Below are 71,723 nucleotides of genomic sequence, written 5' to 3' on the forward strand. Positions count from 1 at the left end.
GAGACTGACCTGTTCCTTCAGCAGCTCCCTGTTGCCCGTGGGACAAAGCAAGTTCCCTTTAAATCATGGTTACTCCTCAGGAAGATTTAGAAGTGCTGCTTTGGAGTTCCTGTCATGGCTCAGCGGAAAGGAACCCAACTAGTATCCATGAGGACGTGGGTTTGATCCCTGACCTCGCTGAGTGGGATAAGGGATCTGGCGTTGCCGTGAGTTGTAGTGTAGGTTGCTATGGCTGTGACTGTCAGCTGCAGCTCTGATTCAACCCCAAGCCTGGGAACCTCCATATGCCATTGGTGTGGCCCTAAAAAGACAGGAAAAAAAAAATTACTGCTCTGAGGGACTTGGGCTGGCTGGTACATACACACTCTGCAACTAGCAGTGATTATGACATCGAAGGACAATTAGAGCGCCTTCACCTTTGCTCCGGCCATGACCCCGTGAGCCCGTACCATGTCCACCGGAGGGACCAGGTCACTGAGGCTGGGGAGGTCCAGAAAATGGCCTAAGATCCCAGGGACCAGGAGGAGGGGAACCAGGGCCCCAACCCAGGGAGTGGGACCTTGAGGTCTGTGCTCTAGCCACTCCACTTAGTGACAGTGACAGTTAGTGACAGTGTGAACCATCATCACTAACTCATCCAGGGAAGGATGGGGCGATAGGGTGATTTGTGGGAAATTTATGTTTGGCCATTCAGATGACCAATATACAAATTATATTTCTCATTGATATTTGGTCTTCATCCAGCCACTGCTCCTGGCCCACAGCTCCCCAAACCCTTGGAATTTCCTAAGTGTTGAGAGTGATGGAGTTGTCTTTTGTTATTTGAATTAGGTGACTTTTGGAAGCACAGAAGGTTGGGGGCTGGTTGCCAGGGGAAACAATCAGGCTGTTAAGAGATCTGTAACTTTCAGTCTCACCCCCTTGATTTCCCAGACAGGAGTGAGGCTGGAGGCTGATGGTCGGTCACCATTGACCAATGACTTTGTCAGTCATGACTGTAATGCAACCCCCGTAAAACCCCACAAGACAGATTTTGGGCTCTTTTTCAGAGTTTCCTTGTCAGGGGACCAGAATGTTTCTGTGCCCTTGTGCTGGGACCTTGTTCAGGACCTTGCCCTACATATCTCTTCATCTGGTTGTTGATTCCTACCCTTCAATAACCTTTTCTAATAAATCAATAATCTAGTGAGTAAATGGGTCTTCCTGAATTCTGTGAGCCCTTCTAGCAAATTAATCCCAGGGAGGAGTGGTTGGAACCTCCAGTTTGTAGCCAGAAGCATAGGTGACAGCCTGAGCTGTCCCTGACCTCTGAAGTGAGGGTGTCCCTGAGAGACAGAGCCCTTTACTTGAGGAATTTGATTCTATCTCCAGGTAGATAGTGTCCAGACAGAGGTGAACTGCTTGTTGCTACGGGGGAGCCTCCACACACGTGCTTGAAGGGGGCTTGGGAACCCTTTTCTGATAGGGTTTGCTCATATTTTTAACAGGTCCTCTCTAATACCAGGCATTTGAGAAAAACTTCAGCAGTGCCCTGGGGGCAGGGACAATCCATTTCTAGAGAGACACTGCAGCTGTGCATTTGTGTCCCAAAGCTGTGCCAGTGTGGGGAAGGGAATACTGGTCACTGGTCCCTCCCTGCTAGGTCAGGCCCAGGGTCCACATGCACCCTCCATCCCCTTTGAGAACTGCTGATGGAGCCCTCCCAGCACCAGCACAAAATTGTGTGGGCAACAAGTAAGCCCTTTGAAATGTTTATCTTTCCCTAGACAATCACAGCAACGTCATTTGACTGAATGCTCCCTTACATTTATTTCAAATTTATTTCCAATCACTGAGAGCTGAAACAACGGCAAACAAAGGTGCCTTTGAGCTCCGGCACCTGCTGTTCCCCCCAAATGTCACTGGGCTGATATTTGATGCCATTAACCCCAGTCAGCATAATGATGACTCGCTTCCTTATTCCCCAGCCCCCCCCCCCCCCCCCCCCCCGGCCCAGCACCCTGCTCACATTCACGCCATGTAGGTGGCAACTTTTTTTATGGTCCAGGAGGCCCATACCTCCTCCCTCTAGCAGAGAATCCCTGGGTCCCTGGGGAAGAGGCCTCTCCAGCTCCATCCTCCTCTGCTCCCTCCGCGCCGGCCACACCCCGTGTCCGAGGTGAGATGCGTGTCACGCGATGTGGGGGTGCTGGCTGGCTGCCTGGTGCCGCGGGTGGTGGGGTCTTCGCTCCTGGACGGAGGCGCTGGGGGAGGAGAGTCCTGGTGAAGTTCCTCAGATGAAGTACTCCTTTCTGCTGTTGTCCCCGCTGTCCTGGAGGGACGGGTCGTCCTGCAGCGCCGCGTCCGCACTCTCGGCGAACTCCGTGCCCTTGGCCTCGTTGGTGTGGTAGGTGCCCTTGTGCCGGTACATGTAGTGCAGCGCGAGCAGAAGAAGGCAGACCAGCACGAAGGCCACGGCCGTGATCACGCCTGTGGGAGGGAAGCACGGCTTCGTGGGGGCGGGGCCAGGACCGGTCCGGACTGACACGTGCTGGACGCACGCCAAGCGCTGACAGCCTGGCTGGTTCCTGCCCCCTTCCCTGACTGGTGTACAGTGCCCATCAAGCGTCCCCTGTCCTTTCTTCCTCTGCTCAGACCTGCTGACAGCTGCCGTAACGGGGCCCCAGAACAGACCCTGCCTCAAGGACCTCCGGAGCCGCTGAAGAAGGCGGACCTAGCGCAGCTTCCACAGAACACAATCATTTGTCTGCTGAAAACTGAGGTGTTCGCAGCTCTCAGATCTTGCGGGGTTTTTTTTTTTCTTTGTTTTGTTTTAAAGGGATAAACAAGTTTAATTCTAAAGAGTTGGGTATTTTATATACCGATATTAAAATACTGGGAAAATTATTTTATAACCTGGCAAATACAGAGAAACATAAACATAAATTAAAATGTCCTTAATCCTTCAGCTCAGAAATCACTGCTGTTAACAATTTGATGTCTTTCTCTCACAAGAAGCACTCACGTTTAATCCAAGTTCTCCTTCAGTCTTCTGAGTGGCCCTGCCTACACCTCTGCCACATTTTAGTATTTGGAACTTGCCATAATTTTCAAACTCTTCTTATTGTAATCTATCTGGCCGCTTTGGTAATTCTCCAAACATTTATTTATTTGGTCATGCCCAAAGCATGTGGAAGTTCCAGGGCTAGGGATCGAACTCCCGCCATAGCGGTGGTCAGAACCCCAGCAGTGACCATGTGGGATCCTTAACTCTCTGAGCCTCCTAAACACTTCTTATTTGACCATTTTCCCATGTCTGCTGAAGATATTCACCCCTCTCCATCTTTCTGGTAAACCAGCCTCTCCCTCTCCTCCAAGAAGTCCTCTTTGCACTACCCTCCTTCTCCTGGAGAGGGAACCATAGCTCCCCTCAGTGTTTCTGCTACACTAAACACGACGGAGAATTGAGAACTGTGAGTTTTAAAAGCAGGACAATCCCAAGGGCTTCCTGGGCTTGGGGCTTGAGGAGCTGCAACGAGAAAAAAAGCTGGGAGACAGGGAGACTCTAAACCCAGGGGAAAGTTCCAGGGGAAGTGGAGACTGGGCGTGGCCGCGCTCTAGGTGCCACTGTGCTGGGCATGCGCAGAGAGGGAGTCCAGGGGTGTGTGGCTTATGCTCCCCTCCAACCCTCCCAACTACCCTGTGCTCCTTGGAGGCGGGGTCTGCAGGAGGGGCGGGAGGTGAGCCCTGAGAGTTGGTTGAGAAGGAACAGGTCACTCAGCCTAGGGGTGAGGGGGTGAGGGGGCAGATGGAAGGGTCTGGGTAGGACTAACATGCGGCACTCTCAAGAGGGGGGCATTCAAGTTCAGCTGTTTGCTGTGAGGCCATAGAACAAACCCTCTGCCTTGACTGAGAAGGTGGGTTTACTTGGGGAGGGGCTGCTGGTGAATATGGAAGGGGGTGCCTACAGCTGTTCCCAAGTCCCTTTGGGGGACCATTTCCTCACTTTCCCACCGCCTTCAGGGGGACACTTCTGTGTGCACGATGTGCATGATAGTGGCTAAGAAAAAGAAGGTTCAGCTGTCCAAGGTGTGGGAGAATGCCAGGAGATCACCTGTTTTTATTTATATGCTTAATTGTAAAGTTCCTTGACCTATGAATGAGCTAGTGAGAAGTGATCATCTCAGAAGGAAACAGCAAGCTGTACTCCACAGACTTTGTCCTGAAACAGTTTGGGGTCATAGCTTTGGCCCTGGGGGCCAGAACAGGCATCAAAGCAAGGCCAGGGCAGGTTTAGGATGGGTTCAGAGCGGGGGACCTGGGGTAAGGAAAAGTGTGGCACCAGGGAGCCTGGACCCCTGCCACCACTACACCTGTAGTCCCGGATCCCTGTGGATCTAGGGCCCTGACAGGCCCTGATATGGGTGCCTCAGCCCCTCACCCTCCAGCACATGTTCTTATGGGGTAGGGTGCAGAGTCCTCCAATCCACATCCTAACCACCTATGAGGGGTTTCCTCTGACCCTTCTGGCTGCCCGAAGGGCCCCAGGACCTCCTACCTGCAATGACAGCGATGTCCACGTCACTGGAGGCCATCCCCGGGTCAGGATCTGTGAACAGAACAGAAGTCCCCAAGGTGAGAGGACACAATGTATAACTCAAAACATCTCAGCTGTCTGCACTCTGCTCACATGTGCACCAGGCCAGGGTGTGCCAGAAACATCATGGCGCATGGCAAGCCTCTGGCTGTGGGCACACAGAGCGGGGTCCAGGTTCTGCTTGCTTGCTGACCCTTGCTGGAGAGCACTGGGTGGACCCTCAGGATTGTCAGATACTATGTTGGCATCTTTAGGACCATGCCAGCCACCTGAGGGATCCCTGCTTCATCCCTGCAGCATCCCTGAAGCATTCCTGACCAAGTGCCCTGCCTGCAGTTGCAGGTGCTCACAAGACACCTTTGGGGGTATGCATGGTGGGCGTGGCTGTGCAGCATCACCTGCCTGTCTAGGCCTCAGATTTTCTGAGGATGATGGTAAAAGGAGACCACCTGTGGAGTATCTGCACATGGCAGGTGCTGGTTTGCCTTCCGCTAGTATACCATGTGCATGTACTATTGGCCCACTGCACGGCTGGGACACTGAGGCTCACAGTGTGATGTGCCCAAGTCACACAGCTGGCCCAGTGGCTTGAGGCCAGGATATCACCTGTGCTCTCACCTCTGGGGGGGCACTTTCTCTCTCCTCACTTGAAGGCCCCTCCCAGGAGGGTTCTAGTCCCCAGATCCTTCCCTGAGGCCCCCACTGGCCTCTGCATCCTTCTCCTGCAGGAAGGACCACTCTGTGGTGCCATCCGAGTTGCTAAGTGCATTTTCTCGAAGCTCAGTGGTTTGGCCAGAAGGCCAGGATGTTCAGGAGGCTGGAACCAGCACAGAACATCCCGTCCCCTCCCCTCTGGGAGATGTGAGAGAGCAAAGATTATTAGAGCACGGAAATATCAGTGTTCATGGAAATCCCAGATTCCCATTACAATGGCTGCGCATATTAAAACAGAGAAGCCTGCTTCTAATAGTCATTTCCACTCAGATCATCACTGCAATTATAGTGTGATGAGGTCATTTTCCCCAGCCAGCTGCCAGATACCTCTTTCTGATAAGAAGCTGGCTGCTGGTGGGGGAGGGACGCAGTGGGAAGAAGCTGGGCTCCAGGCTTGTGTCCCGGCAGAGAAGAGCCAGGCTGGGGACTCTAGGGCTAGTGCAGAGCCTGGGAGTGAAGGAGAGGAGAAAACAAATCCTCTGGTCAGCAAGGGGACAGAGCAGGAACAGGCAGGAGGTCAGCAGATGCTGGACTCTGCAATCCAGGGTGATCAAGTGAAGCTGTGACACTATCTAGCACATAGTAGGTATTCAGTAAATGTTTACTGAATGGGTGATTGTGGGAATGACTGCAGGCATCAGATAAATGCACACAGAGGCAGGTTCTGGACCGTCCTCAAGGAGCCCCTCACAGTTCAGCTAGAAAGGACATTACTTTACTTAGGTTACCGTGGATGTGATTGTGACATATGAGTCACTTAGGGCAGTTTTGTCCAATAGGAAAGTCAGAGTCAGCTAGAGAGAGAGAGGCAAAGAGAGGCAAAGAGAGAAAGGGAGGGAGAAATAAGGAGAGAAACAAAAAGAGGAGGAGAGAGGAGACAGAGAAAATAGCCTAGAAAACAGCGGGCCCATCACCGGCAGGTGGGATGCTATTTGGGCAGCTCTGATTTATTTCTTGCACACACTGCAAGCATGTGGATCAGAGTCACAACGTAAAGGGTGTTTCTTGCAGAGGGCGGCATTCACTGTGATGTTTGCAGACTGTAATTTAGACAATAGCACTATAGAGGGAATAAGCGACAGCTGTCATCCTACAGTGTTGGGTTCAAGGGTCGCCTGACTAGGAGATGGAGCAGCATACGGACAACAAAGCACAGCTTCATGAAGCTGATGTGGGTGATGGCAGCCAAATGGCTGAGTAGTTCAGCACTTCTGGGCTTCTGAACACCCCCACCCTCAGCTGCAGCCCTGCTGCAAGGCCAGGGCCAGGTCATGCGCCAAGTGCAGAGGCAACAGATGTTTCCCGTGTGGGCCTGGGGAGCGAGAGGAAAGGGAAGGGCTGTTCCTGCCCCAAACCCACATTCGGGGTGGTCACCACCTCCCACGGTGTGGGGGGTGGGGTCGAGATCAGGGTCAGAGGTGATGCTCTCTTGGAGGCCTTGGGAAGTTTCAGGTGTGGGAAGAATGTTCCAGGACCAGGGAAGTGATGGCTCAGGCCCAAGAGACTCAGCCTCGAGGGAGGTGGGGGTGCAGACTTATTGGGCAGCAGGCACTGGCTGAAGTTGCCATGTATGCGTCCTCATTCAGTCCTACAGCAACCTGACAGGAGGGAAGTATTTTCTTTTTTTTCCCCAGTTATGGGTAATAAAATGCATGCCCAAAGAGGTCAAGTAAGGTGTTGAAATCTCACAGTCAAAAGGGGCAGAGCCCATGTTCTAACCTGGGGTTAGCAATGTGGGCACTCTTCAGAGCGCCAGCTGCTGGCTTGGGAAAATGGCTTCTTTCCCTGCCATCAGTGATCTGGCTGCAGCCCAGCCCTCTCTGGCTTCATGGGTCAGCAGTGGGGGTTAGCCATCTGCCCCTGGGCAAAGGCAGCCACTCCCAGGCAGCAAGGTGCAGAAGTGCTGTCCTTCCAAGTCAGCAGGCAATGTTCTCCGCCCCAGCTGGCACCTTGGGTACAGCCACCAAGGCACAGAGATTTGGCAGCTGGCTCCTTGGGGTCAGGTGGTGTTCTTCAGATGTCAAGAGAGAGCAGTGGTCAGGCAATGACCACCGGGACACACACCACCCTTGTGTCACCACTGAGAGGACTCACTTATCTTTTCAGATGAAGCCGTGCTGGGAAGTTCTTTTTCCTGAGGTCTTGACGCCTCCTGACCTACCTCAGGTGTCTCAGAGGAAGCACCCTGTTCCTGTTTCCTGTTGCCTACCTGGTCCAGCCCAGGGGGAGAATTCAGGTACCAGGAGGGGTTGGACGACTTCAGGAAGAGGAGGACTATTTCAGCCTTAGCATCATGAAGGGAAGAGCAGGTTTGTGTGAAGTCCTTGGAGAAGTTTGTCCATGACCATGGTGCTGGCAATGCAGTGGTGGCCTTGTCTGTTGCTCGATGCTTTGCTCTGGGCTCCATACCCAGAGAGTCTTCTGTTTCAGGGAGTCTACAGATCTGGTCAGAAAAGTTCACTTGGCGGAGTTCCTGTTAGCTCAGTGGCTAACGAACCCTACTAGTATCCATGAGTATATGGGTTCAATCTCTGGCCTTGCTCAGTGGGTTGAGGATCCAGTGTTGCCGTGAGCTGTGGTGTAGGTTGCAGATGTGGCTAGGATCCTGCATTGCTGTGACTGTGGTGTAGGCCAGTAGCTACAGCTCCGATTTGACCCCTAGCTTAGGAAACTCCATATGCCATGGGTGAGGCCCTAAAAAGACAAAAAAAAAAAAAAAAAAAAAAAAAAGAAAAGAAAAGAAAAGAAAGAAAAGACACTTTGCCAAGTGCTCTAGGGGTAGGGAGGCCATGGTTTGCGTGAGTCTGATTTGGGCTCAGGAGGAGTTCAGGAACTCTGTGGTGTAGACGTTTCTCCTTGTCTCCACTGGAGCCTCCTCTTCCTGCTTTAGATTCTGGCCTCAGAGCCTGAGGCAAGTGAAGCAGAAAACAGCTGACAACTGTGTTTACTGACTTTCTTTTTGGGGAGGAAAAAGGTCAAAGGCATTTTCTTTTCTTTGATAGTTTGTTGCTTTGTGGCCCTGAAAGGGTGTAGCATTCATGTACAACTGGGGAAGAGCCAGTCTCAGAAGACAAGCGCCCCAAGGAAAGGAACGGATGGCCTGTGACCCACTGTTCATCTCTCCTGAGAGCTGGCTGGGGTGGCCAAGCATTGGCCTTCGCCCAGGCCCAGGCTTAACGGGCTGTGCAGAGGAGGGGCCTGTCCCCAGGAGGCTTATGAGAGGGTTGAGGGGACGCAACACATTTACATGAAAAGTTAGTTAGGCTGCCAGAACTCTGTGTGATTAGGTGTCAAAATGAGCAATAAAGACATGTCTGGGCTGTTGTCAGGATGGGGGGACCTCAACCATCAGCCCCAGGATGCCCAGCTTCTAGGACAGACAGACAGATAGTTCACGATGTCGTCTATTCATTCTTCCCTTGGGTAGACTTTCTCCAGCACCCACTACGATCCAGCAACGTGGCTGTTTTTAGGGTGAGGTGCCTGCATCCAAGGGTGTCTCTGGGTGAGTCTGGACAGGGTTCTCTCTGGGTCATCATGAAGGCTTCCTGGAGGAGGAGGTCCCAAGATGTCTGCTGAGATGCTGGGAGTGCAAGGCCAGCAGCAGGGGCAGGAGAAGATGTGAAGGGAAAGCCCAGACCTCCACGTGGTCTGGGCATTGTGTGTCAGAGGTGGGGCTCCTGGCAGCCTCTGGCTGTACCCTGGGGGAGGGGGTCATCTGCCTGCAGCCTCTAGATGCAACCTCTCCTGTCTGTGCAGAGAATGTGTGTTACCTGCCTGGGCTTGCAGACCAAGTTCTCAGGCCAAAGTGCCTGGCCAAGCGAGGCCAGTGTCAATGTAACCTGCCTTGATCAGAATGCGCCTGCTAGTCTCAAGGTCAGAATGACTGCCCCATGATCCCTGTGTGTCACCTTGTAAACAACCTCCCCAATCCCAGGGCTGCCAAAGTGCTATGCAAAGTCATGACACTGCTCTGAAACCCTTCACATGACCCAGCCACGCTCTCCTCCCTGCCCAGCCTTCCCTGCTGTCCCCAACCTGCTGCTCCCGGGTAAAAGCAGAGATGGAGATCTGGGGTACCCAAGCCACATCAAACCACTGCACTGCTGGGTGAGGTGCTGAGGCCTGTGAGGTGAAGAGGAGAAGAGGGCTCCTGCCCAGGAGAACAGAGCCATTGCCAGCATTGGTCAGCTGGGGGATGCTGGCTGGGGCAGAGGCAGGAGGGGGTCTGCCGGCCTCTGGACCTTTGCTGAGGGAGTCCTCACATCCAGGCATTTGGGGGATGTGCTCAGTGGAGGGAACTGGAAAGAGAGCTGAGGATGCCATAACTCACCACCCAGATTCAGGCTTTCCTCCACCCGCATCCCCCTGCTCTTAATCCCTGAGCTTTTTAAAAGCAGAGCCTTATTCAGCCTAAGGACTGGTCTGCTCAGTTGAGCTACAGGGTACAAGTAAAAGGAAGAGCTGCTTGTCCTCCATTCTTGGGCCCAGAGTGTAAAGAACGGAGCCACTGTGCCCTCAGCCCAGAACACTGACAGCAAAAAAGAGTAGGCAAGAAGCCCTAAGGGGGCCAGTGTGGGGAGACGAGGGTCTGCTGAGAAGACACACGGGTTCTCCTTGGAGGACTTGTTACCTTTGTGCCATGTGGGGTGGGGCTTATTGAGGAGGCAGCAAATCTCCCCCTTTGTCCATGGCTCAGAGTGAGGCAGGGGGACCACTGCATGCTCCCCACATCCCACCCCTGCTCCCTCCAGAGGAGCTGAGGATTTCTAAGGAAATGGAATTCAGAAGAGACAGGAAGACAGGGAGGAAGTGACCCCAGTCTCCTGCTGTGTCTGGTCTGGGAGGAGCCTGGGCTGGGCCTTCACCAGGCCAAGGCTGGGCTGGAGGGGTGACCGGTTCAGCAGACGCCACCAGAAGCTGAGACTCAGACAGGACCAAAACCCCGTGAGGAGCCCCTGGATGTGTTCTCTGGGACAGAGCCTGCCCTGGAGACTGCTGGTGTCACAGCCAAAAGGGGACAGCGATTTAGCCTCTGAGCTGCACTTAACCCTTGTCAAGCCTTCTCATCTACACACGGAAGAAAGGATGTGGTGACTGGGGAAGAGAAGCAGGGAGGAGAGGGGGTGGCCCAGCTTGGAGGCCCTGACACCGCACCAAAGAGGGGAGGTGGGCTCGTCTGTGTGTGCAGAGCTGTTCCACCTCGAGGATCTGGGTCTGTGTGATGCTGATCAGTGTGCAGCTGGGGCCCTTTCCCGGCGGACCGCCCTCTCCTTGGCCAAACCCCATCCTCTGAGCCCAGTGGCATTTGGAGGTGGGTTGTCCTTAGCGCTGTCCTCAACCCTGACCCAGATCCAGCCCATTTCCTAAGGCCATGCTCCCAGCTCAGGGCTCAGAGGTCTCCTGATGTATCTGCCTCGTCCTCCCCAGGGGGAGGGGCTCTACCTCTCCAGACCCACTGCCCTGACTCCCCTTGACTCCTACCTGTGCCTCCTCAGCTTGCACAGGGTGATCTCTGGGCTCTGGTCCCCAGAGGAAGAGAAAGCCTACCTGCCAGGGCGCACCCAGGGCAAGCCTGATGTGGAGGATTCTCTACAAGCAGGCCTCCAGGGAGAGAACAGACTTCGAGGCTCTGCCTCTCTTTCAGGCTAAAGGGATCCTGGGAGCGCTCAGTGGGAATTTGCTGAATTATGGATAAAATAGGAATGCTGAGTACAGGACACAAAGCCCTAAGGAGGAAGGACTGAATGGCCTGAGGAGTCTCATTAGTCCGCTCACATGGCCAGCACCTCATCCTTCTGTCTCCAGCAGGGTCATGCCTACCGCGGAGAATGGAATTTCTCAGGCAGGTTGCCCCACATCTTGGGCCTCTTTTCCTCATCTCTAAAATACACACAGTAAACCCCCAGCCTAAAGGGACTGACCGTCGAGGCCCTGGTTCTGAACCTTGCATGTGCATTGCAGGTCCCTGGGGGTGTCACACCACAGCTCTGGGCCATGTCCCCACTGCCAGGCTCTGAGTCAGCAGGTCTGGGTTGGGCCCAAGATCCCAGTTTCTCACAGGTTCCCAGGCGATTCTGCTGGTCCAGGAGCCTCCCTTTGAAAACTACTGAGCTCATTACTGCTCTTGCAAGGGGGCGAGCTTAGTTTCAGGAGGCAGAACTGAGGGGGTGGCTGGCACCCTCTCAGGATGCAGACCAGCAGTCACTGTCACAGCCACCCATCCTCAGCCTAAGCCCTGCACCCTTTCCTTCAGGACCAGCTGATTAGCTGGAGACCAGACACAGTAACACACTCTGAGAATCTGTCACCTCTGTTGGCTCCCCTGCCTGGCCTGAGAATGAGCTCCCCCCACCACCCAGTATCCTTACATGTCACACCATGAGATGGCATCACTCCTAGGTTCCCTGTGAGCCTCTATGTGGTGAGTCCAGGGCTGGTGCCCAGTGTAGACTGGCTATTTGAACATCACCCAGGATCCGCGTCAACAGTGTTGACGCAGCTTTGGTCAAAGCAGGTTCTCTGGGCGCTTTGAGTCCTCTCCTATACTATTTGGCAAACTCATCACCCTGAGAATCAAAAACCCCATTTCTAGTCACTGATCCTGGAGAAATAATCTGAAACAGAAAGAAAAGCTCATGCTCAGCAAAGTGTATCACCATCTGGTTTAACATGGAGACTAAAGGGGAGGACAGTCGGAGTGTCATCGTTGAGGAGCTGGAGACGTAATATTGATGCACCCACATGACAGGATGAGAAACAGGGGAGTTCTTGGTGACAGGAGGGAACGCTCACGCATGTTTAACGTGAAGGAACAGGACTCTAAATTATGTTAAATATTCCAAAAATGTGTTAGAAACAGGAAAGTAAATCTGCTTTCCTGAGATGGTGGCTATGGGTGGTGGTTAGGATATGGGGGTGTTTCTTCTAATATATAGTTTCCACCCACATCTGCACCCCTACATACCTGTGCACATACACAGCCTCCCATGACCTGCAGCCCTAACAGTGACCCCAGGCTGACTTGGGTACTTCTTTCAGGCACGGTCCTCAGCATTTACTGGTGGGACTATGACTGCAATGTCCCAGCCAAGGCCAAATGTGTGGGGGAGGAGGGTGGAGGCAGGTGTGGGGACCTCTCCAGCTTGGGGAGAGCAGAGGCGAGGGTGATAAAGCCTCTCTCTGGGAGGTACCCTGGGCATCTGGCTGCTCTGAAGCTCAATCAGAAGAGAGTATCACCTGTCAGCCCCCCACCCCCACCCCATGAAAGCAGAACAGCTGGTGGGTCCATGTGGTCCTGGGGTGGGAGCAGTCAGGAGGCCACTGCAGCTGGAGTAAAGCAAGCATGGTGGCAACAGATGCGGTCAGAAAAGCAACAGTGGCTGGATCCACAGCGCCAGCTTTTGCTCAGGCAGACAGGGCCAGGGGAGGGTTTTGAGCAGAAGCGACGTGAACCAGCTATCATGCTCTTAGGATAGCTGTTGCACAGAGGGTGGGACCAGCTGGGGCCACAGTACAGGCCAGAGGTGAGAGGTGGGGCGTTTGAGTGTATTTTCTAGAGCTCTCGCCATGGGCTGTGGCATCTAAGATGCATGGAGGAAATAGAGTGTGGCAGGAAGTGGGCAGGATTGGATTCTAGGTGCCCAGGGGGCTGAGGAATGGTGGGACTGGAGATGCGGAATCAGCCAGGGCCTGAGCAGAAGTGCTGAGAGCAGGGGGCGCTGACAGGAAGGGTTTGCAAGTCCCCGATAATGATGATGATGTCGTCTTCTGGTTACTGCAGGGGCGGGAGCTGGTGCCAAAAGGGGGACTGATGTAGGTGGGGTGTGTGTGTGAGTGTGTGTGGAATATGAGTGTGTGGTCTGTGACTGTGTGTGTGCTGTATGTAAGGTGAGTGTTGTGCGTGTGAGTGCATGCATGTGCATGTGTGTGCGTGTGAATATGTGGTGTGTGTTATGTGTATGTGGGGTGTGTGTGTGTTGCGTGTGTGCGAGTGTGCACGCACATGAGTGTGTGTGGACAGCACGTAGGCTGATATGGGAGGTGGTGTCTGGGAGCAATGGCAGATGACCACCTAGAAGAGAAGGAAGTGACATGAGGGAGGAAGGGACAACAGGGTCTCATGGCCCTGTCTCCACTGGACGCCTGGTGGTGGAGGGAAACAGCCATCCCTGAGAGGGTCCTGGTCCCTCCAGGGAGGGAGCCTGGTGTCTGCTGTAGGGGAGGGTTGCTCTATGGGGCTGGGGTGGGAGGCTTGGTGGCCTGTGGTCCCTGTGGGCTGGGATGTCAGGGAGATGGGGATCTGGGGTCGGCTGGGGGTCCAGGCATCTTTGTGTCCTTTCTCCCTTCCTTCTAGCTGCTCTCTTCCATGAGTTCAGTCCCGGAATGGATGTCCCATGATTCCAGGGCCAGCATCACCGAGTGTCTCTCCCTCCCCACTGGGGACAGTAACGTCCTGCTGCCCTATGTTTCAGAAACCTTGGTTCTCCCAGCCCTCATTCAGGGGCACTTCCTCTGAATTTGTCTCCTACTGTTGTTTCTGGTATGCAATAGGCTGGCTGGAGGTAAGCTCCTGGAGGTGGAATTGCCACGTCTGCTATAGACACTCCTGCTCAGCCAGGGAGGTTGGGCCAAGTCACCTCCTCTGAGAAACCCTCCCTGACTCCTGCTTGCACTCCTTCCTCTGTTTCCGCAGAGGCAGCAACATTTCTCATGAATATTTTAGCCTTTGCAGCCCACATGTAGTCTCTGTTGCATATTCTTCTTTGTTTCACAAGTTTGTCTGTTTTTTAAAAGAAACTTTAAAAAGATACAAGCTATTAAAAAATTGCACAAACTAGTTGCCAGCACCAAAGCAGGCCACAGGCTGGGTTTAGGCCGCAAACTGTAGTTGGCTGAACAACTTGTCAAAACACCATGAAAGTGCTTTGTAGTCTGCCTCTGCACTAACTTCTGAGCTACCGCATTTTCCCCCTAAACACCTGACACAGAGCTAGGTGAGTGACTAAGCCATGCTGCATAAAATATCCTCTGACAGGTCCCAACTGACTCTTTTTTTGGCTGTGCCTGCGGCATGTGGAGGTTCTCGGGCCAGGGATGGAATCCATGCCACAGATGTGACCTGAGCCACAGCAGTAACAAGACCGAATTCTTAACCTGCGGAGCCAAATGGGAACTCCCAACTGACTCTTATCATTATTTTCTCTCCATGCCTGCCTCTCACATGTTAAATAAATAACTCCCCTAAGTGTCTCCCAGTCAGCTATTAAACAGTCACTCCACAGATGTGCATGGAACTTCCAGTGATATTAATGGCTGTCATTTATTAAGTTCCTGGTTTGTGGCAGGCCACTGTAGAGTCTTGGGGACCCTGAGGTGAAGCTGACATCATGTGTGTGTATGGTGTGTATGTGCGCCTGTGCTTCCACACCTGATTCAAGTACAGACCTTTGGCCTTCTATGCAGCCCCTGGTCACACCGACGTGCCCTCTGCTGTCCCTGTCCTCTAGCTGGATCACGTGTGCTAATCCTTACCACTTCTCTGAGGATTTAATTCACTTAAAAAATCATATAATTGCATTTTCAGCATAATTAGGTACCTAATTACATGACTAAATGTCCTTGATCAGGCTGCATGTGTAAATAATGATGATTTAGTTAGCCACGCTTTGTTATGGGGTTTCCAGAAGGCGCATCAGTTGGCGAACAGGAGAGAGAAAATATTTCTTCTCCCCTCTGGGCCTGGACAGGCAGGATGGGCAGAGCCCCATGTTGTGTCTACAGAGTGGGCAGGATGGTGAGGTGGCCGGAGGTGGCAGGGGCCTGTGCTGCCCTGGGACTCAGTCAAGGCCTCAGGTTGAGCCCTCAGGGTGAGGGGGTGGAGTGCTCGCATTTGATGTGCTAAGGGGAGGATGTGCTAAGGGGAGGCCAGAGTGAACCAGCGGTGCAGGACCTTTGGTTAAGGACCCAAGAGTGTCAATGTAGCAAAGGGTCATTGGAGGAAGGAAAGCATCTTCCTTCTCCATCTCCAGGAATGCTCTTCCTCCTCCCCAGCCATCGAGGGGCTGCATGGAGGGTGCCCCCTTCTCCCTGCCCTAGCCGGCCCTGACATTGTCAGTGGTACACTGCGATTTGTTCTTCCAGCTGGAATAGTGTTTGGACAGAATGCAGGGAAGAGAAGGTGCACCCGGATCTAAATCCTGGGAGTGGATTGCTGGGGGGGTGGGGGTGGGAAAGACAGGGCGAGTGCTTGTTAAAAAACTGCTCTTTACAAAAATGCTGAAAGTGCCTTAAGAGGGCATCTTGGGTCAAGGAGCGTGGGTGGCAATGCCAGAGAAATGGGGCCATGAGTCCTGGATCCCCACTGTGACATGTGACCTGTTGCATGTGACCCTCTCCAACCCTCTGCTCACTGATCTGTAGATAAGAACGCAGCTGCAGGGCTCCAAGGGCAGGGGGTGGGGGTGGGGTGGGGGAGGTGGGGGTGTGCCATCACCTGACACTCTTCTCATCCTCGTTTATTTGAGAATAGCTCCTTCTCCCTCTCCCCTCCCACACCGCCCCCCACACACATACACACGCATCCCTTACACACACACCCCACACACATACCACAAAACACATCCATTGCAGGTGCACATGCACATGACCTCTAGGCACAGGGTCCCTGGGGGAGGCATGGGGGCCAGTTCCCTGACTTGGGGGCTGGGAGTACCTGTTTACTTCCTAGAATAGCTGGGCTTCCCAAGCACTTCCCTCAGGACTGATGGCCTCCTTTGTTCTCTGGGTATCAGGGCAGGACAGGGGGTCAGGAAGTCATCAATTCTCCTCATTTTGCATCAGGCAAGGAAGCTAGGGGCCTACCGCCCCTAGTTCAAGCCCTTGTGCTGTTTTTGTGCTTGGGGAGGAAATTCCATTTCTCTTCACTGGTCTCTCCCCGCCCCCCAACCCCTGCCCCATTCCATCCTCCCTCTGTTTTCCTGGCTGATGAAGATACTCTGTAATATGTCTCAATCCATCACTCCAGCACACTCCTGCTCCGTCTTTCCATCTTCCCAGCACCACTCTCCCTCTAAGGTCTCTTGATTTATGTTTCGCCAACATTAATCTTTTAAAAGCAAAGAAACCATAAACACACACATAACTCTTCCTCCTGTCAGTTGAAACCCCATGACACAAATCAATTGCCATATAAATTAAATGTTTCTTCCACAGAAAGTGATAAATGCCCTGGAGACTCATCAAAGAAAGACAACAAACTTAGACTTTGTTTCACTTCAGAATTTTGTAGGTGGTTTTTTTAAAGTCTGACAACTGGTACATCTATTGACAACCAGCAAGGGTGAATTGCAGCCTTCTGCTATTCTAATGTAGCCAATATAATCTGGACACACTGCTCAACTCTCCTCAGCAGGGATCCTAACACCTCAAAATAGTGTTTGAGATTGAACACATCTTAGGGAGAGAAGGGCGAGTACAAACACCATTTACTATTCTGTTGGACTGGTATACTAATTTCTTAAAACAAACCAAATAAGAGCAAAAATAGAGCTACCAAAAAAGACATTGGCCAGCTACAGAGTTGGATCTATTTGAATGATCAAGATTAGGGAGGGAGTGACTCCTAGATAAGCCGGATGGTCTAAGATAATATAGATTACAAATAATTTTATCCTTTTTAGTATGGCTGATTTCATATTGAAACAAATATGAAATTTGTTCATATTTTACACCTTCCAAATAGCTATTTGGAATAGGAGAAGGAAGGAAAAATACAAATGACTAAATTTAATACATGTCTTGAGTTTGTTATCCTCTCTTCCTTTTCCTTGTCTTATTACTTCTTCTACCATCACTACCACATTCAACATCATTAATAAACTTTATCCATTCATTTGCTTGGTGAGTAATGAGCAATGAAGAATCTTAACCATCAGGTTAGAAAGCTGGGTCTTCTCAAAGGCACTGAGAATGCGAGAGATTATAGAGAAAGGGAATCTCTAGAAATTTTGAAGCAGCATAGGGATGGAGAGAAGAGCTGTCTCTTTTCCAAGTTTAGAGGAGCACTTGGGAGCTACTGAAAAAGGATAAGCATGACACAGAGACCACAGGGATGAGAGTTGTGGACAAGGAGGGGGTAGGTATAGCTGTGAGGTGGGAACTCCAGGGAGGCCCACTGTTCTCAAGGCTGGGAGTCTTGAGGGTCAGAGAGCTTGAGGTTCTGGCAGGAGTGTGGTTACAAGTTAGTGCAGGAGACATCAGTGTGTTGAGGTGGTAGGAACATTATGAATAAGAATTTATTGTTTTGCACTTAAATATATCTAGTTATGGGATCACTTCCATAGTTACCTCATTTATTTTATTTTATTTTTTTCTTTTTAGGAATGCACCTGTGGCATATGGAAGTTCCCAGGCTAGGGCCGAATTGGAACTGCAGCTGCTGGCCTATGCCACAGCCACAGCAACACCAGATCCAGGTCGTATTTGTGACCTATGCCTCAGCTTGCAGTAATGCCAGACTCTTAACCCACTGAGCAGCCAGAGATTGAACCCACATCTTCACAGACACTATGTCTGATTCTTAATCTGCTGAGCCACAACAGGAACTCCTACATTGTTTAAAGTATTAAAAAATTAAGATGGATTGTAGACTTCCCAAATTACATAAAAAATAGGTTTTTAATCACTGTGAGAGGCATCTATGAGACAGATGGAAAGGATGAGTAAGAAGGAGATCTCAAAAGCTTCCCAGGAGAAGTTTCTAAGACTGGGAATGCTCCATCTACTCAGAAGTCTTTGCCCTTGGGGACCGGGCCTGGGACACGAGACAATGGGCTTGCTCACAGCAGTGCAAGCCTCTTGCTCATGGTTCTCAGCTCTGTATATCAGACCCTTTAAAAACACCCAGGTCTAGGTCCCATGCTCCTATGGTTGTCAGATAATGCAAGGTGTGACTTTTGGATAAATAACCACGTGATTTTTAGCATAAGTACATCCCCCATATCACATGCCAGCTTCATAGACTGCCTGGTTCTCTGTCAATTCACCAGAAACTCTGTGACTTTCTAAAGGGGGTTCCCCTGAGGAGAACCAGAGCCACAGGTACAAGAATCCCCCATTGTCATCTCAGTGTCCACATCCCGCCTGTCCCATGCAAGTGTCCACAAAGTCACATGGACTCTGATTCTATTTTATGTTCCCAGGTTCCGGCTCATGCTGTGCCCTCTCCTCTGAATGGTCCTTCCACTGCCCCTCCAGCATGTATCCATACAAGAACCCTCACTGGTTCAAACCCAACCCCCCATAGGAGGCACCTGTGCTGACCTTCTAGGAGGAAGTGACTTCCTGTTTCTACAGCAGACCCAGCAAGCACAGCAAAATGACTCTGGGGTATAGGGGAGGCTATGGCATCTTCCCATGGGTGTCCAGCAATTTTCAGGGTGAACGGCACAGGGAAGGTTGTCACACAAAACTCCTCCTGGCAGCCTGGTGACATGCAGCAGGAGAAACACCCACACAGCAAGTTAAGAAAGCAGGAGTTTGCAGTACTGGCTGAACCAGTCCACTGAGCACCTGCTGTGTGCTGGGCAAGAGGCCATCTGTGTTGACCTCTTGGCTGCAGAGAACTTGACACACGTTAGGCCTCTGCCTCCCATGACCACAAATGATGCTTTAACTGATTCCAGGGGAAAGACCTGAGGACCCCTCCCTGCTCCTTCCCCAGACCCCAGCTCATGGGCAGCCCTCCTGCCCTGCCCCCACCTGCCCTTTCTCCCACCCTTAACATTCCCCAGCCTTGGTGTCTGGGGAGGCTGGTTGCTTGGTATTTCAGCTGTAACCTCACACCTCCAGCTCAGTGTCCATCTCAGGGCAGACCACTTGTGTGGCTCTGCATTAGCTGCTTATCCTCTTGGCAGTGTCACCGATCCTTTCCTTGAGGTTTGCTCTGACAGGGCTGCCTTGGTGCACCACTCTGAGCCCCTCCCATGGGGCCCTCAGGGCAGGGGGGGGTGCACCTTCCAGGGAAGGCTCTGTTTACCGGCCCAGGGTGCCAGGTGGCCCTGCCTACCCTGCCCTGTATGGAAGCTTGGTCTTGGAGTGTCCTCCATCCTCCTGTGCATCCATGTGCACAGGGCAGCTGGAGGTCTTCCCTGGGTCTGCTCTGTGCTAGGACCTCACTCACTTCACCTCACACTCAAGATACTTCTCACCCCAAACTCCCTCTGCTGGGCCTGTCACAGGCGGCGAGTACTTCTCATTAGCTGAACTCCCCAACAACTCTGCAGCTGGTATTTCTACCCCTGGTGTAAACATAAAAAGGCTAGAGCTCAGTTGCCAAGGACAGAGCCAGGATTCAAACCCAGATGAGGGTCTATGGCTGGACCTGCTGCCAGCCCCTGGCCCTGCCTCCACTGATGGAAGCAGTGGCGGCCACTGGTGGGAGGTGCCCTCCAGCTGTGGAATCCTGGGTGCTCCTGGCAGGGCATGGCACACAGTCCATATAATAGGCAGGACAACTAAAGTCAGAGAGGCCAAGTCACTTTTCACAAAATAGTCAGCTAACCCAGTCTGTCCTACCCTAAAGAGAGGACATTTACCAGTGACCCAAACTTAAAGGAAAAGAAGTTAACATTTGAAGGTAGAATTTCTATCTTCAAATGGGGTGTGTGTCGGGGTGGGGTGGGGGTGAGGACTTTGATCTCCTTCAAATCAGAGCCCCCAGGACTGGGGTGGGGGCAGTCTGAGCTTTGGGGGCTGGCAAGCCTGCTGCAAACCTCATCCCATCTGCCCTATGAGGCCAAATGCCTTCAAATTGTCTGCTGGGCTCAGCATCTTACCCAGGAATCAGAACAACAGTGCTTGCCCCATAGGGAATTCTAAGAGGACTCACACCAAAGGCTGATCCTGATAGGCCCCAAGAGGAGCCAACTCCCACTGCCATGTTCAGGCCCTAAGGAGTAATTCCTCCTGCAGCATCCTGGCCAGACCTCTGTCCCCAACTTGCTCCCCATCAGGTGACTGTGGTCACTGGAACTCAGTTCTGGTGTCTAAGAAAGGGAAGAGACTTCCTGGCTCCCACTGCCTGCTTCTGTGTCCCCCCTGGGGACAAGTTGAGAAGCAGCTGGTGAGTGCTGGGCCCAGGCCCGCTTTATCAGCACCAGCCTGCCCGGTGCAGATGGGGGGTGGTGGTGCAGATCCCCTGCTGCTGCCTGATAAGAGGCTCAGCTCCACTTGCTGGAAACTGAGGGAACCTTATCAGAGGCAGGCCTGGGGGAAGGAGCTGTTTCCATCAGCATGCATGCACAAAGGGAAGGGAAAAAAAACTCGGGAAAAAACAGAGGCAGACACAGCCAAGCTGCATAGGGGGCTGAGCTGTGCACCTGCTGGTGCAGAGGCTTGGGCAGCCCTGCTCAGGAGGGAGGGGGCCCTGAGCTGAATCGAAGAGGCAGGGTCAGATATCCTCTGTGTATGTGTATGTATGCGTGTGTGTGTGTGTGTGTGTGCGCGCGCGTGCGCATGCACACACTTAAGAATGAAGCACTTGTGTCCGTGGACTTGTAGCACATAAGCACACAGCATCATGGGGAGGATATGCTGCCTGCAGGTGAGCTTGTGGGTGGAGACGTGGAGGGATCAAAAGGTGCCTGCACTGTACCGCTGCCTCTACTATTTGTTACTGGTGTGGCCTTGGGACAGTTCCTTTACACCTTTTCTGGGAACACTCTGGATACCAGTTGTATGAGGGGCTCGGACCCCCTTTCTAAGGGGTGTATAAAGGCACCCCCCTCCCCGGGGGGCGCAAGGACACCTGCCCTCCGCTTTGAGAGACTCAGGAGATGCTGATGCCCTCTCCATGCCCCCACCCTCCTCTGGCATAAGGCTATGGCTGAGTGAGGACCCCTGAGCTTTGGGGCACTAGCAGGTCCAAGGACAAAGGGATGTGCACAGCCTACGTCCCTGCAGGGTGGTTCCTGGAGACAAGAAGCAAAGTATTTGAGTGGCCCCTGGATTCTCATGCTGGGATGGTCATCCAGGGGCAGGGGGCGCTCAGGGTGAGCTCATGGGCTGCACTCATGTGGTTCTGGTCACTTAACTGCATAGCTCAGCAGACCAGACATAACGGTGTGTAAATGTAAAGCAGATGAAATAACCTCTCAGGTTGTCCTGCCGATGAACCTGGCTGTTGCCGAATTAAGTTATGCCTCCGACATGCGCTGTCAGGGAGACTGAGGCGGGGGCCACCCAGCTCCTGACCCGAGCTGTGGGAGCCTTGTTGGTCTCCTCACCACTCTGTGCTCAGAGAGAAGGTGTCTGTAATTCCAGGTTGTGCTTTCACCCCTCCAGGTCATAGGCTCACATGTGCATGCACAGAGGCCAGCTTTTGGAAGCCTCTGAAATCATGGGATGCAATTTCTGGTGAAGCCTTGGGGTGAGGCTGAGCATGATGTGGGGTCTCTTTTCCCAGAAAGGTAGAAGCTGGGATCCCAGGAGCCTTGCGCCGAGACCACCCTCACCCACACCCTTTCCTGGCTCTTTTCTCCAACCCTGCAGGCCAAACCCTCCACCCTGGCTGCTCCCTGCCCTCTGCCGGGCGCCTGCCCCAGCCCAGGGCTTTGTGGACCTAGAGCTGTGGGGGAGGGGCCAAGGCACCCTCTCCCTGCTTGAGGCTCTCTCTTGTGTTTATTCTCACTCCCAGCCCCTCCCAGGAGGTCCTGAGGGCCTGTGACTGCAGCTGTTGGGGATCCACATTTGCACTCATTCCTTGCGGGGCCCAGAACGGTTCTGCTGAAAAGCTTCACAGGGAAGATGCACCAGCAACTTCAGAGGGCCCTGCTTCTGATTTAAACCTTGCATGGGGTTCAGGCCATCTATGCTGGGAAGACTGTAGCCTGGGCCTCTTTGACTCAGCTCTTTGCACCCCCCTTGGCCTGCTGACTGGCCAGGCTGTCACGAAGAGACTCTCCAGGTAATTCTGGGCTTGGAGATGCCAGGTCCCAGGATGGGACTAATGGTCTGTCCAGGTAGCTCCAGGAGGGCTGCACCAACAGCCTGCTCCAGGGAGGCCAGAGGGGGCATGGGCAGCATCCTGCAGTAGAACAAGTGTCCCTGAAAGACAGGGGGACCTGAGGCCCACCCTCTGCTCACTTCTTCTGGGGGTGACCCCATCCCTGGGGGCTCAAAGGAACAGCAGGGGCCCAGGCAGGGGGCAGGGCAGTGAGAGGTCAGTCTTTTGTTCAGAGACAATCAGCCTCTGTTCCTGGAGCCTTGGGGCAAGGAGGCCAGGAACTGACAACTGTGCCTCCAGGCCGGGTGGCCTCAGAGCTAGCTTTTACCAAAAGCACAGCTGGCTGGAGACCAAGGCCTCAGGATATACAGAGCCCGGAAGAAGTGCCTGTGAATGGGGAAACAGCCCCACAGCCGTGCCTGAACTTGGAAGGAAAACTATGGCTTTCATCTGCCTTCGACTGCCATGTCCTCAAAGATGTGTTCTGACTTCCTCCAGCACTGTTTGCTCTCTCAGCGAGTGACAAACATCGTTTCACTCCAATGAGTTCTTGAAAAATAGCATGTTCTGGAAGAGCTTTTCAGAAGCCCTGAGATTCTTAAATAGGAAATGACCTGGGGGGTGGTAATTACCAAAGCCTGATACAGATACATGTAGTTCAAAAGCCCATCGGAACCAACTTTCTTCAACCCTCCTTTGAAGGGAATTTTGTTCTCTTTGAAAGAGAACACATTTCCTACACAGACATGCGGTGGTGGTGAGTGGGGCTTACATCCCTGTAACCTAAGTCATTCCCCAGAGTTTGAACATTCTCAACAACCAACACTGGTCAACAACTTCTTCAAGTACAAAGTCTTTTTTTTTTAGGGCCACACCCAAAGCACATGTAGGTCCCCAGGCTAGGGGTCAAATCAGAGATGCAGCTGCCAGCCTACACCACAGCTCACTGCAACGCCGGATTCTTAACCCACTGAGTGGGGCCAAGGATTGAACCTGCATCCTCATGGATACTAGTTGGGTTCGTTACCGCTGAGCCACAATGGGAACTCCCAAAGTCTTAATTAGGCAAGAGAAACCTCTATCTAGTTAAGGAGAAATTCACCATGATTTAATATTAGCTGTTGAGATTAGCTAACTTTAGATACCCATGCATACTTGAGCAGTTATTTTACTATTGTTATTTTTTAAATATCTGGATACCTATTGAAGAATCACAAGGAGACAGGTAATTAGATCTGAAACCAGAGTTCGTGTGAAAAGAAACTTCCCACAACGAGGGTTGGATGCTTTGATTCCTGCCCTGATGTACGTCTTGCTGCCTCAGAAGCCCAAGGATAATTTGAGGGCAGGGTCCTTGTCTCAGTCCTTTCCTCATCTCCTCCTGAATCCCTGGGGCAGACAAGGGTGGACGCATCATAAGCCTCTGAGTTTCTCTTGCATATGGCGGTCTGTAAGCATTTGTGGATAAATTGTTTTTGTAATGGAATTATCCATCTAGTTTCCTTCCTCACTTTTCAAATTTTCTTCATAGACTTTCGAAGTTCGATAAGAACCTTTTTCATGGAGTTAATTGGTAGGATGAGTGACGGCTGGGTGCACAGTATAGTCTGGCTGTAGGCAAGTATTTAACCACAGTGAGAACATCTTGCACTTAATGTGATGGAAACGTCTCAGGTGGAACAACCCTCTGAGACGCAAGCCCCAAAGTGCCATCATTGATGACAAACAGTGACTGGACATCAGGTGGCCATCCTGCAAGACACCAGCCAGGAGGCTGTAAACTGGGCTACGTGAGGCCTCAGTGTCCAGCGATGACTGGACAGGGACCATCACAAAGGGGTCCCTGGAAGGGGTCACCAGGCCTCTTATCCCCAACCCCAGTCCAACAGATGGGCTTTGATCTCCTTCATATTTGCAAACCTCATCTAAGAATGAGCATTTGTAGAAATGTCACTTCTCCTGAAAATAATTGCTCTGGAGATCTGCAGTTGTGACATCATTTTGATGTGTGTGTGTTTGGGGCAGAGACCCCAGTGGGCAGCCACTGCTTTGGAGATTCAGGGATGGGGGACCTCCGTTCCTTCTGGTGACTGCAGTCCTAGGATCAGTGCCTCGATGTCACCCTATCCATCCCCACTTAGAACACTGCTAAGTGGGCGTCTGTGGCAAAAACAGTGCTCTCCCAAGGGAATCAGAGACCCGTGTCCAGCATTGCTCCGAGCACTACCTCTGGCTTCTTCAAGCTTCATTTCATTCATCTGTCAGAGAGGGCGTGCAGTGCCTCTTGAGTGAAGAGAAGAAACAGACCTGAAAGCACCCAGCAAAGGATAATACCCAAGGAAGGAGCAGTCCTGTGGCTTGTGATGGTCCCATGGCTTGTGATGTTTGAATGAAAGGCCAGGCTGTCAGCTGGGGTTGGTTCCTTGGGGGAGGCAAGCCTGGAATTGGTTGGCAGGTGGTGGGGGTGTTATTCTCTCTTGGTGCCCTTGCAGTGACCCCAAGAGGCAGCTGCCCACGGCTTCCTCGGGGAAGAGAGCCCTGGTGTAGGCTGGCCGCAGTGCTTGCTAGGTCACGGCCACTAGGAGCATTTCAGCAGCAGCTGCTCTGCTGCTGGGTGGGGTCCAGCAGGGGAGGACAGAGCCAGCACAAGTGACCCAGGGTGGGGAGGTAGGTAAAGAAAGGCCTTTTCTTCTGGGGCAGGAGAGTGACTTCAGGGCCATGCAGAGCTGAGTGGAGGGGCAAGGGTCCTGGGGTGGAGGCACACCTGGCTCAAGGCTGGATGGGGCCAGTGATGCCCAGCAAGGCTATGGGGAAGTAAATTCTTTGAACCTCAGCTTCCATATTTCTAAACTGGAATTAATATTAAGACATCTGGGTAACATCTGGTTGAACAAGATGCCATGTGCCTCTCCTCTAGGCATGGACCAGCATAGCCCTCCTGCCTGGCTCTGCTCCCGTGCTGAGCTCCACCACCCCATGATCAGTGCAGGCTCTTTGCAGCTCCCCTCGGACCCTGAGCTGCGTGGCCTCTTTACCCTGAAATCCTCCATCTTTCTCTCTGCCCAGGTCTCCTTCTGAACTGCCTCCCAGCTGGTGCCTGGCTGTCCATGTGTACCTGAGGTCACCTCTGCTCTAGAGAGAAGCTTCCTGTGCCCTTCTCCTTGGTCTTGTGTCTATAACTCTACAATGAGCACAGGCTGCTTCTTTAATGGAGAGGGCAAAGAAAACTGACTTTTAAACTTGGAAGTGAAGGAAAGCCCAATTTTATGGCCTAAAAGGCCAAGAGGATGAGAGAGAAAGAGAGAGAGAGAGGGGAGTGAGTCTTGGGTCTCCTCAAGAATTTGCTTCTGGTTCTCAAAATCTCCCTAAGGTAGAGACAGAGGGTGGCCTGGCAGCTGCCTGGCCCAGGGGCCCCGCCATGGAGAGCTGGGCCTGGATGGGCTGAGCCGGGTCTGCAAGGTAGCCTTCATAGGTCCCTTCTCTTTTCAAATATTAACAGGTATATTTTAGAGTGGTACTGATAGAAAGCCAGATGCAATGTTTTGTCTTAAAAGTTCATTATTCACTTTTGATTTTAAAAGAAACACACCTTCATGTGGGTCTCTAAGAATTCTGAGCACTGGGTCTGATGTGAAGTGGAGCAAGTTTGAGCAAGCAAGGGGTCGGTGGCTCGCAAGTCACGGAGCCTCTTGAGTTTCTGTATCATCACATGCAAAATGGAGATAAAAATACTTGCCGGAGGGCTGCTGAGGGTGAAGTGAGATAACTTCAGCGGGTGCAGCGGTGCAGCGACTTGCTATGCTCTGAGTTAGGGAGGCCATCTCCATAAGAGGAGGGTGGGTCAGGATAATTTATAGAAGTTGTAGAAAAGGAAAAAAAAAAAGGATAAAAAAGGATATTGTAAAACTAAAAAAAAAAAAAAAAAAAAAGGAAAAAAAAAAGGCAAAAAAAAAAAAAAAAAAAGACTACTAGAGGTTTTCAGCCAGAACTGAAATTAATTCACTAAAATGAGGAATTTGGCAGAGGCTGAATGAGGGCCATTCAAATGACAAGTCAGCCCAGGGCACGACCAAAGGAGGGAAGGCTCAGCCTCCTCAAAGGAGCTCAAGTTTGGTGTGGAGGCTGGAAAGGGTGAGAAGGGGGCCCAGGGGCGGGGGCAGCTGTGCACCTGCTCAAGGGCAGCATCGAAGGAAAGAGAAAAATGCTGATGAGAGAAGATGTTGTAAGGAGGAACGGCTGTGGGCCAGGTGGGAGGGGAGAGGCCACTTGCTCACAGATTAGGGTACACAAGAGGCACTGGGTGTGCACAGGCCACTGTGGGCCACCAAGAGAACAGGGCTTACACAGGACTGGGAGAGGATGTGGGTGAATAAGGGACTCTCGGTGTAGACGAGGTTTGTCTCTGGTTGGATCTTCACCTCCATTTACCCACATCCATCCATCCATCCATCCATCCCTCCCTCCATTCATCCACCCACCCATACATCACCCATCCATACCTTCATCCATTCATCCATCCGTCTATCCATTCCCCTATCCTTCCATCCATCCATTCGTCCATCCATCATCCATCCATCGATCAATCGATTGATCGATCGATCGATCCATCCATCCATCCATCCATCCATCCATGTTTTTAAGGAGCATACTCTTCCCCGTGGAGAACAAGACAGCTGAGACCCCTATTGTTAAGGGTCTTATGTTCAGGTGAGGCTGGGGAGCAAAGCTGGTCCTCTGTGGGTGCTGCGTGGGGAGACAGAGCTGCAGAGGGTGAAAGGTCTGCTCACAGTCACACAGCTCCCGGGAGAGGACACGGGCTCTGGCTGCCCTCAGCCCCTGGCTCTACTATGATCAGCACAGGAAGCAGCAGCATTCCAGGTCTATTGCCAGGGTGGCTCCCTGCTGGGTCTGGGGGCCTGGCTGGGCCCTAGCACCTGGCCAGCTGGTTCCTCCTGTCCTTGGTATTGTTTTTCAGCGGCAAATGAGCAAATGGGGCCAGAGGCAGGAGTTCGGAGGGAACCGGGCAGGAGCAAGTGAGCCAGAACCCACTGGACCACCTTCCAGCCCTCAGGCTGGGCAGTGATGAATGGACCCAGGTGCTATACTAGTTTTACCTATGAGCTGAGATGCAAAGGGCTGGTGCCATATTCAAGGCCATGGCCAGGTCAGAGGTGGTCCACATTCAAACCCAAACCCTTAACTCAAAAGCCAGGATTCTCAACTCCTCATCACCAGCAAATTGAGGCCAAGTGTATTTGCACCAAATGGCTTAAAAAAGCACAGCAGGGGGACCTCTGCTTGCTGGAGGCCATGTGTATGGTTCCAGCAGGGTGCCTGGCCAGCAACTCAAGAGAAAATGCCTTTCATGGTCAGTGGACTTTGCTTCCAGGTGAGCAGAGGTCACAGCCCAGAGCCCAACACAAGAGGCAGGCAGGTTTTGGGTTCAGCTGGTTTTGATCTGGCACATAATCTCCTTCACTTGAGGACACTGCTGAGAATACATGAGGTGAGGCTGGAGGTGACCCCATGTGATAGGTGCCCAGGGCATGGCCTGAGCTGCCCTGAAAGGCTGGGTGGAGCACGGCCCCGGGCTGGAGTGGGACAGGCCTGACCACAGAGGAGGGCATGATGGCCACCAGCAGTGGGCCGAGGCTGGATCACAAGCCTGGCTGAAAAGCCATGGGGCAGTTGGCAGGTTCTGAGTGTCTGTGCAAAGCCATAGCCATGATTTCCCGGGCCCAGTTCTCTTGGTGTGGGCAGCTGGCCCACATGTACCCTGATTTCCCCTCAGGCCAGTCTCTGCTAGCATTGACAGCCTGGCAGTGCCCTGGGGACCAGGGGAGGGTCAGCCCTCCACCACCAGTGTTTCATCTGAAAAATGGGTAAGAACATGCCTGTGAGACCAAGCAAGGCTGCACCCAGGCTTGGCATATAGGTACTGATGTGGTGGTTACATTAGAGACCAGCTGCTGTCTGCTAGAGCCATGCCAGAGATGACCAGCACTTGTAGGCCAGCTTTTTGCTTCCACAAGTTCTGCTGACAATAGCCAAAGGTACCACCATCGCTGGGCATGGCACCAGGCCCTATGCTCTTATCTTTCACATGACCCTGTGAAGCAGCTGTTACCACTGAGGTACCAGGGAACTCTCCAAAGTCAGTGTGGGGATGGGAGCAAATCCGGGTCTGACCCCACCGCACAGCACGCAGGGAGACTCTGGTCCTGCCTCTCGCTCGCCATGGGACAAGGGACACAGAATTTAACTTCTGGGGCATGTTTCCTTGCTGGGGGTAGGGGGCCCGAGAGGAAATGGGTAAAGGCCTTATGAGCTACCTCCCAGCCAAAGAAACACAGTATCTTACAGAGGTACAGAAATAAATGCAGCATCACCTGTAATTACAGAGGCAGTTTCAAAGGTGACATGTCTTACTAATTAGATTGGCCAAGATAAAAACCACACTGTGAATGAGGATGTGAGGAAAATAGCCACTTGCCTTGGTTACAGGTGAGTGTTAGAAAGTCATGTGACCTCTTGGAGGGCAATTTTTCGGTGTCTACTAACATTTTAAGAGAACATACTCTTTGTCCCAGAAATTACATTCTGGGAGGGTGGGGAATTTATCCGATAAAACAAACACATGGCTGTAAATCCCTGCTTATAAGGGTTGCCAATGCAGCCCTGTGTCTGGTTAAAAAAAGAAATCAGGGAGTTCTTGTCATGGCTCAGCATAACAAATCCAACCAGTATCCATGAGGACAAGGGTTTGATCCCTGGTCTTGCTCAGGAGGCTAAAAGATCCTGGCATTGTCATGAGCTGTGGTGTAGGTCACAGATGCAGCTCAGATTCTGTGTCACTGTGGCTGTGGCTGTGGCTTGCAGCTGTAGCTCTGATTAGACCCCTAGCCTGGGAACTTCCATATGCCACCAGCATGGCCCTAAAAAGACAAAAAAAAAAAAAAAAAAAAAAAAAAAAAGAAAAAGAAATCAAAGACTGTGCACAATCTAATGTCCATTTGTGGAGGAGTCGGTTAAATGAAATAACCAATTCATTTATTCATACTATGCAGCTGCAGGAGCAGTAAATCTATCTATGGTGATAAGGTGTAATCTGTAAGATATATTCTTATGAAAAAAGGTGAAGTAGAATATGTGTTTCATTTTGTACATAAAAATTGCATATATATACATATATATATACACACATATATTACTTCTAGAAGGATTCTCATAAATCAATAAAGTTACTGCCCTTGAGGTGGGAAGAAAGTATATTTTTCTCTCTTTTTTGGTAATAATTTTATTATTATTTTTTAATTTTAAAGTTTTATTGAAGTATAGTTGACTTACAATGTTGTGATAATTTCTGCTGTACAGCACAGTGATTCAGTTACACAGTGATTCAGTTAATAGAAAGTATCATTTTCTATTATTAACTCCTCATTCAGCATTTACATTTGTTTGCTTTGTGTTTAGCTTGTGCTTATGGGCCTTTGGTGTTCGGCCCCGGAGGTGCTTCTGACCCTGAAGGGCATCTGATGTGCTAGGTGTCTGCCACCCACCGAGGCAGACCGGCTTGTCTTGCCAGCCTTTCTCTGCTGGTGAAGGGCCTCTTCTTTCTCAGTGTGGAAGGGTGAGTCCTCTCCATGCAAACAGGGACCACCTCTCACCCCTCACTCCTCTGTTTCCCAGGGGGGACTGAGAGTCCCCATTAGTAACTGCCTAACTATGGGCACTGTGGAAGGTCCAGCTGCTGGCTGTGCCCAGTGCCAATGCCATGTGATATCTGGAGGGGCTGAGCCATGGCTGCAAAGGAACTGCATTTGGACTGGGCACAGTCCTCCCTTGCTTTTGCCAGAGGTGTGGCACATTCTATATAAAGCTGCCAGACCTGGCTGTCTCCTCGCTTAGCTTGACCCCTTCCATCCAGAGTCAGGCAATGGATTTCTGCACATGACTCCTTCGCAATAACCGTGGCCTCTGGGCTTATGGGAGCTGGCTGAACCCAGCTGGGGGCTGGGCAGGTCAGGCCTGGCCTGAGCAGCAGGTCCTCTGGTTCCAAGCTCTGGTTCTGAGGAGCAGTGATGTAAACTTAGACAGGATATAGACACATCCTGCCTGAGTTAGCTTGAGAAACAGGGCCTGAGCTTCTTCCACAGCAGATCCAGCCCTAAAGTAAATTCTAAAGGTAATCTGGCCTGGAATGCAAGTAAAGGCTGCATCCCTGAAAGTGAAGGGAAGTGTCTGCAGTCATTGGTCTGGGTCTGAAACTTGAATCCTAAAGAGCTGTGGGGGTGGGGGCAGTGGGAGGACCCCAAGGCTGCCAGAGCTAGCTGGTGCCCCCCACACTGGACTCTGCAAGCTTGCATGTCTCAGCAACTGAACTGGAGTGATTACAGTGGCCTTGGCCCCTCAGCCCTGGCCCCCAACCCCCCCAACACACACTAGTATCTGACTCACACAGACACACACAAACTCATGGATCCACAGGAAAGTAAGGACGTCTGACATTTATCAAGCACCTAGTACCTGTTCAGCTCTGGTGAGCCGTTTACATGCACATAATTCTCACAACCCAAAGCTCTCCAATGGCTCTCCCATTGTTCCCATTTTGCAGATGATGAACTGGGAGTTAAGGGAGGTTGGCTTGCTTCAGGTCCCTGTAACAAGTAGGCACACAAGGTCTGCAGGCAGACCCACCCAGGTCCTCGCACACCCAGACGGGGCTGAGCACCCTACCCGCATACGTACACACAGCGGCACATGGTACACAGATCCGGCCATACTCAGCCAGGCTCGGGTTTGCCGCCAAAGGCACTTTTTAAAGTGGCCTATCTCCAATACACATCAGGATCATAAAAATCACTTAACGCGATTCTGTTACAGACTCAGAGGGTCCCTTTTCTGACAGTCTCTATGATCAGATGGAGCCGGGGTCGGGACAGGAGGGATCAACTTTTTTAAAAATAAAATTTTAGGTTTTCATTGCAAAAGCCCAATGGCGGGAGGCGCGCGCGGGGGGTCGGGGGGGGAACACATTTCAGGGAGGCTGAGCAATGTTTCAGAACACTGCTTTTGAGATTCAGAAAGAATCTCAGGGCGATTTCCTGTTGGCAATAAAGCCTGTGCTGGTTTTAAAAAGAAAGAAAACGGGCTCGACAGAATTACCACCGCCCCAACGGCCCAGCAGAGCGACCCAGCGCCGTCTGCAGGGAGTTGGCGGTCAACTCGGAGTTTCTCAGAGCGCGGCCCCGTCCTGTCCAGAAAACAACTTTTTGTGCTTTTCTTCCGCGCCGCCGGCCGCGCTGCCTCTCCTTGCTCCGGGGCCCCGATGCTTTCGCTTTGGGAAAAGTTCTGGCCACCCGCGCTTCCCCACCACCGCGCGAGTAAACAGAAAACCATGGATGAACCGCCGGGCCGCCTCTCCAGGCCCGCGACTCCGGACGGGACCCCACGATGCCCGGGGACGCGGCTGACGTCGCGGCGCTGAGCCCGCGGGCCCTTCGTCCTCCAGGAGGTCGGAGAGGGCCGGAGCCCCGGAGCTCCTCGGCTAGGCTGGGCCCGCGCGCCCCCTCGGCCCGGCCCCGCCGACGCTGGCCCGCGAGTACTCACCGTGGCCCTGCGGCGGCGTCGACGGCAGCAGCGGCGGCGGCGGCGCGAGCGAGCTGCTCATCCCCAGTGGTGCGGGTGCGGCGGGTCAGAGGCCCAGGGGAGGCGGACGGTGGCGCGCTCCTGACCCTCAGCAGCCGCAGGAGGAAGCGGCACCTGTGTCACACTCGGCGCGGCCCGAGGGGAGGGGCTCCGGCCCGAAGAGATAGGCAGCCGTCATTTAGTCTGTTATGCAGTCTTGCACTAGGCCGGCAGGGTTTCCACTTTTTTTTTTTTAACTCACACACCCGCCCACTTCTGAAAGCTTCTGGGCTCGGACTTCCCAGCTCAAGATTCACATTTTTCTAACTCTGTTTCTTTTTCCATCTGCAGCTACCAGATACGGAGGTTGTGGTTGAGAATTACCCTGGGCTGAGAAACTCCCAGATGTGACACGCTGCCGGCGGCGGCACCAGCAGGGACCGTGACCAAATAGGGCCAGACCTGCGTTTGAACCTTGGCTGATGGTCCTGAGGCCTCTCAGCACCACCGGCTTTTGTAGCTTAGGAAGAGTTCCTGGCTTGCTGGCCCCTCAGGGGCACTGTTCCAGTCCTTGCACTCATATTTGGGAAAGATTCTTAGAAAAAAAGGATTACTGGACAAAGGCCTATGATTTATTTGGATCACTTGTCTGACGCTTCCAGACAGAGTGGAGTTTATGGGGAATTGACTTTATTAGGCAGTCAAAAACCGGACATGGATTTGACACTCTGGTTAGTTAAATGGAGTCCACCCCCATGACAGCAGAGAATGTCTTGTGATATGTAGCGTTAAATTCCCCAGGCACATAGAGAAAGGCAGAGAGCTTGAGAATATATGTCACCCTAGTTTTAAATCCCAGCCCCAGGAAACACCCTGTACTTCTCCATCTATGTTTTATCTTTGCTGTGGGGCTTTACATTGCTGTTTACTGGCTAGTCCTCCTGTGCACTGCCCCATGACATGCCCCCCGCCCCCATCACTAAAGTCTTTGTTGCAATCCCAGGACACCCTTCCAGCTGTCTGCATAGTGTGTGCAGCTGGGAGCACCATCCAGCTCCAACACAACTTGAGGCTGCCCTCTGGAGATGTGCGAGGCAGATGCCCAACCCAGCTCTTCCCAGGCTGGACCACTCCAGTATCTTTACTAGAGTTGCCTGTTAGACACAGTGGGCAGGTGTTTACTGTTCTTTTTAGTTGGATGCTGCTCAGAGATCTTTAATCAAACTTCCGTGCTCAGCATGTGCCTGCTGATGTGACATGAACTGTTCACAGAATGTCCAGGTGTGGAAACTTTTGAGTCTCAGTTTTCTCATCTGAAAAATGGAGACAAGAACACTTACATTCCAGAGATGTAAAGAGGCAGGTCTATAAAGTAACAGTGGGAGAGAAAGGCCTTTAATATAAAAGAAGCTCGCAGTGGTTACATAATAGTTTAACACTTTGTTCTCTAACACATGTAGGTGGATAACAGTATACCTGTGTTCCAGGTTCATAAATAAAACAGCTTCAATTATGTGAAATGCAGACAGAGAGCTGAAGGGACACCAAAGACCCACCAGGTGATCAAAGAGTAGTCCTGCTCCTCTCTCATGGGAGGGCTTCTCGGAGACTCATTTACAGTCCCTTTGGACATAAGCATAAAAGGTTTGCTTAATTAACCTCTCTGGGTGGAACAAGTTCAAAGCACCACAAAGTAGCAAGAATCCCTATAGCCAGGAAGACAAAAACTAATTAAATAATTGAACAACAAAATACAGAAAGCCAACAAAATACAGTTTAGATACAAGAACAGAGAATGAAGTATCATTTAGTATACAACTAGGACATCACAGCTTTGTCCATAAGCAGAGGGTGTGCCTGCATCGTGGGTGACCAAGGAGCTCAGGCTTGAGAGTCCAGCGGGGTTTAAGTCTTTACTGCTTTCCAGCTGGGTAACCATCAGCATTTTACTTCACTTCTCTGAGCCTCACTTTTCTCATCTATGAACTTGAAGCAACCTGCAAAGTTTGGTTAAGAGTAATACGTTAGACAACTAATCCCTGATGGAATGGTATCCTGTCTTACTCAGCACAGTGGAGTTTAGGCATATTTGGTTTTTGTAAGGACCCTGAGCCATTCTAAAAAGAAGGTAAGCAGTATTAAATAGTCAGTAGTTTAACTGGCAGGGAAACATTGGACTGATTTTAGATTTAACCATGGGAGTGTTTAATTTTAAAGAAATAAAGGCTGTCTTAAGAAAGTAAAGTAGTTAAATGAAAAGTTAGATTCTATGGCAAGAGTTTAACATTAAATCATAGAGTTCCTAGCGTGTCTTCATGTGTTGGATGTTTATTAATAGAGTAGAAAGAATTCAGCTATATCTTGTAACATAAAACTGTTCTTAACTCACTTAATTCCCATAGAAATACCCTCAAAGAGGGTATTGCTGAGGGCCCATTTTAAAGGTGAGGAAACTGAGGTTGGGAGCAGTAATGAAGAATGGTCCAAAGTGGTGGAGCCCGGCGGTTCTGGAAGGCTCTGGAATGTATGCAGGACAGGCTGCTATAAGCTTGAAGCCTCCAGGGCTGACGACGTTCTGGAGACCTTTCCCTTCTAGCACTGTGTGGTACAGGAGCTGCTCACAGGAGGGTTCCCCTGCCTGCTCTTCCCACCACAAACCAATGCACACTCAGTGCCCAGGCCCTTCTTGGGAGGGGCTTGGAGGTGGCCCTGCTGTGGTTGCTGCCTCTGGGTTATGAGCTCTTACAGTTAGAGGCCGGCAGCTATTACCTGAGTCTTTTCAACTTTCTAATTATAAGTTCTGCCCTTTATCAAAGTAATAGATACTCTCTGTATAAAAAAATTTAATGAAGAGTGAAAAAAAACCCCAAATTCTAACAACTGCTCATAATCTCTAGCACCTTAAGGTATATTTATTTCTGGTCTTTTTATGCATTTGGGGACATTCATTTTATACTACTGAAAATTTCCTGAATATGTGATTTTCAGCGCTGGGTTTTCACTACCAAATGTTATGTCACAATCATTTTCCCATATAAAAGTATAAAAGCATTCCAATTTGTTTTAATCACTAAGTTGTTCCTTTTCCTTCGCTAGTTTAACATTGCTGCAATAAATCCTGTGAACATAAATACCTGCATTTCATGTTTTTTTCCCCTTAGCTTGTATTCTAACAAATGGAATTATTGGGTCAAAGGTTAGGAATGTATTTAAGGCTTTTGGTACATTCATAAGTTGAGGCTTAACAATTCGTATTCTCTCCCATCAAGAGTACCAGTGCTCGTCTAAGAATTAAGTATTTGATTTTAAATCATTCTGTAGACTTGGAGATGAAAAAATGTAGTTATCTGAGTTTGCATTTTCTTGATGACTAGTGAAGTTGAACAAGCTGTCATATGCATAGTCACAAATAACATGTTGTTTTAGGGGAACATACTGTTCATGCTGTCTCCAAATTCAGAGAGGAGGGTTAATATGTTTCTTACTGATTTCTTTGACTCTTTACCCACACAAGGCAATAATACCTTTTCATGTATGTTGCACATATCTTCTCCCTGGGCCATTTTCTGGTTCTCTCCCATTGGCACAGAAATAGTCTGACTTATCTGATTGGTGAGTTGGCAGCTTTTAGGAAAGCCGAACTGTGGCTCTGCAAATTTTAAGAGGAACTGGGAGAAGAAGCAGGGCTTTGGTTGGGTCATGCTGTCTCAGCTGTGAGTAATGAGGAGCGTGGGAGCAGAGTGGGAAGTGGGGGCCAGAGAAGCAGAGAGACTAAAGGTGGCACCCACCCCCCCAGCTCCCCTTTCCCAGCAGCACACAGGGTTTCTGAGGAGACTTGTTAGTGAATAGGTATGAATACCCAGGGGGAGGAAACCCATTTTTTCTTGGCTTTGCTAGAGGGTGCCTCTCAGCTTGCTAGGTAGAGAGGAAGGTGCTCAAGTTCAAAGTCCATGAGGCTGTGAGACCCGAGCAACAGCTCATGCCCCAGACTTATAGGGTGCCTCATCCAAGGGTAGATTTTTAAGCATCCATATTTGCCTGCCTCTGGAAGCTTCTAAACTACACCTTGAGAGGAGGAGCAGCAGCATAGAGAGCCAGCAGGAACACTAGAGGGTCTGGGAGAGTTTGAAGTGACCATAGGTGAAGTTTCCCACACTGGGGACAGCTCTCAAGCCAGCCTGTTATGGGATGGGGTTGAGACCAGGGTGCAAACAAAAGGACAGAAAGAAAGAGCCCAGAGGAAAGTTGGGGGGCGGGGGAGTTGACTCTTAGAGAAGTGGAGTCAGTGGAAAGAACACTGCCTGGGTGGTTCCAGCACTATAGGGGAGGTCTGACTTTCCAGGGAGACACAGCTCAGCAGGTGTAGATTGTACAGGTGGGGACAATGTTCCGGGGACCTAGCATGTGCCAGGTCTGATGTGATGTGAGGAGCTCCTGGTGATACTGCTAATGTCACAGTGTCCTTACAGGGTGGGTGGTGCTTTGTTTTTGTTTTTCCTTTTCCATCTTCACTGTACAGCAGAGGAAATGGGGACCAGAGAGGGAGAGAAACTGCTCAGGCTCACAGAGCTGCTCAGGACGGCTCGGCTGTGGGGGAAGGGCTGCCAGTTCACTCCCCTTGGCACCTCCCTCCCATCATTCCCATGTCCCCGGTGACTCAAAGATGTGACTGCCCAGCTTGATGGGGCTGTTGGTGCTGGAGGCCCCAGACTTGAGGGAAGAGGCAGGGTGAGTTTCCTGTGGTTCCCGTCAGAGCTGAGGGAAGTGAGAATCTTCTGGCAAGTAGTGAGATACAAGCTTTCAGGGAGCCCTGTTTGTGTCACAGCCCTTTGCTTCTGGGTGTGAGTTCTTGGTAGTGGGAATAACACATTCACACGACTATATACAATAGATGGTTCCTGAGAGCCTAACATACGCATGACTATAAAATAGATGATGACCGAGAACCTAACATATGTACATGACTATTTTACTGCGTCAAATAGATGAGGACTGAGAACCTATCATAGAGCACAGAGACATCTATCAGTAGTTTGTAATAACCTATGTGGGAAAAAGAATGGATACATTTATATGTATGACTGACTCACTTTGCTGTATACCTGAAATGAATACCACATTGTAAATAACCTATACTCCAATAAAACTGAAAAAAAAAAAAAAAAACCACCAAAACCTCACCTAAAACATGGCTCCCTGTTGCTCCATATGGGCTGTCCTTCAGGGGTGGCTTCCCCCGAGACCCACCTTTGCTTGTGGCTTTGTTGTCTTGGGCCAGCAGAGAAGGAGGGATGCTGAGCAGGGCTCTGGGGCTGGGAAGAGGGAGGTGGTGTGGATTCTGTTTGCCAGCCTTCTGCTGTGTGCTCCCCACGTGATATCTCACTGAATTCCCACAGCTGCCCTGTGAGCAAGGAAACGTCAGGAGGACCAGGAGTGTGGCTTCTCCTCCCTGGCCACATGCCCCTTTGCTCAGTGTCTTCGCCTCCAGATCTTTTCAAGTGCAGATGGGGGTGGTGACTCCTACATCTGACATGCATCTAGAGAGCTGGTGCCAGTCCCCTGGAAGCTCACAGATTCATGAGGTAAATGAGGAGAGAGCTTCATGGCTTGTGAACTCCACACCCTGGGTCTGGACGGGAATGGCTGTGGCAAGTCCATTGCTTGTTAGTTTCTCCCTTTAGTTTCTTCTGGTAGAGGATGGTTCAATCCAGAAACAGTGCGTTCTGCACTCTCATTCTCCATAGCCCATACAGGATATGAAAGGAGCCATAAAAGAAATCCACTCCCAAAGTGAAGAGGCTTTAGGGGGACCCTTTAGCACATGTGAAATTTCCAAAATTCCAGGCAGATGGAAAGGATGTGAGGCCAATCGAAGGGAGGAAATAGGGAGATGGATTCTCTAGCCAGGAGGAGCTCGGTTGGGGGGAAGGCTGGGGGAGCCATGGTGGGTGGGGGGGATGTGACTAAGCCGTTCAGAGATACAGGGGTTTGGGTTCAGAGCCGGCAGGCTAGAGAGTAGGGGTTGAAGGTCCATTGGGGGGGCACTTCTCCTCTCTCCCAACCTTAGGGCACTAAATGTCAGTCCCCCCACAGAACTTTGCCCCAATGCAGAAACATGTGCTTGTATTTAAGAAAATTAAGAGGACCTCCCTGGTGGTCTAGTAGTAGCTAAGGATCTGGTTTTGTCACTGCTATGGCATGGGTTCAATCCCTGGCTGGGGAACTTCCGTGTGCTGCAGGCACAGCCAAAAACAGAAAGCAAATTAGGAAACTGTGTAAGTGAAAACTGCTAGTTTTTCAGTCCCACCCCTCTTCTCTGGGACTTGGGGGCCCATGGCCTGTCAGGAAGCTCTTCTCCTGCACACCCTAAAGCAGAGACCACATAACACAGATCATCCAGCCAGATTTTGCCTCCCCAAGGAAGGGCTGATCAGGAAACAGATGGATTCAGACAATAGAAGAGGAAGTTTTTGACAATTCTTTAGAATAACCAGTCTGCTCTTTCATTTTTAAATGTTGATATATAAACTCTACATGACAACCAAATGACATACAAGAACCGGGTCATAGGGGAAAAAGGCCAAGTTGAACAACCACAAAAAACTGATCTCAGTTAAAGAAATAGAAATAAATAAGAAAAGAACTTCAGATGAAGGAACAGGGCAGAATTTTAATATGCTCAGAGATTTGGGGAAAATATTGAACCATAACAGAAAGAATTCTCAAAAATTAACAGTGTAATGGCCCAAGTGAAAATTCAGTTAAAGAGTTGAAAGTTCAAGCTAAAGAAATTCTAGACTCGGGGGCAAACGAGAGAAAAGATGAGAGATGATACAGGTGGTCCAGCAAGGATGGGTTTCTCCAGGAGAGAGCAGGGAGGATGGAGGGGAGAAAATTGCATGCCTGTTATGTGAAGGAGACAAGAGGAAGGAGGACATAGTTCAGAGCTAAAAAGAAATATAGGTCTTCAGGCTGGAGGGGCTGAATTTAAAAAATGGGGCGTTCTCGTTGTGGCGCAGTGGAAACGAATCTGACTAGTATCCATGAGGATGCAGGTTCCATCTCTGGCCTCGCTCAGTGGGTCGGGGATCCGGTATTGCTGTGAGTTGTGGTGTAGGTTGCAGACATGGCTTGGATCCCGTGTTGCTGTGGCTGTGGCATAGGCGGGCAGCTGTAGCTCTGATTCGACTGTTAGCCTGAGAACTTCCATATGCCGTGGGCATAGCCCCAAAAATTTTTTTAAAAAGCGCATATTTCTATATTTTATCATTTCATAGCAATGCTAGTGAAGAGAAGATTTTTCAGAGACCGGTGGGTGGGGGGTGGGCAGTGGGAGGCACCTTCTGAAGAAGCATGAAACTAGACTGGTCTCAGAACTCACATCAATAGTGCAGGATGCGAGGAGAAAGCAAGGCAGTGCTTTCAAAGTTCAGGGGGTGGAGATGCCATGAACCTTACACTCACACTGGGCTGAAAGAACAGTTGATGTGAGGAGAAAAAAAGACACCTCTGGATGTGCACAGACTCACAAAATTTAATTCTTGCACAGAAGAGGGCTGTTGGAAGATGACATATTCTAGAACAAGGGAGAAGTTCCTGCAGAGGGGCCCGGATGCAGGTGTCAGTGGCCGTGGCAGGAGGGCTGAGCAGGGTGGCTCCAGGGCTTCCCTATCCTCCTGGGGGAACGTGAACTTCAGGAGGGCAAAGTTATAGGAGACCAAACAATGGAGCAGCTGGATACACCTGGAAGTGTGGTGAGAATGCACATATAGCATCTCTGCAAGGAACAGAAATGTTGGCCAGCCCCCCAGGAAGAGAGACAGAAATCTGTACAAATCTGTCATGGTTCATTTTTTTGTCTTTTTTTTTTTTTTTTTTTGCTATTTCTTGGGCCGCTCCCGCAGCATATGGAGGTTCCCAGGCTAGGGGTCCAATCGGAGCTGTAGCCACCAGCCTATGCCAGAGTCACAGCAACGCTGGATCCGAGCAGCGTCTGCAACCTACACCACAGCTCAAGGCAACACCGGATCATTAACCCACTGAGCAAGGGCAGGGACTGAACCCACAACCTCATGGTTCCTAGTCGAGTTCGTTAACCACTGCGCCACGACGGGAACTCCTGTCATGGTTCATATCTAAAGCCAAGTAAAATGTGGCATCACTTTAGGTCATCTATGGAGTATGAGAAAAGATGATTCACATTGCCACCAGTGTGGGGACATTCTCCCTTGGGGAATGCAGGCAACAAGATGCCGGACCCCAAGAATGGGAGACATAAACACCTCACACCATTGGGCTCTGAAGCAGAAATGGCTCTGCAGCCACCAATGCAGCACTGTTCATTGGTATTCAGGTACAAAAGAAGCCTGCAGAAAAGAAACCCCCCAGAAGGCAACTGGGGTCAGAGCACAGACTGCAGTTTTGGATAACATCTTGCAAGGCCAGGTCTCTCAGTAATGGAGGTGGAGGCGGAAGGAGAAGAAATGTGGAGGGAGGAGGAGGATGCTGATATTCTGGCTTGACACAGAGGGCCTTGAGGTGTGATAGTGTTTGATGATCAGATGTGCGCTCCACACTCTCCTTAAAAGTTACAAAGGCGGTCACCGAGGGGAAGACCAACTGTAATGATGCAGCCACTTGACTTTTGGAGAAAGAGGGGAAAAGAAGTGGGGGCGGTGCCAAGGGGCTAACCTACCACGATTCTCAGGCCCCTGGAGCAGATGACGAAGGGGAGGGGGGGACACAGAAGGTTTTGAGGGTGGGCTGGGTTAAGGCCTTGCCTCTTCGGATGAGCAGGTCCCAAAGGGCAGGGGAGGAACCTCTTTAGGAGAGCCCTGGGCCTGTGCTGGGGTGGGGCTGCATTAAAGGGTCACAGCCCCGCATTGCTCTGCTGAGCCTTGGAGCAAGGGCTCAGGGGTGGGTATGGGGATAGGGGAGTAGAGGGTTGGGCTGTGGAGCCATTGCCCCACCTCTTTTTCCACAGCCCAAGTGGGGCCTCTGTGGCCCAACCTAGTGCACATTCACTGATAAGCCCTCCCCAGCTGAGTCCTTCCTCTGGGCAGGACTCAGAGGAATCTTGAAGGAGGAATTTGAGCTGGAGCTGGGACAGTGGCGGGGGCGATAAATGCGGAAGAACTGGCCTGAAAAATCAACACACATTGTCTGAGGTTGGCAAATCAAAAACTAGGATGATTAGTATGTTATCTATAAAGATGAAGTGACCCACTGGAGATCTCATCTTAGAGATGGTGAAGACCTCATCTTTGTAGAGCAGGCCTGGGGGTGGGGTGGCGTATGTGGTGGGAGAGGGTTGCTTTGAAAACAGAAGCCCTCTGTACTATTTGAATTATGTTTTTACATTTAATTTTTTTTAATTGAAGAATAGTTGATTTACAATGTTGTGGGTTTTTTTTTTTTTTTAATTTTTGAAGGCCACTTGGGAACACCTAAAATATCAAAAACAAAAAACACACAAACACAAAACCTTCCTCTGGCTAAGGTAATGAACGACTTAGCAAGAGGACATTTAGCAGCAATTAGAATTTCTGAACTTGTTTCAGCAAGATGCATCAGGGTACAAGGAGGCACCAGGTAGGGTCTCCCAGTCTCGACTCAGCAGATTGAAGGGTCCATGAAGAGGGAGAGGTCCCATGCTCAGGGGTATCTTTGAAGGTCTGGTCCTGAGCCTCCCCACCCACAAGCAATTCCCTGTAAGGCTCTAGGTAGAAGTGGTGACCCTCCCCGTGTGCCCTCCAAGTTAATACGGCTGTGTCTCCTGTTGCCTGAGTTGTCATCCAGAGCCCACGTTTCCCAGCTCTTCATCCTTAATGTGACTCCACTGCTCCTTTCTTCTGATTCTCCAAACCTTCCTCCCCTGCTCCACAACTCGGTTCTACCAGTACATTTCCCTGTGATCTGTAACCCCTTGTTAAATGTCGCCTTTTTCTCCCTCCTTCAAGATTCAGGCTTTTGTTAAGGCGTTTCTCCCTCTTTAGCCTTCTCAAGTGGGGACCATTTTTACACCTTTAAATGTTTTTGTTTGCTTATATGTCTGTTTCTGCCTGTGTCTCTGCCACAGCATCTACACCTGCGTCTCTATACACCCCCTCTACACTTAGGAAGATCACTTTCCAAAGTGCTAGCTCCATTGCCACCAGCAGTATACAGAGTTCCTGGCACTTCACATATGCCAAACACTTGGTGTGCTAGATCTTTGAAATTTAGTTTTTCAGTTTGGTGTGCCGGACTATTTCACTGTGGTCTTAATGGGCATCCATCAGTCAATCAGATAGAGTGGCCAGTGAAGCAGAGCCCCTAAGAATCGGGAAGGACTTGTGGGCAATGAATGGGCTGCACCAAGTGGGCTTGATGTCCAGCTCTGGCCTGGACTTTGTGACATCGGATTAAACACTTTATCTTTTTATCTGTAGCTTTCATATATGTAATGGAGGCATAGCAATGTCTACCTTACAGATCTATTCTGAGAACTAAAAATCATACACAGTTATATAAAGTGGCAGGGACATACTAGGTACTCAATAAAGTACAACCCTTTTTTGGTTCTCCTTACTTATTCGGTGGTAAAATTCACCAGAACATAAAAGGCAGGCAGAGATCCATGGGACAGTGAGGAGGCAGCAGGGGCCTGAAGAGTTAATTCTGAATGACCCTCGTGATAGCTTATACTGTCATCTGACAGCATTTACTCTTCCCTTCCACACTGGGGGCTCAGTGCATGTGGGGCTTGGCCAAGATGTTTGCTTTAGCCAGGGGAATGTGAGTAGCCATGAATGACCTTAGCCTCATCCCAGCAGAGGCTTGGAATGTGTCTGTGTAGTTGGGCTTGGCCTCTGGTCCTCCAGCGCCAATACCCCCCCACCCCCCACCCCCTGGGGATGAGCGCTCCTGGCAGCCACTGCTCTAGTATGCACCGTGCCCTGGAGCCTTCCTGGCTCTTCCTGTGCCATCCTGGTACCTATCGGCTGGAGTGACTGTGGGGAAGTACTGATTGTGACAGCAATCTGAAACGCATCAGGAATCTCATGGTCTTCGGCAATAATAAAAAAGGATAAACACAGAAGAGACTTTCTTGACAGATAGAAATGAATATGACAGTGGGCAGCCACTCCGATGTTTATCTTTGAAGCTGTTAGTGCTGTTTTCTCAGAAACACAAAACATTAGATACAAAGGATCTGTCTGCTTTGAAAAGAGGAAAAGCAGCTAAAGCAAATAGCACTATTTTAGTTATAGTTTTCCCTGCATTGGTGAGGCTTAAAGAGTAGAGATAAATTCAACATGGAGTCCTCATCTTATCTCAGAGAGTTAAGAACCCAACATACTGTCAGTGAGGATGCAGGTTCGATCCGTGGCCTCCCTCAGTGGGTTAAAGATCCGAGGTCCCTGCAAGCTGCAGCGTAGGCTGCAGATGCAGCTCTGATTTAACCCCTTGTCTGGGAACTTCCACATGTCGCAGGTGTGGTCCTAAAAGAAAGAAAGAAATAAAAAAAAAAAAAGAAATGAAGAAACGAATTCCACAACTCTGGATTCTTCAGAGGAGGAAGTAAGTTAGATCAGAGAACAGGAATATTGGCAGAACAATAAGCTCTAGAATCATCTGATTTCACCTTCCCGCCTACTCATAATAGGGAAATGTTGGTCCATCCCCCCACATACTCACCTATGCCTTTGTACATCCATTGGTCCAACCTTCCAAATTCAACAGCCATTCATTGATTCCTCACCCTGAGCCAGACAATAGTGCAGAGGATAGAGAGGGGAATCAGATGGAGCAGACATGAAGAAAAGCAGAGATGAACAGTGGAGAGAAATGCTTGACAGGATGTTCCCACTCGGTGCTCTCAATGCTGCCCAGGGGTCTGGGCAGGGCGGTGCTTTGGGGGGCTGCAGCAGAGTGGGCAGTGCTTGCACAGGATGTGCAGACCTTCACAGACCAAGTCCTGTGGTTCTTCCCTGAGTCCACAGCAGCTGGCAGGGTGGGGCACACAGAGCTGCAGGGAGCTGAAGGTGTTGATATGAATGCCCCAAAATCTTCTCCCACAGTTGTCAGGTTGTGGGCTGCCTAGCACAGCCCCATGGCCTGATCTGCCTGGTTCCATGCTACGACCCTCGACCCACCTGGGTAGCATTTCTGATCCGTGCTTCATCTCCTCCATCTAGCCATGCTTTTAAAAAGTTTGCCTCTTCTACCTACTGTTTGAGGCAAAAGAAGAATGTTATTTCTTTTTTTAGCGTTAGTTTCCTATTTCAACTTCCATTCACACTGGGATATATCTGTTGCTTCTATGCCTTTTTGAGAATTATGTAAGTTAATATACATAAGGCACTCAGAACAGAATCTGGCAAATAGTGAGGATGCTATTATTAGCTAATATATCTTTTCCCCCAAACGTAGTAGAAGTTTATTTCTCTCTCACCTACTACCCAGAGCAAGGCTGGCAAGTGACTTTCTTCCATGTGAGGAGTCAGCAATTCAAGTTCCTTCCCTATGGTCTCTTTAAAAAAACTTTATTGACAAATAAATGATTTACAATATTGTGTTAATTTCTGCTGCATAGCAATGTGGAGCTAATATAACTTTGTGTACTTTTATGAAAATTTCTGAATGACAACCCCTTAAACATAGAACTGCTGAAGCTAAGAATAAATATATTTGAAACACAGAGAGAAACTGCCATTTAATAATTTTCATTCCCACATCCTTAGGGTATGAAAGTCCCAGTTTCACCACCATAGATCAATGATGTATTGCATTAGTTTGTAACTTAATGCAGTGCAGGAAACATAGCATCTTATTGCTCTTCTAATTTGCATTTTCTTGACTAAAATTGAGCCTGCAAACATTTCAGATCTATTCTTATATTTGTGTTCTCTTTGTGAATTCCCTGTTTATATCCTCTGTCCATTTTTCCTTTGTGGTGATGCTCTTTTCTTATTTATTTGTTAGAACTCTTTATATATTGTTAATAACTACTATATCTTGATATAGTAGGGTAGCATGAATGTATACATATATAAACATCCATAGAGGTGTACCTTTAAAATTTGTGCATTTGATTGTATTTTTGTTATAATGCAGTTAGACAATTTTAAGATGGAAAACCAGAAAATAGAAAGAGACCCACAGAAAATTCAGGTATTGGGTTTATTTGAAATGAACTCTTTAAAAATATGTTCTTGGATAAGAAGACTTTCTTGCTAGTTCTATTGTAAGTCTTGAAGTCGGGCTGTGTTAGTTCTCCAGCTTTGTTCTTTTCCTTCAGTATTTTGTTGGCTATTCTGGGTCTTTCATCTCTTCATATAAACTTTGGAATCAGTTGTTCAGTATCTACAAGGTAACTTGCTGGGGTTTTTACTGGGATTGCACTGAGTTTATAAATCAAATTGAAAAGAATTAACATCCTAACAATATCAAGTCTTCTTATCCAGGAGCATGAAATATCTTTCCATTTACATAAAATTTCTTTGATTTTTTAAAATCAGGGTTTTGTAGTTTTCCTCATATAGATTGTGTACATACTTGTTTTACATCTATACTTAAATATTTCACTTTCAGAGGCTAAGTCATTTTGTGTTTTTAATTTCAAATGCCAACTGTTCAATGCCAATGTATAGGAAAGAAATTGACTTTTGTATATTGACTTTGTACTTGCAAACTTACTATCTTCATTTAGTTTTGGGAGTTTTGGGTTGATTTGGGGGATTTTCTACATAAGAAAGATGGAAAAGATGTGGACCCTGGTAGGCATCTCTGAGATGGACAATTAATCCTGACATATCCTATTAATGGGCTCCCTGTTTTGTAAGCTAACAAGTTGCTTTACTCAGAATTTTTATTGGGCTTTCCCATTACTTAGCCACTATAGCATCATCACTTATACTATCCAGAGGGTGGTTTTTATTCTGTGTGACCATATCAGTTACTAGAATTTCTTCTTTCGGATGGAAGTGAGAAGCCACTTGGAGTTGTTGTCTCTGGAGAGAAGGTAAGGCAGGGTTTCAACTGGCCATTTGGGCTTGAAATCCTGGCATCCTGACCCCTGCTAGGTCCTCTTCTCCTTCTGACTTCTCCCTCCTCTGAAATTCTACCTCAGCCTCTGATCCTGAGTCAGGCTCCTCCCCTTGTAAATTTACCGCTTATGATTCCAGGTGACAACACACTGTTCTTATACAGCCACTGGTTGAGTTACAGAAGACAAGAGAACCTCACTTAGTAAATTTGGACATCATTTTCTCATGGTTTCATACATGTTTTTCTGTTTTCAAGGCTGGATACACTCAAAATGCTCTCTGTTATAATTAACATGATATAAAATGAAGTTAAACAGAGGCTTATTATTTATTTAGCAAGAAATCTGGAGCTAGTCAAGTGAGCACGTAGGCATCTCAACAATGACCTAAAAAAGCCAAGGTCTTTTTTCCCTTTTGCTTCACCATCCTTTTCGTATTTCCTTTTTGATTTCAGGCATATGGCCTCATGGCAAGTTTGACAACCACAGCTCCAGTCATCTTTCAGACTTGCTTTATTAGAAGTCAGGAAGGAAGGTGGTTCTGGGATCGGTGATGTCATCACAAACCCAGCTACAATCTTCCATCTGCTCTGCCTTTTTAGCCTTTGAACTTAAGCTTCTCCTATCATCGTCAAAAGATGGCCCCAGAACCTCCAAGATTCTCAAGTCAAATATCAATGTTCAGAAGCCAGAAAAAGATGTTCCTTCCCTAATATCTCTTTTGCAATATGGAATGTGTTCTTTGAAAACTTACAAGAGGCATTTCTTTGTATACATCTTTGTCTAGAAGTTCTTAACTAATCACTGATGAGAGGGAATGGAATTATACAGACAGGATCAGACTAATAAAATATTGTTCCCTGTTGCTGGAAAGGGACCTCTCTTTCCTTGAAGTATATGGCCGCCTGTTAGGAAAAGGAAAGGAGAGGAATAGGCAATAAATAAATAAATAAATAAATAAATAAATAAAACAAAAATAATCCGCCATAGAAAATTTTCCTTATCCTGGGAAATATTGAGCAAGGATGGACAATGAAGTTACACAGTCCTGACTTTGTGAAGTTTTTTTTTTTTTTAATGAAAATGTTTGAATATTGAACTACTTTACAGAAAATACCTGGGAAGGCACCATACAGAAATCACTCTACCTTTAACATTTTACCATGCTTGTTTTATCACAAGGTAATAATGTGTCCATTGCTTGATCCATTCATCATTCCATTTTAGTTTTTTTGATACATTTCACAGTAAACTGCAGGCAATAACACATTTCATACCAAATACTTCAGCATGTACATCACTAGAATTACATACTTTGCTTGTTGTTCCTTTTCTCTTGATATGCAATTTATATACAATGAGCTGCACATAATTTCAGTGTACACTACCTTATCTGAGTTTTGGTAAATGTCTATACCTATAACCTGTGTAAACCAAACCCTATTGAAACAAAGACCTTGAACATTATCATGAGATTTTCTTGTGATCTTTTCAAGTTAATCCTCAGCTCCAGCCTTCCAGAGGAAAATACTGTGCTGACTTTTTTTCCCACATAGATTAGATTTTCCTATTCTAGAACCTCTTCTGACTAAAATAATACAATATTTCCTCTTTTGTGTGAAGCTTCTTTCATGCAGTATAATACTGTTGAGATTTATCTGTGCCATTTTGTGTAACAGTGGTTCATTCATTTTTGGTCATGAATAATGATACTTTGCATGAATACAGCACACTTTATGCTTCTATTCTTCTATCAGTGGATATGTGTTTTCTAGGTTTTGAAAATTATGAATAAAGCTCTTCTGACATTCTTATCCAATTCATTGGAACTATTATACCTAGAATTGGAATTGGTTTGTTGTAGGGTATGGATATGTTTAGTTCTGTAAGAAATTGCTGAAATTTTTTTCCAAATTTGTCAAACATTTCACACTTCCACTAATAACTTACTACAGTTCCAGGTTTTTGGCAGTGTAGTAGAAAATCAGATAGCCTTATATATGTGAATTTATTTCCAGCTCTCTATTCTGTTCCATTGCCCTGTTTCTCAATCCCTGTGCAGATAAGATATTTTCTTGAACATTGTTTTTGTTTGTGCATGTGTGTATATTTTTAATAGAAAGTCTTGACATCAGGGGATGTTAATGCTATTTTTTTTTCTTCTTTTACAATATTGCTTTGGATATTTTAGGTTCTTTGTATTTCCATATGCATTTTAGAATCAGCTTATCAAGTTCTTCAAAGTGTCTGTTAGACTTTTTATTTGGATTGTTTTAGATCTATTGATAGATTGGAGATGAATTAAATTAAAAATATTGAAATATTAATCTATTAACATGGTGCATATCTCCACTTATTTAGTTAGCATTTAATAGCTCTTAAGACTGTTTTGCAGTTTTTCAGCAGAGAGGTCTTAAACATCTTTTATTAACTTTATTTATTTATCTTTTTTTTTTTTTTTTTTTTAAAGGCTTCAGCTGAGGCATATGGAAGCTACCAGCCTTGGGTCGAATTGAAGCTACAGCCTGCCAGCCTACACCACAGCCCATGGCAATGCTGGATCTTTAACCCACTTAGTGGGGTCAGGGATCAAACCTTCATCCTCATAGATACTAGTCAGATTTGTTTCCACTGAGCCACAACGGGAACTACCTATTAACTTTATTTTTAAGTATTTCATTAATTTTGATGCTATTATAAATGGAGTTTAGTATGTTTTTTCTAATGATTTATTTTTAGTTACAGAAAATTAAAATATTTTTGTATATGAGCTTTGATCCTCTGCATTGCTAAATTCACTTGTGAGGTATGCACATTTGTTATAATTTTTGTTTTATGGATTAATTTGGATTTTTTACATAAACAGTCTTTTTGTCTGTAGATAAGCTAAGTTTTACTCTTTTCTATCCAATTACATGGCTCTCTCTTGCTCTTTTTTTTTTTTTTTTTTTTTAACTGCCTTATTGCTCTGGCTAGGATGTTTAGCAAAGTGTTAAATGATGTGGTGAGAACTAACATCTTTGCTTTGTTCCTGATGTTAGGTAGAGAGCACTGGTCCTTTTGTAATTGAGTATGATATTAGCTGTTGGTTTGCAGAAGTTCTTTTTTTCTTTTTCTTTTTGTCTTTTTGCCATTTCTTGAGCTGCTCCCGAGGCACCTGGAGGCTCCCAGGCTAGGGGTTGAATCGGAGCTGTAGCCACCAGCATACACCAGAGCCACAGCAACATGGGATCTGAGCCGCGTCTGGAACCTACACCACAGCTCATGGCAACGCCGGATCCTCAACCCACTGAGCAAGGCCAGGGATCGAACCCACAACCCCATGGTTCCTAGTCAGATTCATTAACCACTGAGCCATGACGGGAACTCCAGAAGTTCTTAATTAAAGTTAGACTTCTGGTCTAACCATAGTTTCTGAGATTTTCTCAGCAGTGGAAGTTGAGTTGGGCCATTTTTTCTGCAGCTACTTAAACCATCCCTTGGTTCTTCCCCTATACTCTGGTACACTTATCCTCATGGGAATCTTTTTTTTTTTTGTCTTTTTGCTATTTTTTTGGGCTGCTCCTGCGGCATATGGAGATTCCCAGGCTAGGGGTCGAATTGGAGCCGTAGCCACTGGCCTACGCTAGAGCCACAGCAACACGGGATCTGAGCCGCGTCTGCAACCTACACCACAGCTCACGGCAACGCCGGATTGTTAACCCACTGAGCAAGAGCAGGGACCGAACCCGCAACCTCATGGTTCCTAGTCGGATTCGTTAACCACTGCGCCACGATGGAAACTCCCCTCATGGGAATCTGACCAGATTTCTGCTCAAGGAGAGGGCACTTGTGATGAAGCGGCAAACACCCGCTTTCCATGGTGAGCCCTGTCATACTCCCATACCACACTATGAGGGGTCTGGGAAAGCAGCCCCTGGCTAGGTGGCCTTATCTTCAGCTATAACTCCATCACATGCAAGAAGGAAGTGACACGAGGCAGGAAAGCATCCAGCTTCTGTCTGAACCTCTCCAGTGATGGGAGACTTACTAATGATGAAAGAAGTTAGCCTCCTCCTTAAAAATTCTGAAGATGAAATCTGCCCCATAAGAAGGTCCGACTCTGCCTGCTTAGTGCCTCCCCAGTCCTTCTAGATGTCACACCAACTACAGAAGGAGGATTATGTTACTTATATCACATAGGCTCAGGAATTCCTATCGTGGCTCAGAGGTAACAAACTGGACTAGGATGTATGAGAACTCAGATTTGATCCCTACCCTCACTCAGTGGGTTAAGCATCTGGCATAGCTGTGAGCTGTGGTGTAGGTCACAGGCATGGCTAGGATCCTGAATTGCTGTGGCTGTGGTGTGGGCTGGCAGCTGTAGCTCTGATTCCACCCCTAGCCTGGGAACTTCCATATGCCATGCGTGGGGACCTAAAAAGCAAACAAAACAAAACAAATAATCAAATAGGCTCTAAATCATTTCATTCATTCTTTTTTTTTTTTTTTTTCTGTCTTTTTCTAGGGCTGCACCCATGGCATATGGAGGTTCCCAGGCCAGGGATCCAACTGTAGCTGTAACTGCTGGCCTATGCCAGACTCACAGCAATGGGGGATCCGAGATGCATCACCACAGCTCATGGCATTGCCGGATTGTTAACCCACTGAGCGAGGCCAGAGATCGAACCTGCAACCTCATGGTTCCTGGTCGGATTCACTAACCACTGAGCCATGGTGGGAACTCCAAAATCGTTTCATTCTAAAACAAGTGAGGCTGCAGGTCCTCTACTCGTAAGACCTTAAGAGTCTTCTTTGGCCTTTTTAAATCAGCCTACACTTTCCAGAAAGAGAAGGAAGGGTTCAGTCAGCAAGACTCCTTGTGATGCTGTGTTATCCCAAGCACAGGCACAATGGGAAAGTCGATCCCTGACCAAAGTCCAGGTCCTGGGGTTCACACTTACCCTGGGACATTCTGCCTTCCTCAGTTACAGCAGCTTGTCAGCTGCTGACACCTGTGGCATATGTAAGTTTCCAGGCTAGGGGTTGAATTGGAGCTACAGCTGCCAGCCTACACCACAGCCACAGCAATGCCAGACCCAAAACACATCCACAACTTACACCACAGCTCATGGCATCACCAGACCCTTAACCCCACTGATCAAGGCCAGGGATTGAACCTGTGTCCTCATGGATACAGGGTTGGGTTTGTTAGCACTGAGCCACAACTGGAACTCCCACTGCTTCTTGACTTTAAATGCTGTGTATGTGTGCATATTTGCTCATTCTTTTTTTTTCTTTAGGTGTGTGGTTAATTTCATAGCCTGAGAAAGTACTAAAAACTGGCCTTGCAAACATTTTTTGTTGGATGCATTTTTTTGTTGTGGCTAAAATGGACCTAAAGTTTGCCTGTGAGGCTATGAGGCTTTTCTTTCATCACATATTCCTTCTCTTTGGGGTGTGACTGCCAGAAGCCTGAGTGGGCCACGTTTGGGTCTCCACCCATGCATGGCTCAGGTCCACCCACCCTTTCTGTGCACAGAATGCAAGGATCTGGGTGCGTCACCTGTAGAACATGGGTTTGAGCTTCAGTGTCATCTTGTGTTAAACGGGAAGTACCACGCCCACCTTGAGGGTCACAGGGAACTTGAATTACATGGGCCCCAAGGTGGGTCCTGGCAGAGAGGAGCTGGTGCTCTGGGGCCCCAAGCTGTCCTGGGCACTGCTGCCAACTCACTCCTGGTGGCAGTGGCCTCCTTCTGGTTACCCGGCCCCAGACTTCCTGACAGGGCTGCTGAGACTAGGTTTTTATTTTCTTTCAAGAGATAGTAAGCCTGGTGCCTTCTTTCAAAGTTGTCCTGGGCTGATGGGAACCACATGGGAGCAGCTGTCTATGCCCTGGCTGCCTGGCACGCCCAGCAGAGGAGCGGGGAGGGCCCTCTGTCCCCTGGGCCTGAAGTCCTGCTGTGGGGCTAGGCAGCGAACCCACTGAGCTTCTGACCTTGGGGGATGCAAGGCAAGGCTTCCATCCCATCAACTCTCAGACTTAGCTGGAATTTGCAGAAAACGCTGTCCTTGAGGTGGAGTTCACAGTAGCCCTGAACAGTCTGGTCAAGGCCATGTCTGTGGAAGGACAAGCTGTGGAGAAAGCGTAATTTTTAGGACTTAGGTGGGGACTGGATTCAAACTTCAACTTCATGGCAGGAAACAGGGAGATGGGGGGTGGTCCCCTACCCTTTGTGCTTCAGACCCTCCTCTACATACCAGGACATGAGGACGGACTGTCACAATTGCTGAGAAGACTGTAAGATCACGTGTGCACAGAGCTTGTGACACCAATGTCCCACTTCCTGTGTCCGCGTGCACTTCCAGGGTGAGCTGGTGGGGGCACATGCTTGCCATGTCCTTGTCCCTTACCCTCCCCCCCCTTTTTCTTTATGGAGGTTCCCAGGCTAGGGGTCTAATTGGACCTACAGCTGCTGGCCTATGCCTCAGCCACAGCAACCCAGGATCCGAGCTGCATCTGCAACCCACACCACAGCTCCTGGCAATGCAGGATCCTTAATGCACTGAGCGAGGCCAGGGATCAAACACACAACTTCACGGTTCCTAGTTGGCTTCTACTGTGCCATGATAGGAACTTTTTTTTTCCCTTGTTCCTTTAATGGTCACTCCATCCACTCAGGATAAGGAGGTTCTCCTGGAGCCCAGCCTTCTGCTGGGGCTTCTCTCAGGTTTGGGGTGCTCTGGGTGACAGCACAGGGCAGGAGTCTCCCTGACTGGGGCAGTGGGCTCAACAGGAGCTCCCAGCTGTCTAGACACATGACACCAGCCAGCACCTCCAGTCTTTTCTCATCTCTCTCAGTGGAAAGAAGCTGGTTAACAATGGGGCAATTTTAAAGCAATGTCACAATTGGTTTGGAAAATGGTTGGGCTGCTCCATTGCAGGAAATAAAAGAAAACTAAAACTCCAAACAGAAAACCTAACTTCCCTCCTAATTTTGAGGAACCTTGGCCTTCGGGACCCAGGCTGGACATTCTCATTCCCTGGCTTACCTCTCCTCTGCATTCAAGAGACTCCCCTTTGTGTTCATGTGTGGACCCCCCCCCCCTGGCTTTTCTAATCATTCTCTGAACCTGACTCCTAGGGTCTTGTGGTGTCAAGAGGGAGACAGACAAATGTGATGTGACCTGTGACAGAAGAAGGCCCAGGGCAGGGTCACCTCCTGTTTCTATGACGATACACAGCACCATTGAGACGCTGAGAGAATTCCTACATTATTCATTTGCACACTTGGAGATGCCTTTCTGTGACCTTCCGGCCCAGTTTTTCAGGCAAAAAATAGTATCACAGACAGGTGGTGACCGAGTGAGAGGATAAATTATATGCCCCAAATATAGCAGCTCCCTGTCCTCAAAGATTCACATAACACAGGTGCCCTCGCCTACAGAGCTTGTCTTTACCAGAGGCTTTTTTAGACTCAGAAAGCCCCTAAAATCACCAGATTTTCCTTGTGGCACAGTTACGACTATGAATAACAACAAAACAAAACTTTCAGGATTTCCCTTTGTGGCATAGTGGTTAATGAACCAGACTAGTATCCATGAGGATGAGGGTTCAATTCCTGGCCTCACTCAGTGGGTTAAGGGTCTGGCATTGCCGTGAACTGTGGTGTAGGTTGCAGACAGGGCTCAGATCCCTAGTTGCTATGGCTGTGATGTAGGCCTGTAGCTGTGGCTCTGATTCAACCCCTAGGCTGGGAACTTTTGTATGCTGCAGTGTGGCCATGAAAAGCAAAACAAAAAACAAACAAACAAAAAAACATTTTCAGAGGAGAAAGAAAATCAGAGCCATCAGTATGTTTCTTAAGGATGGTTGTGTTGGAGTTCCCATTGTGGCTCAGTGGTTAACGAATCCAACTAGGAACCATGAGGTTGCAGGTTCGATCCCTGGCCTTGCTCAGTGGGTTAAGGATTCAGTGTTGCCATGAGCTGTGGTGTAGGTTGCAAACGTGGCTGGGAGCCCTCGTTGCTGTGGCTCTAGCGTAGGCCGGTGGCTACAGCTCCAATTCTACCCTAGCCTGGGAACCTCCATATGGCATGGGAGCGGCCCAAGAAATGGCAAAAAGAGAGAGAAAAAAAAAAAGAAAACAGATAAAGAAGGATGCTTGTGTTTTGGAGTAGGAAAAATTCTTACTTTAGAATTATATTATGTGGATGGCGGTCCCTCTTCTCTCTCCTTCTATCTGGGAAAACTAGACATTTTTGAACTTTTCCAGGCTTCACACTCCACCTATATGAATGGGCTATTTTCCCACTTAGCCACGTAGCACAGACACTTTCCCCTATCAATACATTATCTACCTATTCATTTCAATGTCTATGTGCTGTGTTTTCAATGATCAATGTACCATAATTTATTTAACAATTATCATATTGTTTCTCATTTTTCCCTATCCAAAATAATTCTGCAGTAAACTAGCTTATCTGTAAATTTATGCAATGTCTGGAGAAATTTTTTCTGGCATAGATTTGAAGTAATTGAATTGCTGGTTAAATTGCAGGAAGATTTAATATTTTAATAGTTCCTACAGATTGTCCTCTTGTTACAAAACTTGGCCTCTGTCCACCACTGCCAAATAGAAACACAGATACAGAGTTTTGGGTAAAGGAGAGAAAATAGTTTTATTGCTTTGCTAGGCAAAGGAGGGTCAGGGCAGCCTAATGCCCAAAAGACTGTGTCCTCCCTCCTTTGGGAAAGAATAGGAAGTAGTTTTATAGTTTAGGAGTGAAAAATAGGGCCACAAATAAGGATCAGATAAGGGCTGCAGATCAGGGTCGATGGATGCAAGCTTATATTGTTCCTTAAAGCTGGTGTTAAGTGGTTCCAGGACTGGTTCTGGTGGTCCTTATTGTGGGAATAAATACTGCTTCATTAACATCTTCCTTTTTTGGGGGGTTCTCCTTCTGTAAAGGAACTCAAAGATATTGTTATGTATATTCCTTAAAGAGGGACCAGGACCCTGCCTTAAGGCTGCACTGTGGTCTCTTCACTGCTCCTACCTGGTCTCTGCATTTCCCTCCCTTCCCTGACTGGCAACTGTTTCAACTCAGGGAAGGTCAAGGAGGCTGAATGAAGGCTGTTTCCTAAAAAGCAATGGGGACATAGGCTTTTGTGCCACAGGGCCCTGCTCAGTTTCACACCCAAAATGCTCTATCTCATTTACACCTCCTCTGCCTATTCAGTTCCCTACAGGGTTGCAAGTGGTGTTTTACTATGTCCATTTAAAATGAGGAGCCAGGGTCAGAGAGGTAAGTCTGTTTTCAACAGCACACCAGCTGTTAAATAGTCCAACAGAGGCCACCCACGCAAATCTCTTTTTGGGTCCCCAGCTTTGGTGACTGTGAAAGCAGGAATCACTTGTTGGATGAGACAAGGCAGCAGGGACCCTGCAGAAAAGTCATCACAATGGGAAGAGTGACATCGTAAGGGACAAGGAAGGCCACACCCAGACTCATCCTTTTCCTTGTATTAAATTAGATACAAAAGGACATTTATGAAATAAGTAAATAAATACAAAATAATAATACAATAAATGCCAGGTCATCCTCACACAGTTTAAGAAACAAAACATTACTGATGCCAGAGAGATGTTACCGGAATCCGGATTCCTGTTCAAGCAGTTGAAGAATAAACTCCCTGAACACCAGGCAGTAAGCAAGCAAAGTCTTTATTACAGGAAAGAAAACAGCTCCCAGGGCTGCTGGGAGCGGGGAGAAGAGCCCCCACTCTCTATTGTCCTATAGAGGATTTTATCCCTTTAAGACGGGGGTTACCCCACGTGGGGTCCAGAAAGATGTGGTTTTCTCCCATTGGCCTTACCCAGTTACCTAGATCAGTCCCTGTCCAATAGGGGTCTTAGTGGGGGAAACATCCTGTAAGCCTCATGGTTTCTTTGCCCTTCTCTTCCTACAAACTGATTCACAGGGGATTAGGGATTAATGTCCATCTGGGCAAAGGTACACTCCCCATAGTAAACAAGGCCTGTGGGGATGTTACTCCCTGGAGCCCTTAAGTCACAAATGTTAATCAATAGTCATATCAAAGAATGCATCAAAGCCCATGCTCCTACACTGACTACCTGAGTCAGTATTCTGCCTCATTTATACAGTCTCTGAAGCCCAGTCAAAACCTCTCCTTGTCTTCTCTTTCCTTTTGTACAGAACTACAAAACTTGTGTTGATCACATTTTTGCATTTCTTCACATTTTATTTATTTATTTATTTTTAATGGCTGAACCCATGTCATATGGAAATTCCTGGGCTGGGGATTGAATCTGAGCCACAGCTGTGACCTAACTGTGCTGGGCTGGGGATCAAACCAGTGCCTTCACAGCAACCCATTGAACCCGCTGCAGTGCCCTTCTAAACCTACTGGGCACAGTGGGAACTCCTCTTCACAGTCTTAACAACACAGCTGAGTCTGCCATATGGCCACTGTACAACACTCTGGGGACTCTGAACTATTTTCTGGAGCAGACCTGTGATCTGGTGTGCAGCTACCCTCCTCTGACGCAGAGCCCCAAGAAGAATCCAGTGCTTAGCACCAAGGATCTTCCCCTTTATTTAAATGCAATCGTACTGTTAGGTTCTCATCTGCAACTTTCTTAGTGCTGCTGGACATGCTCTGGAGAGGGAGTCATCATACGCTCCTGGCTGTAGGACGTTTATTTTCACAGCTGAGCAGTGTTACCTGGGCCAAGGTACCCAATTTGGCACATTTGCGTAACTTTGGGCATTGGCTTGTTTCTGGCTCTGTGGTTAGAGAGCGCAGGCTGAGTGTTGCTATGAACATCTTGCAGACATTCTCTGGAGCATTTGTGCACTAGTGCTTCCACGCAATCCCAGGAAGGGGGCCTTGCAACTTGGGAATCTGCAACTTCAATTTCACTAGATGATGACAGACTATTACCCCACAGCAGTAGATGGCTTTTTCTGAACATCCTAGCCCTAACTTGATTTTGTCAGGGTTTAAAAACTGCCATTCTGATGAGTGTAAAATGGCATCTAATGGCATTTTCCTGATGTAATAATGGGTTGAGCATCTTATATTTTTATTGGCCACTTTTTTTGTGTGTGTGAAGACTTTTTCCCCCTTAATTTTTTGCACATTTTTCTTTTGCATTTTCCGTATTGATTTATGATAGTTGTTTAATAGCAATATTGATATTAAAGAACTATCATACTGATACCTTTAATATTAGTTCTTTAATACTTTAAAACAAGTTCTTTAACTTGTTTGAGTAGTTTGCATTCTATTCTTTGTCAGTTATATCTGTCGCAAATGTTCTTTCCCAATTTGTGGGTTATGTTCATTTTACAATGATTTATGACAAAGCGAAGTTCCTACTTTTACTTTTTATTTTATTTTTGAGGGCTGCACCTGCAGCATATGGGAGTTCCCAGGCTAGGGGTTGAATCGGAGCTGCAGCTGCTGGCCTACACCTCAGCCAACACTGGATCTGAGCCACATCTATGAACTACACCAGAGCTCATGGCAGCGCCAGACCCTTAACCCACTGAACAAAGCCAGGGATCTAACCCGCATCCTCATGGATACCAGTCAGATTCGTTTCCACCATGCCAGACAGGAACTCCAGAAGTTCCTACTTTTAATATGTCTACATTATTTTCTCCTTATGATTTTCCTTTTTTAAGCTTAAGAAGATCATTCCTATCTTGCAGTCACATTCTTTCACATGATCTTCTAAGATGTTTATAGTATCATGTTACACATTTAAATTCATGAAGCATCTGAAATTAATTTTTATGTATTGTGTGGGTAGGATTCCAATTTCTTTCTTTCTTTTCTCCTCAGGTGGGTAACTGGCTGTCTCCAGACAGAGTATTTACTGCAAAGTTCTCACTTTCTCTTTTGTTATCAACCTTGTTTCTCATGAGTAGAAGTGTGTACATGCTCTCCGCTCTGCCTCATCAGCTCACTGGCACATCCCTGCACCGGTGCCACCCTCTCTCAGTCATTATGGCTTGAAAATTACTTATCAACCTATTTGTATTTAAGTACAGTTGATTTACAATGTTCTATTATTGTGGATGTACAGCATAGTGATTCAATATTTTTATAGATTACACTCCATTTAAAGTTATTATAAAACATTGGCTCTCTTCCCTGTGGTGTACAGTGTATCTTTGAACCTTATTTATTTTATACACAGTAGTTTGTACCTCTTACTCCCACACCCCTTTCTTGTCCCTCCTCTCACCCCCCTTCCCTCTCCCCTTTGGAAACCACGAGTTTGTTCTCAGCATCTGTGAATCCGTTTCTGTTTTATTATATTTTTTTTGTTTCACTTTTCAAATTCCACATATAAGTAATAACAGGCAGTATTTGTCTTTCCTTGCTGAAAAGGACTCATTAGCTGGCTTCTTCAGGATAACTTGGCTGTCCATGCTCCTTAGGGCTTCCATATACATTTTAGAAATTGCTTGTCAAGTATCACAAAATAACCCTGTCATTTGGCTTTGGATTTGCACTGAAATGTATACCATTTTGAAAATAACTGACATCTTTAAGCTGTTTAATTTTCTGACCCAATAAAATGGTATATTTCTTCATTTATTTGAATCTTTCTTTGTATATTTTAGTATAGTTTTTAAATTTTACTTATAAAAAACTCAAAATTTTGTGCTGGATTTATTCCTAGATACTTTATAACTTCAGGGTATTTAAATAGTTTCTCCAGATGTAATTTTAAAATGTTTGCCCACTGTTGTATATAAATGATCTTTTTTTTCTTTCTTTTTTTCTTTTTTTTTTTTTTTTTTATGGCAGCACCTGTAGCAAATGGAAGATCCTGGGCTAGGGGGTCGAATCAAACCACAGCTGAGGCCTATAGCACAGTCACAACACCACCAGATCTGAGCCACATCTGTGACCTAAGCTGCAGCTTGTAGCAATGCTGAATCTTTAACCCAGTGAGTGAGGTCAGGGATTGAACCTGCATCCTCGCAGAGACTATGTTGGGTTCTTAACCTACTGAGCCACAGCAGGAACTCCATATAAATGATTTTCAAATCAGACCACTTTTCTAAATACATTTTTTTTTTAAATTCAAAGACTTTGTCAACATTAATAATCACATTTATCTATAAATAATTTACTTCCTCCCCCCTCCCTTCCTTTCTTCTTGTCCTTATACTTTTTTTCCTATATTTTTTTCCTGTTACATGGTTATCACTAGTAAATGTTTACTAGAAATGGTCATAACAGACATTTTTCCTTTTCTTGTTCATAGTGGAAATGCTTTCAGCATTTTTTTATATATTACGAGGCCTGTTTTAAGGTACTTATAAATATGTTTTTTACCGTTTTTAAAAAATTTATGTCTATTTTTAGTTTGCTGAAAATTAATTTTTAAAACATGGCAGCTTGTGAAGAAGTCTCTGCTGGCACTAATTGGGAATAACACAGATTCCAGCGGACGTGTTTTGGCAACTCACTGAGTCAGGGAACAAGACCACACCCCTGTGAGCGATGCAGGGCTACCCTGAGCATTCCTACCACCCACATTATTATTATTATTATTATTATTATTATTACTGTTCTCACAAATCCAAATTGTTATATTTCTGAAATAAATAAAAAATTCGTTAAAAAATACATGAATTGAATTTTCTTTTCATTAAGCAAAATTCTTTGATTTTTGTCTTTTAAACTATTAAAATAGAACTTGTTTAAAATTATTTCTGATATTAAATGACCCTAATCCCTATTGGCATAGGGTATTATCTTTTTCATATATTTTGAATTCAGTTTGCTAATATTTATTTGATTTTTTTTAAGTTCATGAGTGAGATAGCCCTATACTTGTGTTTTCTCATTAAATGAGTTGCAGAATATTTCTACGGTTTTATCCTCTGTATTATTTGTTTAAGATTGGAATTATTTGCCTCTTGACAGAACTAATAGGGAAAAACATCTAAGATGTAGATCTTTATAGAAAGATTTCTAACTGTTGATTTAGTTCTTTTAATATTTATAGGATTTTTTTACATTTTCTATTTCTTCTGGTGTTGATTTTTGTTATATTTTTAAGTAATTTGTCCATTTGATGTAGGTTTTCAAATTTATCAGTATAAAGTTATTCATGAAATATTTTTATTTTGGATAGCATATGCAGTTACATATGTTTATTGTTTCTGATATGGATTATTTCCTTTCATTAGTCTTACAAAGGATTTGTCCATTTTTATTGGATTTCTTTCCTTTCATATACGTTGGGACCGCTCAAGTTGCATGCTTTTCTCAGTAAATGTAATCCTTTTATTTTTCCAACATAAATTATTAGGTTATGCTTTTTTTTTTCTCTAAATATTGCTTTAGCTAAATTTCACAATTCTGTTAAACTATATTTTCATTATTCCTCAGGTCTATGTAGTTTTAATGTAATTATGACTTATTTAATTCTTAAATTATTTAAAATCTATGTTAAAATAATTTTTGTTTATCTTCATGTTATTCATTTCTAAGAATTTATAAGAATATAAGAATATATGAGAAACTGTAATTTCTAAGAATATCAAGAATTTTTAAATTTATCTTTTCATTTATGATATCTACCTAATTGAATTATTTTTTTTCATGTTTGAATTATGGTCTTATTGATCAATTTTTTAAGTGCTACCTATGTGCATAAGAAATAGTTGTATTCTCTACTGGTTGTGTTAATGGACTAGTTATGTGTGTTTAAGTTTGCTAGTTGCATTGTTCAAATTTTATATGTGAATACTGATTTTTTTCTTGATCTATCATTAACTGTGAAAATTGTATTAAAACCTCCTACTACAATGTTGTTGTTGATAATGATAACAATGATTTTTTTTTCCTTTCAATTCTTTTAGTTTCTGCTCATTATGTTTTAGGCCATATTGCTATGTGCAACAAATTTAAAATTATTATATATCCCTTGAGAATTGAATCTTTAATTGCTTAATAGTGATCCTCTGTCACTGCTTTTCACCTTGAAGACTATTTAGTCTGTTATTAATATAGCTACATACTTGTGTTGGTTAGTATTTGCCTGGTAATTCTCTGTGTTGGTTTATTATTCTTTCTAATGCTTATGATATAGAAACATTTCTTTTCCTTTCTTTCTTTTTTTTTTTTTTCTTTTTGCCATTTCTAGGGCTGCTCCTGCGGCATATGGAGCTTCCCTGGATAGGGGTTTAATTGGAGCTGTAGCCACTGGCCTAAACCAGGGCCACAGCAATGCAGGATCTGAGTCGCATCTGCAACCTACACCACAGCTCATGGCAATGCCGGATCCTTAACCCACTGAGCGAGGCCAGGGATCGAACCCGCAACTTCATGGTTCCTAGTCAGATTCATCAACCACTGAGCCATGGTGGGAACTCCTAGAAATATTTCTTACAAATAACATAAGTCTAGCTTTTGTTTATTTGTCTAGTCTGACAATCTTTCAATTCTTGAATTTAGTTCTATTATACTTATTCTAATTATTGTTCTGATTACATTTATTTCTATCATCTTTTTGTGTATTTGTAACTTTGTGTATTATACATTTCTTATGCTTTTATTTCTTTCCTTTGTTTCTCTTCTTTTTGATTGTTTGAGCATTTTCTTGTTGTACCTTTTCGTCTCCACTACTTTGGAACTGATTAATTGTATTTTTGTTCTATTAATGGTTGAATTAGAAAATTTGGAGTTCCCGTCGTGGCGCAGTGGTTAACGAATCCGACTAGGAAGCATGAGGTTGCGGGTTCGGTCCCTGCCCTTGCTCAGTGGGTTAACGATCCGGCGTTGCCGTGAGCTGTGGTGTAGGTTGCAGACGCAGCTCGGATCCCGCGTTGCTGTGGCTCTGGCGTAGGCTGGTGGCTACAGCTCCGATTCGACCCCTAGCCTGGGAATCTCCATATGCCATGGGAGCGGCCCAAGAAATAGCAACAACAACAACAAAAGACAAAAAAAAAAAAAAAAAAAAAAAGAAAATTTAAGATGCTTACTCTTCTCCTGAACAATATAAGAAGTGCATAATAAATTCACTGCAATCTCACCTCTTCCTTTTGATATAGTGTTGTGGTTGTTTTAGGTCTTTTGTTTTCCCCCAGGTCTTGATAAACAATATTATTGTCACCATATATAGTCAGTACTTGAACAGATCTACCTCGGTATTTACCATTTTCTTTGCATTTCATTTATTCTTACATCTCAGACTTTCCATTGATTGCTTTTGTTTTGCCTATAGGATAAACTTTACAGTATCACAAGGGGAGGTCTTTTGGGTACAGTGTTCAGTTTTTGTTAGTCTGAATGTTTTTTCTTTTCATCTTCTTTGGAAAGATATTTTCACTAGGTCAACTCTTATTTTCTTTAGGGCATTATTCTACAGACTTCTGACTGCCTCTTGCTCTTTGTGATTCCTTTATTGATTATCTGTCTTTGTGCAGATTTTTAAGGTAGTCTCTCTTTCCACTTGATATTGTACAATTTTACAATGACTTTTCTAAATATAGATTATATTTTTAAATTCATCCTGCTTGAGATGCACTTGCTTTTATAAGTAGTAATGTCTTTTATTAGTTTCAAAGTTTTTCACTCATGATTTCTTCAAATATGATCTCTCCCCAAGTCTCACTTCACTCTTCCTGGGCTTCCAACTAGACACATACTACATGTTACACTTCTTCATTCTATCCTCTATGTCTTCTAAGCCTCCTTTGTCATTTCTTGACTCTTTGTGTTTCTAACTGCATTATAAGATGTCTTTAGATCTAGCTTTTGTTTTATTAATTCTATCTACAGATTTGAATGCTTGTCTCTTGAAATCATCCATTGGGATTTCTATGTAAATTGCTATATGTTTTTGGCAATGTATCTTTGTGAAAATGGTTTGAACATTTTAATGGTCTTCTATTAGCTCTTCATCTTATCAATACCCTGCTTTTTTCTTAAATCCATTAAATATAAATATTTTCTATTCTTGCTGGTAACTGTGAGGATGAAGTCATGAGAATGGGCTGCCTCTTGTTATTACTGATAATTCTCACTTAAGATGTATGCTTTCCATGTGTATTTTTTCTATTATGAAATCAGAATCCTTGGAAATTCATCTGTGAAACTTGTGTTGAATATTTGCTTCTATTGGTTATCAGGGATTGATATTTTAAACTGAGCTTTCAGCTTGAGTCTTTTTCAGACCTCCCAAGTAGTATGAATTTATGCCACAATTTGAGTGAGAATGGAATTTTCTTAACAACTCCCAGGATAGATATTTTTCCTTTTACTCAGTGTTGTAATGCATGCCAGATGTGTTTCACTGTTTTCCCCCCAGTGGGCATGGGTATGTGTAAGGGGGAATGAGAGTTGAATGCAGGCTTATTTCTTGTCCACTCTTACACTGAGGAATGGTTGATTTCATAAGTTACATAAATGGTATCATATCTGTGTTAGGTGTTGTGAATTCATGCTGCTCTTATGGATTTGGGAAATATTCCTTTTTCCTTTGCTTTCTGAAAGTGTCTGTGTGAAATTGTGATTTTTTCCCTTTAATGTTTAATTCACCAATGAAATCACCAGGGTCTGACATTTTGATTATGAATTTAATGTCAATATATACGTTGATTTATATTTCAATAAATATGTTCTATATATGTACGGTTGGACTTTGGGGTCAAGGGTATGCCAACCCCCTGCACGGCTGAAAATCCATGTATAAATTTTGACTCTCTCAAATCTAAACTACTAGTAGCCCACCCTTGACTGGAAGTCTTAAAAATAACATAAGCAGTTGATTAGCTCATTGTTATATGTATTCTTACTGTAAAGTAAACTAGAGAACAGACAATGTTAAGAGTATCATAAGAAAGAGGAAATACAGAAATTTCCATTATGGTGCAGCAGAAACGAATCTGACTAGTATCCATAAGGATGTGGGTTCGATCCCTGGTCTCTCTCATTGGGTCAGGGACCTGGCATTGATGTGAGCTGTGGTGTAGGTCGCAGATGCATCTCAGATCCTGCATTGCTGTTGCTGTGGCTGTGGCATAGGCTGGCAGCTGCAGCTCCAATTCAACCCCTAGCCTGGGAACTTCTATATGCTGCAGGTGTGGCTCTAAAAAGCAAAATAAAATAAAATAAAATAAAAAATAAATAAGTAAATAAAAGAGGAAATACATTTACAGTATTGCACTTCATTTGCCAAACCATAAATTTACACCATCAATTTACAAAATGAATCATTTATCTATATCTACATCAATACTCTCTAATATGATATAAAACACTGTAATGTTATATGCATTACTAACACTAGACATCAAAAATGAAAAGATAATGCGCAAGAGTAATTCATACTTATTTATAGTCATAACTTTTCATGATAACAAAGCAGCAGCATATGATTGCTTCATGGTGGCCTAGCCTGTTACACTAATTAATGAATCAGTATCACATTTATACAGCATGCAGCATTACAGATACTCAGAGTATTGGAAATACAGTTACATTTGAAAAAAAAAAAACACTTGCCTATGATGATAGGCTGATACACAGGTTCTCTAATTATGAGGACGAGAGGCATACCATATAGTAAGACAATTCTTTGTAAGCACAGTTATAAAGCAGTACCAAAACTAACACATCATTAATTTTATATTAAATACCACTCACCTTATGCCTTTGTAAGGACAGATTTATATCAACATATTTTATGCATTCGCAGCATACATAACTTTTCTTATTTTTTTGATATTCTAGGCTATGGCATTCGTCAGCAAGTTTTTTTCAAATTGTTACAAATCTCTAAAAATTCTTCCAATAAATTTACTGAAAGAAATTCCTGTGTAAGTGGACCCATGCAGTTAAAACCCATGCTGTTCGAGGATGTACTGTATATAAACATCATACATGTCATATCTAAAGATATATATATGTATGCATATATGTTTTATGTTAAATATATCTGTAGTATTTCTTTTGTCAGGTAAGTTGTGTTTTTCAAAATAATGTCAAATCTATTAGAGTTAACCATTATGTTTTTAATGTAGTTGGCATATGTAGTGGTATCATTTCTTTTCTTTCTGAAATTTGTAATTTGTGCTTTTCCCTCTTATTTTTTTCAGGATAATTCTTGTAAGGTTTGTTTTTTAAATCAGTTTTATTAATTATTTAAAGAAACTTTAAAAATATCATTGATTTTTGATTTTTCTGTTGTTTATCTTTTTTCCATTTGATTTATTTATTTCGTGCCCTTTTTTCAATATTTATTTTGACAAAATTGTATCTATTTAAGGTGTGCAATATATATATATATACATTGTGAAATGATTATCACAATTAAACTAATATATCCATCATCTCACATAGTTACCTTTTTGTGTGTGTGTGGTGAGAACATTTGAGATCAGTTTTTCAGCAAATTTCAAGTAAGCAATACATTATTATCTGTAGTCACTATGCTGCACATTAGCTCATGAGAACTTATCTATAACTGAAAGTTTGTAACCTCTAATCAATATCTCTCCTTTCCCCCAGACCTCAACCACCATTCTACTCTCCGTCACTATGAGCTTAACTTTTAAATAACTTTTATATTTTAGATTCTGCATATTAGTAGTTCATATGATATTCATCTTTGGGTGTCTGGCTCACCACTCAACGTAATGTTCTCCAGGTTCATCCATATTGTCACAAATGACAGATATCCTTCTTAAGTTGAATAATATTCATATATATATATATAATTTCCAAATCATGTTTTCTTTATCCATTCATTTGTTGGTAGACATTTGTTTTTTTCCACATCCTGGATGCTGTGAATAATGCTGCTGTGCACACGAGAGTGCAGAGAACTCTGAGATGGTGATTCTATTTCTCTGGATAGATGCCCAGCAGTAGGATTGCTGGGTCATATGGTAGTTCTAGTTTTATTTTTTTGAGGATGGAAGTACAGGTGTACATTCCCACCAACAATGCACAAGGTTCTCATCCTCCACATCCTCATACTTCTCTTTTTGATAAGATGCACCCTAACAAGGATAAAGGCCCCTTCCTGCTGGACAGGAATCTGGACCATGCAGCCCTGGCAGCTGCTGGGAGAGACCAGACATCTCAGCTTCACAGTCTCCCCAGCAACCTGGGCAGAGAGAAACTTAAAGGACCCCAAAGCTGGGTAGCTAGTCACTCACCCCGCTCTCTTTTCCCTATGAGGGGAACTCTCAGGGAGTTCCCTCTTGGCTCTTTAGTTGAAAATGGATGCATCCTATGTGTTTTTTTGTTTGTTTGTTTGTTTTGTTTTTTGCTTTGATTTCCAGGTTCTGTGCCCATTGATAATACTGGCCACCCTGTATCAATACCACAGTGACTTGGCCTTGAGCAGGGCTGGACTGAGTGATGGGAGGATGTGGGCAAAGTGAACCTGTTCTTTCCTTGAGGACATGCTTCAGCTTTATTGCTCTGCTGCATTGCCAAAGGTCAAAGTGGGCTCCTGAGCTCTGCTGGGGCCTTTTTTTATCTATGGTTTGTCCTCTGATTGTGGCTCTTAGCAGGACCTGGAGGCTGGGGTCTCTTCCTCCATCATTTTCCCCTGTCACCGCTTCCAGGCCACTGATTTCTGATTTTATCTTTGTTATTTTCTTCTTTCTACTTCATTTGGGTAAAATGTGCTGCTTTTCCATTAGCTTCTAACACGAGAATTTAGATCATTAACAATAAATCTGTCTTCTTTTATAATTAAATCATTTAAAGACAGAACTTTTTTTTTTCTAGGCACTGCTTGACTGGCAGACCACAAGTTTTGATAGTCTTTAAATCATCAATTTTGAGATATTTTCTGTTTTTCCTTGGCATAAATTATTTGTTATTATTGCTTATTTAAAATATTTTGTACTTTTTTAAGATATAATTTTTTATTTATTGTAATATAATTGTTTTCTGTTTAGAGAACATATTCTGTAAGACTACAATCTTCTGAAACTTACCAATGCTGTTATATGGGCTTTCATACGGTTTATCTTTTTCTTTTAGGGCCGCACCCACGGCATATGGAGTTTGCCAGGCTAGGGGTCCAATCGGATCTACAACTGCAGGCCTTCACCACAGCCACAGCAACATCAGATCAGAGCTGTGTTTGTGACCTACACCGCAGTTCATGGCAATGCCAGGTCCTAACCTGCTGATCGAGGCTAAGGATTGAATCTGCAACCTCATGTTTCCTAGTCGAATTTTTTCCTGCTGCGCCACAACGGGAACTCCCATGCAGTTTATTTTAGGAAATACTTCGCATGCTCCTGAAAAATACTGTCAGTGCTGCAGTGTTAGGTATGGCTTTCCAACGGTCAAGTTGGTTGGCATCTTGTTACCGTTGTCTATCTTGTTACTGTTGTCTACATCCGTATTGATTTTGCATCTATTTGCTCTATCACTTTTTTGAGGGAAGACTGCTCAAATCCCCAACAGATCATTGTGGATGTATCTATTCCCTCCTCAGGTCTGTCAACTTCTGCTTCATGGCTTTTGAAACTCTGTAACTAGACACATACAGATGAAATATTTTTTTGTTGTTGTTGTTGTCTTTTTGTCTTTTTTGTTGTTGTTGTTGTTATTGCTGCTATTTCTTGGGCCGCTCCCGCGGCATATGGAGGTTCCCAGGCTAGGGGTTGAATCGGAGCTGTAGCCACCGGCCTACGCCAGAGCCACAGCAACGCGGGATCCGAGCTGCGTCTGCAACCTACACCACAGCTCACGGCAACGCCGGATCGTTAACCCACTGAGCAAGGGCAGGGACCGAACCCGCAACCTCATGCTTCCTAGTCGGATTCGTTAACCACTGCGCCACGACGGGAACTCCTGAAATATTTTTACATTTCTTTTTGGTAAGTCTTTGTTTAACTTAGTAAAATACTGCCAAATTATTTTCCAAAATATTTCTACCGTTTTTCACTCCCACCAACCCAGTGTGTTACAGAGCTTCTACAGCACAACCAGGACGTGCAATTGCCAGGTTTTTAACATTGTAATTATTTTGTCTACTCTAAAGATAAATGGTTATGCTTCATGGTGGCTTTAATTTGTTTATCTCTAATAACTAATAATATTGAACATCTTTTCATGTGACAATTTTCCCATTCACACTTTTTTTTTTTTTCTTTTTGGCTTCACCTGTGGCATATGGAAGTCCCTGGACCAGGGACTGAACCCATGCCACAGCAGCGACCTAAGGTGCTTCAGTGACAATGTGGGGTCCTCAACCCACTGAGCCACCAGGGAACTCCTCACTCATTTTCTTTGGTGAAGTTTCTATTCACATCTGATGCCAATTTAAAAAAAATTGTTTTTACATTTTTGAATTTTGAGAGCTTTTTATGTGTTCTATATATAAGCACTTTATTAGATATGTTATATACAAATATTTTCTACCATTTTTTGGCATATTTTTTCAAAGTACAGAACAAGTCCAGTTCATCTAATTTATCAATTTTGCATGTGGTTTGAGTAAAGGATTAATTTTTTTCTGCCTATAGATATTTTATTATTCCAGCATCATTTATAGAAAAGACTACACTTTTCCCAAAGAAGGAGATTCACAGCTTTTTATTTTTATTTATTTATTTATTTTGTATTTTGTATTTTTAGGGCCATACTCATGGCATGTGGAGTTTCCCAGGCTAGGGGTCGAATTGGAGCTGTAGCCACTGGCCTATGCCATAGCCACAGGAATGCCAGATCTGAGCCGCATCTGCAACCTACACCAGAGCTCAAGGCAATGCTGGATCCTTAACCCACTGAGCGAAGCCAGGGATCAAATCTGCATCCTCATGAATATTAGATTTGTTTCCTCTGGACCATGATGCTCTGATTTGCAGCTTAAAAAAAAAAATTGCTGACATATGGGTGTGTCTAATATGGACTTTTACCTTGTTCAATTGAAATTTTATTCTATCTTTTTGCTAATATCCCACTATCTTTAGTAATCTATCTTCACATGAAGCCTTGAAATCAGGTGCAGAAAATCCTCCAAGTAGACTCTATATTTCCCAGATTTTTTCGACCGCTCTAGTTTCTTTACTTTTTCATATACATTATGGAATTACTTTAACATTTTTTAAATTACCAGCCTGGAATTTTGATTGCAGTTGGGTCGTGTATGTGGATCAGTATGGAGAGATTTGACTTCTTCTTTTTTTGCAACTCTGCTGGGGCAGATCTGACTTCTTAACAATATTTAGTTTTCTAATCTGTGAACAAGGTATATATCACCTTCTCTCTGCCCCTCTCTTCTCCTGCTTTCCTTTCCCCTCTCTTCTTTTCCTTCCCCTCTTTTTTTTTTGCTTCTCTTCCTACTTGTGCTCATGTCTTTGGTGACCTAATCAGTGCTCACAGCTTTACCATGCTCACGCTTAGGAGATCTGAATTGGTCAGGGAAGCCTAGATTTCCAGGATGAACAAGCAATTTCAAATTTCATTGCCTTCACATAACCAAGGCTTGTTTCATGTTTGTGCGGCAGATTCAAAACACGTCAGCGGGGGCTTTTCCTCACTGTTGACCTTCTGGTTGGGATCCTTGAGAGGAGTCCCCGTTGTCATGGCAGCTGAGAAAGGGGATGTGAACCACACATTGTTCCCTCTGAAAGGTCTGGCCTGAAAGTGGGATAGGTGCTGTTTCGGTCCCATTTTCCCCAGGAGAAACTGAGGTAACAGGAGGCTTAATTGCAAGGGAAAGCGGGCTGTGAGTCCAGGGGCATGTTGCTATCCCTCGTTTATGAGTGAGCATTGAGGGGCATCACAGCCACCTGGCAGTAGCCAAGAGTGTGTGTAAAGGCAGCACAATCTCTTGTGCAAGTGGCTGGTTCACAAATGAGGGAACAGTGACCTAGTCCACTGTTTATTGTTGAATTACCATATGGCAAATGCACTTTCATTTATGCATGGAAGTGGGTGGGCCCTGAACGCACTTGGTGAGGTTGAATATTCAACCCCCATCTCCCACCCCCCCTGGCTCCCAGAAGGACAATGCAAACGTCCCTTCTTTATCTACTACCTAGCTAACTTTCCTTCTTGAGCTCCAAACCTGGCCCATTTGTAAGAAAACTTAAACTTGCCAGTTAGAAGAGTGACCCACAATTCTTTTGGTTTAGTGTCCTTTTGGGTTTAAATGCTTTTCTTTAGGTCAGTACTAAGACTCCGGCATTCAGGCTGCCCTTCCTCTCCCTCCAGATGGAGGTCTGTTCCCAGGCAGGGCTGACTGTGCTCATGTTGCCAAAGGGAGATGCCTTTGCCTGTTGCTGGAGCTCTTGTGCTGTTCTCTGTGCTGGCTGCCCCTTGCCCTTCTGGTCACTGACCCTCCTGTGAGCACTTGCCTTTAGTTGCTGAGTTCAGGTTGCCCTCAGCATCCCCATGCTGCCTGCACGACAGACACCTGGCAGTGACAGCCCTTGAAAGCCCTTCAGCTGGGCAGCTAACCTGACCCACCTGTACACGTCTGCACAGGATGCTGACAGTCTGGATGCTTCCCACCCGATGTGATGATTCTGGGGTAACCGGGGGAACTGGAATAGGAAATAGAAACATTCTTGGGAACCCGTGTTTCAGGGTAGAATGGGTTAAAAGACTCTGAGGGCCTAATACACTTTTAAAAAGTTTATTGAGAGAAGCCAGCAAACCTCCCTCCAACCAAAAAGAGTCTAGAAGTAATAAAGGCCTTTTTATCCAGTGGAGTTGTGTAAATTTTTTATTCCATTTGAAACAAAGCAGGCATGTGAATTCCCAGCTCTTTTTAATCTGTCACTCACATAACATGTGTCAAGGGGCAAGTGCCAGGAAGTGGGTTACATGAGGAGTGAGCCGAAGACTTTTTTTCTGACATGAATGAGTATGCCTCAATTACATGCTGTTCATCTGGCTTTCAAAACACCAAGTTCATTCTTTGGTGGTTGTCATCTATGTCCTGGAAAGCCTGTAATTTCTCAGTAAGGATCAGAAATTTTCTGCCCCACAAACTGGAGGCTCTTCTTGTGCTGGCTCCGTGTACTAAGGTTTATTTGTGTTTCATGAATCATTATTGCTCGATGGTGAATAATAATCCCTGGAGTGATAATAATACCCTGAGGTGCTCTGATTTCTTCACTCTGGGTGGAGAAGTGGACAGACCTTGCATACTGACCCGGACCTCTGGGACATGTGCCTCTAGTGGGGAGATGGAGAGAAGCTCTGTTGGAGTTCCCGTTGTGGCTCAGAGGAAACGAATCTGACTAGGAACCATGACGTTGCCAGTTTGATCCCTGACCTCAGTGGGTTAAAGCTCTGGTGTTGCCATGAGCTGTGATGTAGGTTGCAGACTTGGCTTGGATCTGGTGTTGCTGTGGCTCTGGCGTAGGCCAGTGGCTGTAGCTGTGATTCGACCCCTAGCCTGGGAACCTCCATATGCTGTAGGTGAGGCCCTAAAAAGACAAGAGACAAAAAAAAAAAAAAAAAAAAAAAAAAAAGAAGCTCTGTGATTCCAGAGGCCCTATAGACACTACATACTCACATACCAAGGATAATCGAGGGCAAACTGTCCTTTCCTGGGGCTCTCTGAGCGGGAAAATAAGGGGAGCAGACCCCCAGCGCAGGGTAACACAGGGCCACACAGTGATGAGCAAGGTCATGCAGCTGTGGGTCCAGGGCAGCCTCAAGGCTCCACTTTCAAAATCCTTACCATTTCATTTTTACAAAGAAGCTTGCAGAAGTGAATCAAGCCACCCAGTGTCTCCAAGCG

At 46.6% G+C, this 71,723-nt stretch overlaps 1 protein-coding gene across 1 annotated transcript; it reads right to left on the reverse strand.

Moving 5' to 3' along the window:
• GYPC (glycophorin C (Gerbich blood group)) lies at nt 1,785-32,355 on the reverse strand. The gene is made up of 3 exons (XM_003133289.6): nt 31,905-32,355; nt 4,538-4,588; nt 1,785-2,469 (listed from the first exon to the last, which is right to left on the reverse strand). Exons 1-3 carry the CDS (start codon nt 31,963-31,965, stop codon nt 2,273-2,275), a joined length of 309 nt encoding a protein of 102 aa, XP_003133337.3. The 5' UTR covers nt 31,966-32,355; the 3' UTR covers nt 1,785-2,272.

The sequence above is a fragment of the Sus scrofa genome, chromosome 15 (assembly GCF_000003025.6).
Source record: "Sus scrofa isolate TJ Tabasco breed Duroc chromosome 15, Sscrofa11.1, whole genome shotgun sequence".
In the NCBI taxonomy this organism is placed as follows: Eukaryota; Metazoa; Chordata; class Mammalia; order Artiodactyla; family Suidae; genus Sus; species Sus scrofa.

What these genes read in the sequence shown, in the direction of transcription:
- GYPC (XM_003133289.6), bottom strand. Translation starts at nt 31,965, where the DNA reads ATGAGCAGCTCGCTCGCGCCGCCGCCGCCGCTGCTGCCGTCGACGCCG. An exon ending in GACGCCGCCGCAGGGCCACG is followed by an intron (nt 4,589 to 31,904) that starts GTGAGTACTCGC and finishes TTCTGTTCACAG; the next exon opens with ATCCTGACCCGGGGATGGCC. An exon ending in GGACATCGCTGTCATTGCAG is followed by an intron (nt 2,470 to 4,537) that starts GTAGGAGGTCCT and finishes TCCCTCCCACAG; the next exon opens with GCGTGATCACGGCCGTGGCC.